Here is a 72,089-nt window from a genome sequence, read left to right on the forward strand (position 1 = left end):
AGCCACAGAATAGATCCCAGTGATTTCTTTACTATTGATGCACATAAAGCACTACTCTACGGAAGGCTGCAAGTTCGGAGCCTGTCGATGTAGTAATGTGGCTCATCGTGAACTTGTTGCAGATAAACGTCGACGGAATAATTATCGCACCAGTAGAGCTGGTTAGAGTCGAAGAGCCATCTTTGTATATGTGAACTCGATTGAAGTAGGAATCATGCAGTAGACCTAGAGCGGCTTCATTCGGGGCACAAGTTGGCAAGTCGGACTTCTTTCCGACTCATGGAACGGAAAGCCGCACTTGTGGCTGCCGGAGACACCACAAAGGACAAAGTGATCTTGCTGCAGGCGTGAAATCGGATGGAAAAGAGGATCAGTAGGAGGCTACAATGCCCGAAAAAGTTGTCTGTGGTCTACTTTCCGAGAGAGAAGAAAGGCGTTGAAGCTGGAGTCGGGAATGGTGTTGAATATGATTTCTAAAGGTGTCTGTGGCGACATACGTACTGATGGCATGTTCACTGGCCATGGCAATTGTTGCGGCTGTTGAAGCGCATCGCGGTAGACAAAGACAGGTTCTAAGCGCTTGAGCTTTCATGCTCTATATCACTCTGAGGTTTGTCCTCCAGGAGCTTGACAGCGCCGGAGTGCTGAAACCCAAGAAACCCATGAAGAGAGCTTTCTACAGTTGAAGCATAGAACACACCGACGGTTCGCAGGTATTTCCACTGATGGCTCATCGAGAGGGGTCTCTTTCTTAGGTCGGATACACGGGGGCTCCAGTAGATGTCGCCGTCGACAATGATACCTAAAAATCAACGGGTTCTCTTGTACAATATAAGCTGGCCATTAATAGACACCAGGTATGCAGTCATGGATTTTCTTGTCAAGGCGACTAATGCGCATTTTGCTGTTGAGATGCCGAGGCCTTGTCTCTGAATTTAAGGAGACGTCAGCATTGCAGCCTTTTATACTTGCGCAAACCTGCGGGCGAGTTACTCCTGAAGTCAAAAAGCAAATGCCATCTGCGTAAATTGACAGACTTACCGACTGTGGTAGGGATTCCGCCAGCTCAATCAGAGCTAGATTGAACAAAACTGGGCTCAAAACGTCACATTGTGGGACTCCATGGCTGATGTAGTGGTCGTCAGTTTGACCATACTCGGCAAATGCAAAGAAGCTCCTTCGGGTCAGGTAGTTCCTAATCCACCGAAAACGGCGGACTCCGATTTCAGCAGACACGAGCGTGTCAAAGATGACTTCATGAGAAACGTTATCATAAGCGCCCCCTCACGTCTAAAAATAGCGCTACAGAGAGGCGTTTGGATGATTTCTGTTGTTCAATCGAAGACACAAGATCAATGACGTTGTCGACCCACGAAAGACCACAGCGAAAGCCTTTCATCGCCTCTGGTAAAACATTGTAATTTCAAGGAACCACTCGAGGCGCGTGAGGGTCATGGTTTCCATAAACTTGCCAACAAGATAGATAAATACCTACAAACATAGGGTCGAAACAGCTGAAGTAGGTAAAGAATGCTATTCGCATCAGTATTCATATTAATTTTTTTTCAACCCGTAACATAATTTTTCGGTGTGCTTCATAATGCTAATTTGACAACTTAATCTGACCTCCCCAGTAGTGATTATTTGTAACGGATCCATGCATATTTTGCGATGTGCCTTGTCTCTGCTTTTGATGAAATGTTGCAGCACGCTACGTTGAAACAAGACGCTTGGACACAAACACAGGACGAAGGCGGCACTGGACAAGCATTTCACAGGAACGTGCTGCCATCTATCATTCACCAGGTACACGTACAGTCAACTACCGCCAACCTTAGCTGTTCTATACTTTCGATGTTGCGCTTTGATCGAACTTTCTTCGGTCGTAAAAAAATGAAAATAAGAGGCCCTGGTCCATGACTGATACTTTCTTTCAGCTACCACAGGTGACACGACCCTATGTAACATTGCCTGCATGTCGCACATAACAATCCAAGCAGGCGCTTGGATGACATCAAAGCATGACAAATAAGCTAACAAGCATGAACCTCATTCTCTACTTGATTAGTAATTTTCGCATTCAGACAACGCAAGGAAATGCAGGAACCAAGCGCCAGTGCGTGGTTAACAAGTCTGATAGGACGCATAGCGCACGTAAAAACGTGCTTGCAAAAGCGGCAAGAATAAAATATATGAGCCATTCCGCTCTGTGAAGGTGGATGACCAGCGAAGCTGTTTAGCGCATGACACTGAGGTGACACAAAATTTGGAACAAAGGTACGAACATATTTGTTGTCCTCATTGGTGGCCATCGCGACGATAGGTACGCAAACACATTCGCGTATCACCCCAGTTGTTAAATCTGTCCGTCACGTAAGACAATGAATGGTTCATGCCCCTTAAGCGATGACTCATACCCCTGTAAACGCGGCCGGCCTCCCCATTACGATGACAGAAAAGCGAAATTCTAAGCTGGAATGATAAGCGGCAGTGGAGCCAGCTCTGGAAAGAGGCGACGACGATGAACACGTGAGCAGTGGCACGAGCGCGTTCACGCCGAGGACGCCAATCCTTGGTCGCCTTATCAGGCGCGCTGTACGTCACGCACTCTGTCATACATTCTCAGAGCCACATCGTTTTAGACAAAGGTGGCCGTTAAACCGAGCACCGACGCGATACGCTGGCGCTTTCACTCTGACTCTTTAGGGGAGAGTCTTTACGCGCGGACGCCGTAAAATCCCGCATCCTAGCCATACACAACTTCGCTGGAAAATGCGACGCACGAAAGAACCAGGCTTCAACATTTTATGTCGTTTGTTTAGGGTTGACTGAAAAGATATCTGAAACATATGGCTGGAATGACACCTGTAAAAGTAAACAAGGCATAATACAAGTAGCTGAGTTTGCTTTCTACTATTTTTAAGCTTTTGTATACGAGGATACAAGGACAATGCTAGAAGTGATGCAAGGCATTCTTAGGAAAGAAATAAAATGCATGCATTGGAGGCGCACTACATTTTTGCTGGAACGATGTACTGATCCAAAGCGAACATTTCGTTTTGCAGAAAGCGGTCTAGAGATACCCATCACTTTTTGCTTTAGCCACAAAGTATAAACTGGAAAATTCTGTTTGCTGTGCCATTGAGCTACTTAAGATTGACATTGATATACAAGTATGACGGTGAAAATCAAGAACTGCATGCCTGATTAGTTGTGCTATTCCGAATGTATAGCACACTGTCGTGTTGTAGCTGCGACAGTAAGTGCTCTTTTCCTAGCATGTCTTCCTTTCCCCATACCTACATTGCGACGATAACTACACAATAAAGGCCGTATGACGTTTCTGGTGGGCAGGAAGTCCGAGTTCTTCGGAAGCAGACGAGAGTGTTCGAGGTGTTTTACACAGAGTAGAGAAGGCTTCGTTCGTCACAGGAGTATGACAAGAATAGAAATGGCAACAGCTGCGCTACCACGGGGAATTTTGTCTGACTAGAAGCCAGCGACGAAATTCATGACCACCATATGAGCCAATGCTTTGCATGAGATAAACGTAGTCTTTATTGGAGCCAAGTACAAGATAAAAGACTAGATGAGTCACCGAGTTGATTTTAAGATATGTTCGTAGTCACCGAGTACGTCAGCAGTAGTTGGTGCCCCCTAAACGCGGCACCCACTTCGGTGAGAAGGCTATTTTTTTGTAGAGCCTGGAGGGGGTGTCGTATGTGTGGAGACAAACTGCTGGAAATGTTCCGTCCCGGCAAGGGTGACGAGGCTCTGCAAGACAGTTGTCCACGACGGAGGCGTCGTGCTGTGAAACAATGGTGGCGGTGGTGTGGTTGTTGTGCGCATGCTCCGCAGAGTCGTGGCCAGCCAAGAGGCTGTCGTGTGCTCCTCGGTGGGAGACGCTGTGCCGTTGGTGAACCTGTTCAGGATAGTGCCGAAGTAGCCATCGGGTCCGCCTAGCACCGTTACAACGGCGGACAGGCTGTCGATAGAAGTCCGATCGCAGTCCTTGTAGAAGCGTGCACAGTCTCGGTGCAGCCACCCGCTTGCCCATGCGCCGGCGTAAGAATCGGCGTCCTCAGATCGGTTCCTAGAAAGCAGTGAGCAAAAGAAAAACTGAAAATGCTGTAGCACGAGACATCGAATTTTGCGAGCAGGTGCAATGAACAGTCCAGTTCTCTTAACTTTGCGTGAACACTCGAAGGCGGCGGTTGAGCAAAACATCGCCGCAATGTTTCAGTTGTACGGAGAAGCGTAGTTACAAAAGCGCTGGCAGTGAATCATCAGGAACCGAGTTAAGGTCGAGAAATTATACCTAGAAAACGCAAAGGATGATTGCGGAGTGATGCCCGGAAGATGTCAAGGTAAGACCAATTAAGCTGAAAATTTTGCGTTAAACGAGCAGCCAACACAAGCGGAGATGCCAGAATTCGAACGAAGAGCTTGCAGGTCACTGTAGCAGAGGAACAGTAGTACTGCTGAGCCGCCGGCGATGCATAGCGGAACGGATGCAAGAGTAATGCGTTATGCTCGGAGCGTCTCCAACAGGGGCAAGACGTAGTAATCATTGTGACAATGCTACTGCCGTAATAATAAAAAAAGTCACCTGAAGTAGTTGTCGAACATTTCAATGGTGGGCACTCCATCGGAGACCGCCTTGGACAGCTCGCAGAGGAGCCGTTGACGGCATTCCGTAGTCCCTCCAGTAACGGATTCCTCGGTGGAGGCAATGGCCTGACGGACGACGCGGGTCAGGCGGTCGACTGCTGTTCTCGCTCGGGTCAAGTTTGCTCTCGAAGGAGCGCAGGCCCCCAGGTCCCAGGCCTATCAGGGCACCGAGCGGGGGAAAAAAGAAAGACCCGACGAACAGCGCGAGGTAGGCGACGCCCGACAGCAGGACCATGAACACGCTCTTGCTGATGACTGGAGCTAGCAGAGGCATTAGGCTCAACGACAGCGGCAACAGGGCGCCGAATGTGCGGCCGCTGTCAGAACTGCGCGCTTCCGCGACGTCGGTTCTTGCAGATGCTGCATCTGGAAATCACGAGAAACGAGTTGTGAAAAGCGACAGTAAGGGACACCACGGGAAATAACAGTGTCCTAGCAACCTGAAGTTGCGAGCCCTTTATGGGGCTATAGCAGCTGACGAGTTAAAGCGAAGACATGTGAAAGTGGCTTTAAACATGAGAGTCCAAACTGGTCTTCTCAGGATCGAAGGGTGTTCAATAGAACAAACCGGAAGCTGTCGCAATTGCGTATAAGGGAACCATTAAATATGCAGTATGGACTGTTCAGCAGCAAGCATTCTTGCCAATGCTCAGCCACCTCGGCCACTCAGAAAATCTGAAACCGTATAAACTGAAGCAATGAGGAGCCCTGCAAGCAAAACAGCATAACATAAAATTAGCCTCTCTGAATTGCTTAGACAAATATTAAACAATCAATGACCAGGGAAACCTACGGTGCGAAATATTCTCAATCACGATTTCTGCGTAGCTTCGGCCTTTGCGTACGCCTTACCTGCTGCAGAGATGAAGCAGAGAACAAGGAACCAAACAAAATGCGCCATAGTGTTTCTGGTATTCATAACCGGCCACGCGTTCCAAACGTTTGGAAGAACCAGCGCATGGTCTTCGCTTTATACGTCGCGCATACGGTGGCGCTCCTTGCGTGTTTTCGGTGAAGCTAGCACGCGTGTTCATTTTTGTTCTGATGAATACGATAAGCACCACGACGCGCTGTGTCGTCATTATGGCAAAGCATAGAGGGGCTGTGGTTGAATTCAAAGGAAAGGAAATCACACGTGTCATTCACCCTACGCTTACATTCCCTAGAAGAATCATATTTAAGATGTCTGCGTCATAGTTCTTTGCATAACCGTTACATAGTTTTCTGATAAACTCTTGCCTTTTTTATTCCTCGCGCCTGCCGGCGATACTTTATCAGCTTCCTGAAAAAAGGAGTATGCAGGAACCATCGAACATGATTGTAAACGAATAGCTTTCTTACCCGCTGAATTATGTGTCGATGAATCTCTGAAACTCAACAATAGTGACGAAAAACTCGGCTTTGGCGTCTCGAATTGTTTGTAGAAAAGTCGTCAAAGAATCTTGCGTCCTTTTCATAAACAAGGCCGTGTTGCCGAAAGCACCGTCATATGCTTCATCCCTCGTCATGACGTCATGACCTCATGACTTCATCCTTCGTCATTCTGAGATTCAGAATATTGCCCATCGGTATGATGTGGATGTAGTTTCTTGCGCGCTTGGGCAAATGAAATGCGATTGGCGTGGCGTTTAAAAGGCGCTCACGTAGGCGTCCTTGGAATCCTGGAATAAGTTGTAAGGTGAACCATGTGAATAAATATACCCCTTGTAAAACGAATATGTGCATCCTTTTCCACTCTCCTGTAGCTTAGTGTCTTTAGGTGAGACAGGTAGATGCATTTATGTTAGGGTAAGAGAGCACCCCTTTTCGACTAAGGAAAAAGACAGCAGACCTGCGTGACCTTGCATAACCACAATCCAATGTCCGGCGAAGCTGTTTCTTTCGCATGGATGCCATAAGAATATTAGTTGCCTGCAAATAAATCATATATACTTTAAAGTGCTGCGTTATGCGACTGGCGCATTTGAAACCTTGCCCGCATATAACGCTTTCGATGACTTGTCAAACAGTTCTTACCGAGACAGTAATTCCTCCAGACACATTTTACTTCACGAGAACATTGGCCGCAGTGTTAGCCCAATTCTCACAAGATGTGGCCTTGGTGGCGTTTATAGTGACCCCTGGTAGGGCTGGGCAGTGTCGAAGATACATGTATTCAATTGAATGTTTAATTTCAAGTGACATACATGGAGGATGGCGGTAAAATGAGCTGCACTCAAACAGCTTGACCAGCTTCCACTACATACAAAGTGCTGCAAGGCAGCGAGATTTTATGTTTTTGTAGAAAATGAAACATGAAATACACAAATTCATACAATATATCGCATATACCGGGCTTTACGGAATTGTTAAATATCGCCCGTCGCAGGTAGCATATTTCTTATCGTTCAGCTGGGTTATTCGATGAGGCGGACATTAGTAGCACGAGAAATCGAAACACATATTCAACTAATTAGGAAAAAGTCACTAATGAACTCCTTAATTAATAACATTACGACAAATATTGCAATTTACGAACTGTGGCCGGTGAAGTTGTCAGGCGTACCCACTTGGAAGGAATTTCCAGAATGACACAAGTGGGGAGATATGCGCCATCAAACTCACCGTAAAAATGCCATGTTGTTCCACTCACTTTTTACCGAAATGCTGTTTTATACATTGAAGGGCAAAAGTAACTGGAACGCCTGTGTATTTTCTCCCACACTTTGGGAAATAATATCTCGAAACTGGTGTCATCCTGGAAATTAATTTCAAGTGGATGCGTCTTGTAAACTCCCCGACTACAATTCGTAAATTGCAATATGTGTAGTGAAGTAATTCACTAAGAAGTTTATTATTCAATTTTGGTTAATTAGTTGAATATGTGTTTCGATTTCTCGTGCTACTAATGTTCGCCTCTTCGAATAATCCAGCTGAACGATCAGAATTTTGCTACGTGCCACAGGCAATTTCTTAAAATTTCGTAAAGCTTAATTTTGAACACCCTGTATAATATATAACATCATATGTCTAATAATGAGCATTGCACTAGACACGAATTTATCAGTCTACAATAGCTGTTGAATAAACATAATGAAATGACTACAATATAGAAAAACAAATAAAACTGCACAAAATACAGCGGTTTATGTACACAAAACAGAATTTGATCTTTGTTCGTTTCGCGTTGTGTTCAGTTGATGCGACGTCAAGGGAGGAAGAGAGCGGGAGGGAGAGAGCAGCCAATCTGCAAGCGGTAAACCATTCCGTAGCCGCAGCCGTCGTTTGGATCCAATCCAATCCACGAGACGTTCCGCGGGATGCCGGTCTCGCTGCGAGCGGATGATCCCTCGAACTTCGCATCTTCTCGTCGCGTTCTGCTCCTAGCAGGCGACGTGCTCGTAATCATATGATTGACAGGAGCGTGTCGTCATTTTGACATTACCAAAACGACGAACTCCCCGGACGTTTGTCGTCCGGGGAGTTCGCCGCTTGCCGATTGGCTGCTCTCTCCCTCCCGTTGTCACAAATTTTGCGTACTGCCACTTAGTGACATTGCAACAACTGAAGAGAACGCGAAACAAACAAAGATCTCCGATCGCGCCCATGATTTGGCAAATCACACCTGATGACAGCAGTAAACATGAAAATTTTAAGAACATTGTTGTGGAATGTTTTAAGTTATATTTTATAAACTAACACCAATGCAATGAAAGGGACTGACAACCAATTTTCACCGTGCCCATTTTTTTTAGTGCGAACCGGTCAGAGTTTCCAATCATGAAGTGCATGAGCAACACGAGAACAAGGTGAGAGCAGCAGCCGACGTTTCGAGAAGTGGACTTGTCTTTTTCAAGGCGACATATGCACTCCCGGGGCAGAGAGGGTAAGGCGGGTGGGCGAGGTAACGAGCGAGGATGTGCTAGCAGGGAGGGTGTAGAATTTGAAAAATATGATGCGCTACTGATCTTCGATGTAGGAATCTGAGGCAGCGCCGTGTGCTAGCCGGTTGACGTGTCATTGTAGGCTCCTCTTTTCGTGGAGGGGGGTATCTGCTCCGCTGGAGGTGCCTCGAGCGGCCAGTCACGCGGTAATATTGGTGGTGTAATCGCGGGCTTCTTTCACGCTCAGAAAAAGACTTTTATGTAGCTAGCACGTATTGAGCAACAGAAAGCTGTATCGGGAGTTTTGCGCGTTGCTCTAAAATTTTTTCAATGATACTTTGATCTAATTATATTTGAGAAGGTAAATAATTAATTAGCACTAGTGTAATTAGGCTGAATGAAAGATATCATCTGAGTATCTCCAAGTTATGACAAACAACATTACCTTGGTTCTGTCCACATACGTGGCATTTGCATATTTTAAAGTTTGCCTCAAGTTGCATGAAACACCATCTGATGGTCCTAGTACGCGGAATGAGCAGACGGATTTTTTTTTTTGCAGTGTTAGAAAATGTTTTTCTTTTGCCCTTTCTTCGGTAAAGAAGAGGATGAAAGCCGATTTCTTTTTTTTTTTGTTGGTCTTGTTCGTCCCGTTCTCCACGACGTACTCGCCAGTTTCACGGAAATTGTGTCTTGACAAATAGCTGTCGGATTTCCATCCCCATTAGATCCCCTTACAGGGCAAAAAGGCAATGCTGACTCACAAGAGAGAGAGGAGAGGAAGAAATATTTGTTGTTTAAACACTGTCCCGAGCGAGGCCCGGTATCACCTGGAGGTGGGAAGGTTCCTTAGTCCAGAAACCCTGTGGCTTCGACTGCCCTCTTGGCCCTGGCGACGAGTTGTGGTTGGTATTCCAGGTCCCCGAGGGCGAGCTTGGCCTCCCACGTTTCCACTATAGTGGTCTTCGTTTGCTTGTGGTGCTCGGTTCGCGTCCATTTCCGGCTACATTTCGCTGTCTTCGTGCTACGGGCATTCCAGGAGCAAATGTTCCAGGGTGTCGGCAACGTTGCAGAGTGGGCAGAGGTAGCCGTGGAGCGTCGGGTAGAGGCGGTGCATTATAGTTCCGTGAGTGTACGTATTGCTTTGTAGGCGTCTGAGGCCCACGCTTTCTTCTTTGCCGAGGTTTGAGTGCCATGGAGGGTACACGCGACGCGTGAGCCTGTAGTGTTGCAATATCGCCGAATAGTTGTTGGGTACGGCTTCCGCCTCTTCTGCCGCGGGTCGGAGAGTGTGTGGGGCGATGGCAGCCCGGCTGACGTGCTCGCGGGCAGTGGTGTGGGCCGCTTCGTTCCCCTCTAGTGCCTCGTGTCCGGGTACCCACGTTACGCAGGTGTACGGGAGCGGAGTGCTTCGTCGCTTTAGTACCTTGAGTGCATCAGCCAAGATGCGGCCCCTGGAGAAGTTTCTACAGGCGGCCTGAGCGTCGGTGAAAATTGCTGCTGCGTCTGTGCATGTGGTGGTGGCGAGAGCGATTGCTGCTTCTTCCGCCGTTTCCGGGTTGCGCACATTTACGGTTGCCGATGCTAAGTCGCGGCCTCGGGAGTCTACGACGCTGAGAGCGTACGCGTTTCGATGCGGATACTTGGCCGCGTCGGTGTAGTGGGCGTCCGGGTCTTGCTTGAATCTTCGTTTGATGGCGTTGGCTCTAGGTTGCCTTCTACTCTTGTGGTATATGGGATGCATGTTGCGCAGGATGGGTGGAATGCAGAGGGACTCTCAAAGGCCCAATGGGATTCGTTTTTTCTTGTCCATGTCTGCGACGTACGTATCGATGTAGTTCAGGTGTCGGAATACTGATCTCCCGGTGGGTGTGACCTTGAGTCATTCCAGTTGGCTGTTTTTGTGCGCTTCGGCGAGCTGTGTGTTGTGGACGCCCATCTTAAGAAGACGTGTAGTAGAGGCCATGGGGGGGGGGGGGATCCCAGGGCGACTTTGATTGCCTTCTTTATCACGATGTTGATCTTTTCTATTTCTGCGTTCTTTAAAGCCAGGTACGGCATGCCGTATGTGATGCGGCTGGTGAGCAGTGCATGTATTCTTATTAGCGTGTCTGGCTCCTTGAGCCCGCTTCTTTGGCTTGAGATCCTCTTGACGAGGTGCGCGAGTTGCGAAAGGGTGCGTTGTAGTCTTGGTAGGCTGGCCGCTCAGGATTCGTCCTTGTGAATAAGGAGTCCCAGTATTCGTAGCGTATCGACTTTCGGGATTGGCGTCCCGTTGAGGGTGACGCAGGGGTCGGGCTTTTCGTAGCTGGGTAGCCTGCCTCTCGTTCTTGCTTTCAGGACGAGATGCTCAGACTTCTCGGTGGCGCCGCGGAGGCCACAGTTTTGGAGATAGTTTTCGATGGTGTTTAGGGCTTCTTGTAGGGCGCTTTCTTGCCTTCCAATGTTCACAGCTCTGGTCCAGAGCGTGATGTCATCAGCGTACATCGCATGACGGAGATCTGGTATGGTCTCGAGGAGTTTGGGTAGCTTGATCATAGCCACTTTGAAGAGTGGTGGTGAGATGACCGACCCTTGCGGGGTGCCTCTGTTTGGAAGTTGGAAGCTTTCGCCGCGGATGTTACAGATCCCGACGGTTGCCGTGTGGTCGGTCGGAAAGTTTCCGACGTACGCGTAGGTCTTAGTGCCGCAGCCGGTGCCTTCGAGGTTGTTGACGATCAAGTCGTGGCTGACATTATCAAAGGCTCCCTGACGTCTACTGCCTGTATGCAGTACTTGCTTCGATTGATAGGGTGATCGAGGAGGCCTTATTATTGCGATAGCAATTATATGGACACTTCTACCGGATTTCTGCCGTCGCCGTCGCCGTGAGGTTCCCTATAGATAAAATCTTCGCCGCGCGCCGTATGCCCGAGCGGAAGCGTGCGGGGACGCGCGCTATCACGGAGAGCGAACGCACTCAATCACCCACGCGCAAGCAAGGAAGCGGGAAGCCAGCGCCGGAGGGAGCGCGCGGGGGGGGGGGGGGGGGGGCGCACTTCTACGCTGCCAACAACCGCGCTCGTCGCTCGTCCGCACCGTCTCTTATCTCCACACGGCTCTGACCTTTATGCACCGTGCACTCGCCGCTCAGTTTCTGTTGCAGCGATAGACCGCACGTACCTTCGCCCGCTGCTGCGGCGTATATATGCGCTTGCTGCCAGCGTTTTGACAGTCGTTGTCTGCAGTAATTCAGTGTGATCTATTCATGTTTGTTTGTGCGCGCTCACACCACGCTTGTTCAATCAGTTAGTAATAGTCGGGCCACATTTTCCAACGCACGTAGCGCTGCCCGGGTCGGTAGTGCAGCGCTACAGGTGTGTCCCTTCGCACGCGCTGCCCACGGGAAGCGCTTCTCATCAACACCACCGTTTCACACGCGCCTCCTCGTGGTCATCGAGTCTCTCTTCATGTCGGTCTACTTACGCCGCAGCACACCTGCTTACTTAATCAGCTCATGTTTACTACAATTCATATTGCTACCAAAGCCGCTCACCTTACTTCGTATGACATTGCTGTGTTGCTATCGCATTCATTGCTTCGCCCTTAGGGCGAAACTGTGACATTTTTCAGTTCTAAGAGTACGTCCTACGTTGAAAGGTGCTGTCTGAAGCCAAACATGGTGCCCGGTAGGTGGCCGTTTCATTCGAGGTACTAGGCAATGCGGTTGTGCACCATATTGTCACTTGTAGTAGTGGGGACAGTTCAAAAGCAGAGACACAAGAAGAAAGAAGTGCGCGTGCTAACCGCCCCGCTCGATAGTTGCCTCTCGCCGCTGTTTTCGCCAGAGCCCAGCGGCTCTCAATAAACGTCGTCAGCCCCTTTTGAAGACGCGTGGCAAAGTGGTGGAGGTGCTGGGTATTTCTCACTCATGCCACAGACTCCTCCTGGGAGCAGAAGCACCAGCCCTGTGTTAGTCCATACTCTCGTCCATCGGACCAGCCACAGGATCCGGGGACTGCCCCCTGAAGACACCGTAGTGCTTCAGACTACCCCAACCGGTATGGAACGTGCAATGACGAACCGGTATACACTTCAGAACCCGCTGGTGCCGTCTTCGAAGACGTCGAAGACAGGATGACGGACTTCGAGCGCGTCGCCGAATACAACGAATGGGTCGACGCGACTAAACGTAGGAATGTCTACTTTTTCCTCGAGGACGGCGCGCGTACATGGCTTCAAAACCGTCAGGAGCAACTGACGTCGTGGCGCGAGTTCCGCCGTCATCTATTGGACACTTACGCCAGTCCTGATCGCCGCGAACGAGCCGAACGAGCAATTCAGGTCCGCGTTCGTCGAAGATATGACGCGCCTCTTCAGACGAGCAGACCCTGGAACGACCGAGGACAAGAAGTTGCGTCACCTGATGCGAGGGGTGAAGGAGCAGCTCTTCGCTGGTCTGGTGCGCAATCCTCCGAAGACTGTCGCCGAATTTCTATCCGAGGTGGTCAGTATGGAGAAGATGCTTCAGCAGCGCTCTAACTTTTACGAGCGGCAAGTGAATGCGACTACGGACATGTCCACGGCCATCGGAAGCCACAATGACAACCTTCGAGACCCCATCCGCACCGTTGTGCGTGAAGAGATACTGAAGGTTTACGGCACCCCACAAGCCACGGTGAGCTCCATTGCGAGTGTAATAAGAGATGAAGTGAACCAAGCGCTCCGGTCCACCGTTCCTTTTCCTAACACCGCGCCTGCACCTTCTGTGCATCACCGTGCGACCTACGCCGAAGTCTTGCGACAGCCTGCTTCGTCCCCGCCGCTGTTTGTTCAGGCCGCTCATCCGGTTGCACTCCCACCAGCCTAACCGGTGCCATACATCGAGGAACGACGCACGCCTCCACCGTTTCCCCATGCCGCTTCTCCGGTTGTGCTTCCGCAAGAGCGACCAGTGCATTACGCCGATGATCGACGCATGTCCCCTCGGAAGTCAGACGTTTGGCGCACTCCGGATCGCCGTCCTCTGTGTTTCCACTGTGGTGAGGCAGATCATTTGTACCGCCAGTGTCCACACCGACGCCTCGGGTTGCGGGGCTTTTCCGCCTATTCGCCGCCACCCCGACTGGGCCAACGAACTCGGGACATCGAGGATTATCTGGCTCAGCAACGCATGCCACCGCCTACCGGGCGGCAGTCACGCTCGCCGTTGCCAAGGCGATTTTCACCATCGCCCCAGCGCTATTCGAGCGGACGGTCGCCAAGTCCCCGCCGGGAAAACTAACTACAGCGACCTTTGGGGGCGAGGCCGGTGGCAGTCGACGCGCTGAAGACCTCCGATCGACGCGAGTAAACAAGGGTACCGGTCCGACATCAACTGCAGCTGAACGGAATGACCGGTTTTCGCTCGACATACTGGTGGTGATCGACGGTTATGCGGTTAGCGCTTTAGTGGATACCGGAGCGGACTATTCTATATTAAGCGGGAAGATGGCGACGCTTCTGAAGAAAGTAGTTACCCCTTGGCATGGCTCACAGATTCGTACGGCTGGCGGTCACGTCGTTACTCCACTGGGATCCTGCACGACAAGAGTTCGAATTCGAGGATCGACATTCGTGGCGAGTTGCCTTGTCCTGCGCGAATGCTCCCGCGACGTCATTCTCGGAGTTGACTTCCTGCAGGAATACGGCGCTGTTATTGACTTACGGGGCGGTGTAGTCACCTTCTCAGCCGACCAAGCAATCGACACAAACGACGACAAATGACGTGGCGACGCGCTACGTGTTTCCGCCGAAAGTGTTACGCTTCCTCCACGAGCCAGTGTTCTTGTCGAAGTGATGTGCGGTGGAATGCGCGAAGGTGGAGTGGTCGCAAAAAGTAACTTAGCGCATCTACTGACACAAGGTGTTTGTGCGGCCAGGAGTGTGCTACAGCTTCGTGATGGCCGATCTAAGTTGCTAGTCACCAACTTTAGTAACGAGCATCGACACCTCTTCCGCGGTACTTCGATAGCGTTTGCCGAAGAAATGGAACACGTTGCTGAATGTTTTGCCCCTGAACCAGTGAGGCTGGCTGACAAGTCACTGGGCACCGTCGATATTAATCCCGAGTTATCTAACGACAAACAGGCAGCGCTGCACGAGCTCTTGCTTGAATTTAGGGCATGCTTCGCAAGCTCGTCTAAGGTACGCCAGACTTCGGTTACAAGGCACAGGATCATCACATGCGACGACGCACGCCCGATACACCAGCAGCCTTACCGCGTGTCGGCAAAGGAACGCGCAGCGATTCGTACGCAAGTACAAGAGATGCTTGAAGACGGCGTGATCGAACCTTCCAACAGCTCATGGTCGTCTCCGGTCGTTCTTGTCAAAAAGAAAGACGGAACGCTACGCTTTTGCGTCGACTACCGGAAGCTCAACAACGTAACTAAAAAGGACGTGTACCCACTGCCACGTATCGACGACTCGTTAGATAGACTGCGGCGTGCCCAGTACTTTTCGTCACTCGATTTGAAAAGTGGATACTGGCAGATCGAGGTAGACGAACGAGACCGCGAGAAAACTGCCTTTGTGACTCCCGACGGCCTTTACGAATTTCGAGTGCTCCCTTTCGGTTTGTGTTCAGCCCAGCAACTTGGGTGTTCTCTATGTCGTGTTCTTGCGCTATTAGAGTTTTCTTGACTAGTATGGCGGTGCGTTGGGTTTGTGCATAAGTGGTGTATCCTTGCAGTAGGACAATCTGCGTGTTGGTTTCTTGTAGTGCTATGACATCGGGTTGATTCAGCTTGATGAATTCTTGCAGGCTGGCGTGTCGAGGGTGGTACGATCGACAGTTCCATTGCCATATGAGTATAGTTGAATGCTGGATCTTCGCCTTGTGGTTTGGGGTCGCCATCGTTGATGGATTAGAATTCGCGTCGGCGATCGCGAGTGGACGAGATGGAGCGGCAGTTGCTGTGGCTGTTCGCCCGCGCTTTCTTCCGAGTCATGTGGCGCGAATTGTCGAGCTGTGCATTGGTGACGTATTGCGATAAAATTGTTGAGCTGTGGCGCGACACTATCGATCTTGGCGTTTAGCGTGGGGATCTTGTTTTCGAAGGTTGCGGCTGTTTTAAATGCGAAGCATTTCTTGGCAAACATTTGCCACTTTGGCAGTATCTATCTATCTAACTATCTATCTATCTATCTATCTATCTATCTATCTATCTATCTATCTATCTATCTGTCTATCTATCTATCTAGCCACCTTCGTCTTGGTGCTTTCATGGTCGTATCGTTATTTTGTTATATCGTTATTTCGTTATTCATGACATGAATATCATGACATGTGTGTCATGTAGGTCATGAAACAGGTGCCTACGTCTTGGTGCTCTCATGGTCGTTTCGTTAAATTGATATGTACCAAAATTGGCATAGTATGAAAACACTGTATGACGAATCTAAGTGATAGGGCTTGACATGAATGTGATGACATGCGTGTCATGTAGGTCATAAAACAGCCGCTTACAATGACAATTACCCAGCGAAAAAACAATAACACTCAAAAACCACTGAAATGAGTTCGGACGTGGATACTAAGTGAAGGCAACACTAAAGGATAATGGCAGAATTCATAGTCATGAGCATGACTCAGCAAAAGAATATTAACACTCAAGAACCACTGAAATGTGTTATGACGGTACTAAGTGATGGAATCGCTAAACGATGATGGTAAAAGTCATAGTCATGAGTATAACTGAGCAAGAATGACTCAGCGAAAAAGATTAACACTCAAAATCCACTGAAATGGGTTCTGACGTGAATGGTGAAGGAAACACTAAAGGATGGTGGTAGAAGTTATAGTCATGAGCATGACTCAGCAAAAACGTCAAAGACTCAGCGAAAAAATAATACTCAAAAGTCACTGCACTGGGTTCTGACGTGGGCAATAAGTGAAGGAAACACTAAAGGATGAATGAATGAATTGTTTTTATTTCTTTTCACCTTTTTTAGAATGAAAAAGAGGAGACAGGACTAAAAGCTGGGGTACAGCTTGACGAGGGTCCAATCCCCTTATACGTTTGACAGCAGAGCACTGCACAAACACTTGCAACAAAATAATATTGGAAACAAAATGCACTTTCAACCAAAAGAAAAATCTAGTATAAAAATGGCACAAATACATACATACTTATATACACATACAATTTCGCATGTATACATATATACACACATGCAGATACATGCCATATACACAAACAATGCACACCGATGTATATACACGTTTGTACAGGTGTGCTAACACACACTCATGACTGTTATATGTGAACAAAAATGTTATGAGATACTAGTCTATTTGGCATCACTGACAGAATAGTCTTATTTCATTATTGGAGTTGCGTAAAGGATCAAAATCTTCCTGTGTGAGTTGATTAAGTAGAATGCGTACTGTATGTGTTAATGATTGTTTATCGTAATTGGTCCGAGGTGTGCGGATGTGCCATTCCTCTTGATGCCTAGTATAGAGCACTGCACGGGCTCGGGCTTAACCGAAAGCCCGGGCCCGGCCCGGGCTGTTCTACAGTTTAGAACAGTGTTAGAACAGTTTATTCACGGGCTCGGGCCGGGCTCGGGCTCGGCGGGTGCTTTTTGACCCGGGCCCGGGCCGGGCTCGGGCTTTCTGGTGGCGTGCATGTAACGTGCAGCGAGTTATTCTCGGGCGTCTCAACTCTGAAAAACATTATTTTTCGGTCTCGGGCCGGGCCGGGCGGGTAACGTAGATTATTTCCGGGCCCGGGCCGGGCCCGCGTCTCGCCATGAAAGTTTTGATCGGGCTCGGGCGGGCCGCCCAACGTAAAAACGGGCCCGGGCCGGGCCCGGGCTGAAAAAAATCGGCCCGTGCAGTGCTCTAGCCTAGTATCACGGATGCTACGGTTTGCTTTTAAATCGGCCAGCGAAAACACAATAGATTTATTAGACTTCATATATGACCTGTAGCTCAAAATTAAACGATAGTTGTATAAACAGATTACAGGCAAGATTTCAAACTTTGTAAACAGATTTGTCGTAGAAAATAAACTAGGAACACTGGCAATGTATCGCACTGCTCTTTTCTGGAGCAAATGCAATTTCGTAAGGTTTACCTTGCTAGTAGTGCCCCCAACGAGGTTACAGTATTGCAGAAATGACAATACTAAAGTATTATAAAGTAAAATTTAAATTTTGACATGAAGAAAGGATTTCAATCACCCTATTCTCCCTGCAGCAGATTAAGCTTTTTACTTACATGTTCCCCGGGATCATTCCAACTTAAGTCTTTAGTGAATGTTACGCCTAAGAACGAGACCGTGTTACCAATTTCTAATTGATCCGTATCTATTTTCATGTTTATTGAACTTCGTACTTTTTTTCCTCTTTGCATATAGACACCAACTTTTGTCTTGCTGGTATTTATTCGCAAGCAGTTTGCATCAGCCCAATCTTTAAATTCTCTTAACGCTGTGTTCCGCTGAAGCTGTAGTTCAGTTTCTGACGTAGCAGTAATAAACATTGCTGTATCATCAGCATAAGAAATAAATTTTGCCTGTTCTGAACTTTCTGGCATATCGTTTACAAACATGAACAGGAGTGGTCCAAGGATGCTTCCCTGCGGCACTCCAACTCTTACAGCCCGAAGACTGGACTTTTCACTTTCCAACTCTACATATTGTGCTCGATGCGATAAATAAGATTGAAAGAGCTCCAACGCGATACCATGGATACCATAGGCTAGCAGCTTAGCGAGTAAAATTTTATGATTTACAAGATCGAATGCTTTGGAAAATCTATATATATATATATTCCCATAAGTAATATTTTATTGTTGAACGCTTGTAGAATGGTTTCTTTATGAATTAAAAGAGCTGTTTCGGTGGAGTGATGCTTCCTAAAGCCATGCTGGAAATCACCTAACATTATGTTTTGTCAAGATATTATACTATTTTAGCATGAATTATTTTTCAATGCCTTTTGAAAATACTGGTAGGATCGAAATTGGACGATAATTGCCTAGCAATTTTTTGTCACCTTTTAAAATACAGGCTGCACTCGAGCAATTTGCATGTATTTCGGAAATTGGCCACACGATAGAATCAAGGTGTAAATGAGAGTAAAAACAGGACAAATGATGTCAAGGACATGCTTTACAGGTCCAATTTGAACACCATCTCTGTCCAGCGAATTATTTTTAACAGCGCTTATTAAAGAAACAACCTCAGCACAATTCGTAGGAGTGAAGAAAAATGATTTCGCACTCATGTTTTTAATGGGCAAAGCATCATAATGATTACTCTGTAAATCACTACCGGGATTAACTTGGTGAACAAAGAAATCGTGACAAGCATCTGCTAGTGCTGCGCCACATAGCTGTTTACCTTGATGTAGAAAGTTTTTTGGGAATAAGTAGGAAGTTATCGGGATAGTGGTAGAAGTCATAGTCATCAGCATGACTCAGCGAAAATAGCAATGACTCAGCGAAAAAAGAAAAACACTCAAAAAACATTAAAATGGGTTCTGGCGTGGGTACTAAGGGAAGGAAACACTAAAGGATCCTGGTAGACACCATAGTCATGAGCATGACTCAGCAAAATGACAATAACTCAGCGAAAAAAGATTATTACTCAAAAACCAATGGAATCGGTTCGGATGTGGTACTAAGTGAAGGAAAAGGCTGAAGGTCAATGGCTGAAGTCATAGACATGAGCATGGCGAAGGCTTTCGCCTTAAGGTCTCCTAGGCGTTGCTAAAGGGACTCCTGAGGACTCGTAACGTGAATGTCATGACATGCGTGTCATGTAGGTCATGAAAAAGCCGCCTACGTCTTGGTTCTCTCATGGTCGTTTCGTTAACTTGGTAGGCTCCCCGCGCACTGCTTCGCATAACATCGATTCCCACAGGGTGTGGGATCTGCCGGCTTCGACTGCTGATTGGACGATGTATGTTTTCCATCGTGGCGTGAATCTTGTTCATAAAGGCTTCTTGATATATCAGGCACGTTGCATCTACTATGGCTTCGACAAGAGCCTTGGTCAGCGTCGTTCCCGACTGTCTGTTCATGTTTTCGAGCTCCTGGCATTTTTGATGCAGCTTGTCTGTGAGTTCTTGTTGTTCCTTGCATTTTTGGAGCAGTTTATCGTTGATCTCTTGCCGTCTCTGTTGACTGCGGAGTAGTTTGCCTATGAGGTTTTGCTGGCTTTGTAATTGGCTGTGCTGATTCTGCAGTTTGCTCTGTTGGTTCTGCTGTTGGTTTTCGAGGACCCGTATGGTTGCGGCTTCGGTCGACGAGGAGTCCAAGCTGCTCGTACCACTCGAGGCGCTCGAGCCACTTGCCACGTCAGCGTAGCTCGCGCGCTTGGCCAAGCGGGAGCGCCAGCGAGAGGTAGAGCTGGAGCGCGAGGCATTTTGCAGTAGTGACTTGGACCTGCTGCACCTTGGGGAGCTGCCCGCACTGATACTGCTCGAGCTGGTGGCCGAGGTGCCCAGCTCCGGGAACTCTTCAATGCTGAAGCTCCGACGGTTGTCTCTTTCTTGGAGCCTGTTGAGGCGCTGTTGTCGTATATTGTAAGGTGGTTGGTTTGGCTTCCGTCTCTTCTCGCACTCTGTACTTGCAGTTTCGTGCCCTTCTCCGCAGAGCTTGCAGGTTGGTTTGCAATCGTGGTTTTGTGGTTGTGCGGTCTGGCCGCATTTGTAGGAGAAATCCGGGACAGGTCTCGGACAGACATCTTGACGGTGCCCTGTGGTGCCACAGGTGCGGCAGTACTGCATTGACTTTCGATATGGTCTGCAGCGGAAGTCAATGCTCTGGATGATCATGTAGTAGGGAACGTGCGATCCTTCGAAGAATACGACTGCCGTGGTCGACTGACCCATCATTCGAGCATGAAGAACGGTGTAGCTTGACGGTGCTCGGATTCCTGCCATGAACAGCAATTACCACCCCATTTGGCGTCTTTGAATTTTTGAGAATGCCATTCGGGTCTCCGAAACGCTGCACAGACATCACAGCGTTTATCGACACAGTCACACGTGGTCTGCCGTTCGTGTTCGCCTACGTTGACGACCTGCTTATGGCAAGCTCATCCCACGAAGAGCACCTCCAACACCTTCATCAGCTATTTGAGCGATTATCAGCTAATGGTATTGTTGTCAACACCGCCAACAGTGAATTCGGAGTACCATCACTTGATTTTCTCGGCCATCGCTTGAACAACAAAGGTATCCGCCCTCTTCCTCACAAAGTGCAGGCCATCATGGAGTTCCCCAAGCCAGCTTCAATCACTAAACCCCGCCAATTTCTAGGCCTGGTAAGCGTTGACCGCCGATTTATTAAAAACTGCGCTATGCTCCTTGAACCTCTCGAGCACTTGCTCTTTGGTAAACACTCGTCAACTGCACTAACCTTGGACACCGCGGCAGCCAAAGCGTTCAATTCCATCGAGCATGCTTTGACCGACACCAGACTGCTGTCTTATCCCAACCTGAGCTACCCGTTGTCACTCATGACGGATGCCTCCAGCTCTGCGGTCGGGGCTGTACTGCAGCAAAAGGTGATCGGTGGGTGGCAGCCCCTCGACTTTTTCTCGAAACGCATGACGCCCGCCCAAACACGCTACAGTGTTTTCGGCCGTGAGTCGCTTGCCATATTTCCACCGTGAGGCGTGTCCGACGCTTGCTTGAAGGCCGCTCGTTCACAATCTTCACTGACCACAAGCCTCTCACCTATTCAATTGGTCACTCCGAATCGCTGTACGCTCCACGTGAGGTGCGTCAGCTCGCGTACATTTCAGTTCTCAACAAACATATGCCACGTCAGCGGCATTGACAACTCACCTGCCGACGCCCTCAGTCGCGTGGATGCTATCACACGCAGTCGCTCCAAGAGCTCTACGTCAACATAATTCCCTTTCTACCTCCAAAAATTGGCTACAGAACAAGCAAGTGATTCTGAGCTCCGTCATCTACGCTAAGCGTCAATATCTCTTCAGCTTGAATCAAACACCATGGAAGACGTGCCAATTGTTTGCGACACCTCCACCGGCGCACCTAGACCTTACCTAACCGCCTCTTTCCGCAAGAAAATATTCGACGCTTATCACACTCTTTCTCACCCAGGCATTCGCGCATCCCAAAAGCTTGTATCATCACGTTTCGTCTGGCCGGGCATGAACGGGAACATCAGGAGCTGGGTCCGCTTGTGCTCGCCTTGTCAACGCGCGAAATTTCAACGGTACCCTGTTCCCCCGACAAAGCCTTTCTTGCAACCTGACGAACGTTTCACCATTGTGCACGTCGACATCGTCGGCCCGCTACCCCCGTGCCAAGGCTATCGCTATCTTCTGACATGTGTCACCGTTTTACCCGCTGGCCCGAAGCGACACCCATTCCCCACATGTCTGCAGCCACGGTCGCCGCAGCCTTTGTCTCGACTTGGGTATCGCGATTAGGCTGCCCAACAGAAATTGTCACTGATCGTGGACGTCAATTGGAATCGTCCCTGTTCGCAGAGCTCCCTCTACTTCTCGGAACAGCACGCTTGCGAACTGCCTCGTACCATCCTCAAACAAATGGCCTCGTCGAGAGATTCCATCGCCACCTCAAGGCAGCACTCACAGCGCACGCCTGCCCTAGCAAGTGGGTTGACAGACTTCCGCTCAAGCTTCTCGGAATTCAATCTGGCTTCAATGATGACCTCTCCTGCACCACTGCAGAACTTGTTTACGGCATATTGCTTCGCCTGAAAGCCGACGTCTTCGAATAAAACACCCCCACCTCCTCCTCTCTAACAGCAAGCGAGTACGTCGACCAGCTTCGCGATGTCTTCTGAAACCTCCGTCCGCAGCCTACACGTTTGAACAAACCCCGTGCAGTGTACATCCGTTGTTGCAGTGTACAAACCCCGTGCAGACAGCCACACATGTTTTTTGTGCGGTACGGCCCTGTGCGCCGCTCGCTTCATCCCACTATCTCGGACAATTCCCTGTTGTAGAACGTTTCCCTTCAAACTTCGTCGTCGGCGTAAATGGGACACGAGATCCCATTGCACTTGAGCGACTTAAGCCAGCATTCAGTGAAGCCCCCGAACTTAATTATCTCGCTGTGCCTTCCTTCCCTGGGCATGCGGACGCCGCGTTGCAAGTGCGCTGTTCGTCACCTCCTATTCCTCGCGTTCACTGGGCTGCCAGTTGTGCATTGTGAACATCGTTCGTCGCTTCAGCTTCCACTCTAAGGGGGGAGCAATCTGTAGCGGCGCGGCGATGGCGCACCACCCCTGCAGCCATAAACAACTCCGTGGGGCGTCCCGCGGGCCTGCCGTGAACGGACCTTCGTGAGTGCTGCACACCAGACGCACGGACACATTATCCGACCCGCCGTGCCGAACGTCGTTCAGTGCACGAGTACACTCCGTTATAGGATACCGGCAGCACATGTCTACTCAGGACGTGTTGTTCCAACTACAGGAAGATATCACCCGAGAACCAAGCATGGCCCAATTAAGAGCCATCCTTGCAATAGATCTTAGAAAGGCTTTCGATTATGTGACACACGACAGCATGCTACAGGAACTTGCAGCTACTGCATGTGGCACAAAACTATACAATTAAATGCGTAACTTTCTGAAGAATAGCACCTTCACGATAAGCGTAGGTAGCATAACGTCAAAGGCTTACCCGCACCCTCAGAAAGGCATACGGCAAGGATCAGTCATATCCCCCACGTTGTTCAAACTTGCCATGTGTAGAATACACAGGGCACTACAACAAGTTCCAGACATCAAATACACAATTTATGCCGATGATATCACGATCTGGATAAAAAGAGGATCCCCAGGTCTCATACAAGACACCCTTCAACAGGCTTTCAACAACGTTCAGGCTGCGGCGGCACAAATTGGACTTCGATGTGCTCCGGAAAAAAACAAACTCCGCATATCCACGAAGTGAATGATGATGAGTGGGCGAAGCACCGGCTGGGGGATCATTCGGGCTAAACGCCGGAAGTGTTCTCCGGAAGCCGGAGCCAGAAACGGAAGTGGAACCGGAAGCCGGCTTCCGGAAGACAGAGTGTGGCGTACATATACTATATATATATATATATATATATATATATACAGGGTGTTTCAGCGAACACTTTCATAATTTATGTAAGGATGCCTGTGGCAGATAGCCCAATTCTAGTTAATGAGCTGGTCTACCCGAAGACGCGGACATTATTTGCACAATAAATTGAAATGCGTAATCGACTAATTCGCAAAAATTCACTAATGAAGTTTTTAACTAATTACCTGATGGCCCCCATTGCAATTTACAAATTGTAGCCGTGGAGTTCGGAAGGCCGATCCACTTGGAATTATTTCTCAGGATGCCACCAGTTTCGAGATATTAATTCCTGAACTTTGCGGAGAAATGCATTGGCGCTCCAGTTAATTTTGTGCTTCAATGCATAAAGCGACGTTTTGTTAAGAAACTAACTGGAACGCCAATGCATTTCGCCGCAAACTTCGGGAATTATTATCTCGTAACTGGTGTTATCCCGAGATTTCATTCCAAGTGGATCCGCCTTGTGAACTCCGAGGCTACAATTTGTAAATTGCAATATGGGCCATCAGTTAATTAGTTAAAAAGTTAATTAGTGAATTTCTGTTAATTATTCGATGATGCATTTTAATTTCTTGTGCAAGTAATGTCCGCCTCTCCGAGTAGACCAGCTCATGAACTAGAATTGTGCTATCTGCCACAGGCAACCTTTAAGAATTTTTGAAAGTGTTCGCTGAAACACCCTGTATATACTGTACATGTGTACCGTATATACAGCGCTTATATAGCCCTTGTGCACCGCAGCGCCCTTAGCTTGGACGAGAGAGAGAGAAAGAGAGCGCGCGCGTCGGGAACAAGAAAGAGAGCACAGCTGCGCCTCTAGCGGGAGCGGCGAGTACTAGCGTGGCTACGACGGTGCGACGGCGGTCAAGGCTCGACCCTAAGGAGCTTCGCCCTTAAAATAAGGACTTCTAGTGCACAACCTCAGGTGGAAACCCCCATGCATCAGAATTATGTGTGAGAACACACCCATACCTCAGCCCAAATGTCTTATTCTAGGGCTCCATGTACAGAAAGACGGTGGCCCCGCCGCAACTAAACAACACTTGCTTAGACAAGGAGAGCAAGTTATTCACATGATGTGAAGGGTGTCTAATAGAAACCGTGGACTAAAAGAAGCAGACATGCTACGCCTTCGCGACGCGCTACTCATATCCAGACTTCGATACCATTTGCCTTACACCAATCTCCACAAAGAAGATGCGGCACGCATCGATGCGTTAATTCGCAAGGCTACCAAGCTAGCATTGGGACTCCCCGTCAGCACGAGCACACTACTACTTACCGACACGGGATGTCGCAATACCAACACCTAAATAATCACCATTCACAAATGGACGCAAGAACTCCAACACCAACAGACTGCGCAGGGTAGACACATACTTCACAGTGTGGGCTTTCAACCATCACCCACACCCGTACCAGCCGCACTGTCACTTCCACCGCAAACTAGGTCACTGCTCAAGATCGCACCACTCCCCAGACACATGCACCCCGTGATTAATAAGGCTAGGCGGACACAGCGAGTAGCATACTTCAAAAGATACATATAGGACGCCACCCATACGGCACATATTACTATACAGATGCTAACGTTCAAAACGAAAGAACTGCTATAGCGGTGGTAGATCACACACTTTGGACGATACACAGTGAATTAATTTCAAATACTGATACGACCACAGCAGAACTACAAGCGGTAGTAGCAGCGAACAACATCTCCCAGTAACACTCATCACTACACGCATCATATTTGCTTATTCAATATCAGCATGTAGAAAACTTATGAATGACGACTTACCTAAACATATTACACAACATGTTACAAGAATGTCTGCATCGGCAGGTATAGATTGTCTGGATTCCTGTTCATGAGCGGATGGTGGGGAATGAACGAGCTAATCTGCTTGCATGCGATATGATGCTCCAGGCTCCCAACATCCCTCGGCCATATCTATTCACCTCACCAACGCATCCACCACAATTGCACCCATTTAGGGACGAGCGCAGGATATACCATAAGCTACACCAAGACATTACAAGGACACAGGGCACACACATCCGACAAGCCCAGACGAACACCCTGCTCACCAGCACGGAAACACCTCCTCCAAGACATACTTACTGAAGACCTCATTCACTGTAGCCGCTGTGGTGCCTGTCCTCCCAACACATCACATACCGTACGGCAATGCCATCCAAAAACTACCCCCCTTAACCAAACCTTCATCCCTCCCACCTGCCCCTTCCTCCGAGTGGCTGACCGCCGCAACCACCCTCCACGACCAGCGATTCCTTGCGGACTTCATCGACCACGATTGAGAATTTTTCTTGCCGGTTCATGAACTCGGCCTTTGGAGCAGTTGCTGATTGCAGTTTTGGAGCTCTCTGAGAATTACCACGGCATCAGTGGTGGAGATGGTCAGGGCTATGGCAGCCTCTCCCGTCTCTAGGGACGTGCGTGACTGTATTGTGGCTGCTGTGGTGTAGCGAAGCTGATGTGACATTACACTAACAGCCTATAGGCCGGTCTGTGTGGATAGCTAGCGGCGTCGACACACACCGTGAGGCGGTCGTGCTTGTGTTGCTTGTACAGGGTTCTTGCCCCGGCCTGTCTGCGCGCCTCGTGAAGCACGGGGTGCATGTTTTTAGGCTGGGGGAGGATAGCGAGGCAGTTCTGTCTGATGGCACGGAACATGTTTGATCTTCCTCGGAGGTCGGGCTTAGTCCTAGTTTGTCCAGGATGTGCCGTCCTGTGGTGGTAGAGGACAACCTCTCGATTTGGGCTGTGCGGTGGGCTTCCGGGAGCTCATCAAGTGTGTTATGTATCCCCATGCGAAGGAGGCGCTCATTTGGCGTGTGCCTGGGGAGGTTAGGCGCTGTATTGTACGTTTGGCGTATAAGGGCATCCACTTTTTCCTTTTCTGCCCGGGTGAGATGTAAATATGGGAGCGAGTATACTACTCTGCAGATGACAAACGCCTGCACTAACCTTCTCAGGTCATGCTCTCGCATCCCATTGGGTCTAGTGGCTATTCGCCTGATCACGAGCATATTGTGTTGTACTGTGGTAGTGAGATTGGTTACGGTTGCTGTGTGTTTGCCGTTATTCTCTATGACCATGCCAAGCACTCGTAGCTTTGTGACCTCTGGAATGGAGCACGTCCTCATGTGGATACGGATGCTCGGGACTGGAGTTGGGTCTGTGCGACTCCTGGGATGGTGGTGAAGAAGAAGTTCCCCACCGGTGAACTTCTTGTACCCCTTTAGTACGCCTACTGGTAAGGTAGCCTCCATGTCGCCTATGTTGCATGTGGTGGTCCACAAGGTAATATCGTCTGCGTACAGGGAGTGCGAGAGGTTGGGAATGTTCGCCAGCGGTCTGGCCATGGGAATGAGAGTGAGATTGAAGAGGAGTGGCGAGAGCACTGATCCTTGCGGCGTGCCTCTGCTACCCAGCTGGAGCTTATTTGTTGTTAGTTCTCCCACAGTCAGGACCGCAGTCCTGGCCTGTAGGAAAGCTGTGAAATAGGCACGAGTTCTCCCGCCTACGTGCACATCGGATAAGGCCTTCAGCACTGCGGTATGTTCCACATTGTCAAAGGCCTTGGTGAGGTCGAGTGCTGGTATGGCTATTGTGCATTTCGCATGTCAGGGGTGCAGGACTTCTTCAGAGAGCTGAAGAATGAGGTCTTGTGTGGATAGATGACCACGGAAGCCAATCAGTGTGTGAGGGAAGAGATTGTTCGTTTGTATATGGTGTTGGAGTCTTTCTAGTATGACATGTTCGAAGAACTTACCGAGACATGACGTGAGTGAAATGGGCCGTAGATTATTTGAAATCTAGCAGCTTGCCTGGCTTGGGAATAAACGTGAAATTTGCATGAGTCCACTGTGCTGGGAGGGTTCGTGCGGCCCAGTGTGAGTTAGAGTTGGGTGATCGCCTGTATCGATCTGTCATCAAGGTTTCAAAGAGCTTTGTTGGTGATCTTATCCTCCCCTGGAGCAGATGTGGTTCTGAGCTTATGTAAGGCTGCCCGGACTTTCCAGACTTCCCAGACATTCCCAGTGCTGTCTGCATCCAGTTCTGGGTTGTCCTGGCTGGTGTAAGGAGGTAAGGAGACCCTTGTGCTGTCCGCCAGATATTGGGTTTGCAGAGAGTCCAGCAGTGCTTGGTCTTCCGCTGGGTTGCTGTGAAGCAACCACGAAAGACTCTTGTGCTGTTGGATCTTGGATCGGGGTTTAGCAGGCATCGAAGGAATGACCATGTGTCCTTTACCGGGCCCAAATTAGCACTCGTGCGTTCGCCCAGCTGCCTACACTGTTGGCATGTTAGGTGCGTCGCGTGCTCTTCTATTTTCTTGAGAAGGGCCGCGGTTCGGGTTTTGAGTTTGCGATTGTGCTTATTGGCTAGCCAGCGTTTCTGTAAACTGTTGTGTGCCTCCCACATTTGTAAAAACCTACTGTCTGCGAGTTCTGAGTTTGATGTGGTTGGTACCTGGGATGTGACCTTTGTGGCGTCTCCCAGCAGCAGCTGTACCCACGTGTCCAGATTATCGGTGGTTTTAGTTGCGGCTGCTCTAATCTTGCGAAACCTGCCACAGTCAGCAATGCGATTTGGCGGCGTTGTGTCTTAGAGAGCGTGCGGGTAGGGATATGGGTCCTGAGGATAAAGTGGTCACTGCCCAATGAGTTTAGCGTGCTGAGCCATGTAGCATTGGGTATGAGCTTAGTGAGAGTAAGGTCCGGGTTTGTGTTATGTTAGACACTGTTGCCTATCCTTGTGGGAAAATATAGATCGTGGAGGAGTGAGAGCCCCTCATTTTGTATGAATGTCCATAGAGTGGTACCCTTCCTGCTGTTCTTTTTGTATCCCCAGCTAGTATGATTTGCGTTGAAGTCGCACACTATTACTAATGGGTTGCTTCCACAGTTATCTAAAGTTTTGCGTGCCAGCGTTGGTAGCGGGGACGCAGGGCCCTTGGAGGGGGGGGGGGGGGCTGGAGATGTTGAGCAGAAAAAGACTGGTGTCGTGCCTTTGTCATGGAAGGAGTTATACCAGCAATCCATCAATGTCCGGAATTTCAAGTGGATGGAGTGTAGCTGTATAATTTTGGTGTGCCAATGTGGCTACCATGATGGTGGTCGCATGGGCTGTCTCTAAAGGTGTGTAATTAAGGAGGTTTGCGGGTCCTTGTGTTTCCTGAAGTGCTATGATTGTGGGTGTTTGATTTGTGGACAAGGACTGTAGGTGGAGTGGCAGGTTGCTGCGCTTAGCCCTGTAACTCCTGCAGTTCCACTACCATACCAGTGCCCCGTTAAGGTGTGCTGCCGTGACGATGACTGTGGAGGGATTCGGCTACAGAGGCAGAGGCTGTAGAATTTGAAGGTAGCAGCCTATTGAGCTGAGTTTTTATCTGAGGCACGGTTGCTTGCTGGGTGACCTGCCGTTGCTCTAGCGCCGTGAGTATATTAGCTATGTCTGCCATCCAAGCAGCATTGTTTTTCTGCAAGACCATGAGGCTTTGTTGCATGCTTTGGATAGCGTTTGCCAAGCCCGCCATATAAATGGATTCGTTTTTAGAATTGTCTCCACTGCCGTAAGTCTGCGCATGGCGCTTCTGGGGGGGTGTCCTGGTGAGGGACGTTGCGCGGGATCGCGGTGGAGGGTTAGATGCCTGAGGCGCAGGGGGTGGAGGGGGCCTGAAAGAGAGAGCATTTGCAAGGGCTGGTGAATTAGGGGAGCCGGTTCTACGCGTATGCATGTCGCGCAGTAATTGAATTTGTTCACTTAGTTCGGTGATATCGGCACTTCGTTTTTGAAGCTGAGCCCTGAGCTCTTTATCCTCCCACTCGAGAGACGGAGACCGCAGCCCCCAGCTCACCTGTTTCGTGGTCTGAGTATTTGCCATAGGTACAGGAGCGTAGGAGGTGGAGCAGCTCCGGGTCCGGCCACACCCTGTAGTAGATGCGGAACTGTACCTGGTCCTGGACTGCGTCCTGGAACGGGAGGCGCTCGCCGTCTTCTGCTGGGGGTACGAGGGAAGCCTCGTGCGACTGCGGCAGCTGCGTCGGTGGGTGTAGTCAGGCTTAACATTTTGCTCGGTCACCAGGGTCACTTTGTCGGTAGCGGGTGGAGAATTGTACTTGCCGGTGTGGTCAAACCGCACTTTACACTTTTTGGACCTCGTGAAGTGCACCTCTCCACAGAGGATGCACCTAGCGGTATAGGTGGGTGATTCGACGAGTTGTTGCTCCACTCCGCATCGCGGGCAGCGCTTTCTCTTGGGGTTCGGACACCAAGGGGCACAGAGGTCCACTCTGTGCCCTGCCCTCCAGCAGTTGTGACAAGCCTCCACTTCGGCCTTGAAAGGATGGCAGGCATATTGAGTCCCATAGAAGTTAAGCTGCTTCAGGAGCGCTTGCACGTTGATGAAGGTGATAAGGGTAGACTTGGTTTTGTCCAAAGGTCTTGTGTCAGTGATTGTGTACTGGGAGCTCTTATTTATGGCTTCGAAGTCTTGGATGATGTATTTTTCGGGTTGATTGTAGAGCGCATTGTAAATGATGCCACGTACCGCGTCGTCAGGGGCGGCCACGTAAGCGCGGAGTGGATATTTCACGGTGCCTAGTAGCAAAGAGTCCACAGCCACATACCTCGTCGCTCCGACCTTGGCAGGAGTACTGACCGTGAACGAGTTATTGAATGGGTTCAGGCGCAGTTTGTCCTGCTGCCGGGTGGTGTTATGGTCAGTGCGGGTGGCCGCGCACACGAGTGGGAGAAGCACTCCGCCGTTGCACTGTGCGTACGACAGTGCAACGGCGGAGTGCCTGATCTTGAGGTCCGTTTTGGGTAGCTTGCGTAGAGGAGCGTGCCTTTTAGTTTGCCGGAAGCCAGTGGAGCCGTCGCCGGGGGGGGGGGGGGTGTTGAACCGGAAGCACTGCCGGTAGAGCCAGCCGGTGGCGCTGGGTAGCGGTGTCGACGCCGCGTGTTGGATGTTGGGGTAGGCAGCTTTCCGGGCTTCCAAGGCCCTCTCCCACCTTGGGTCACTTTCGAATTCTTCTGGTGTGATATTTTCTCCTTCGACACAGTAGGCCATCTCCAAGGACGACTCCATGGCGCCGAACGGGTCGAAACAGACGCCGGTAAGCCAAGACCTTACCGGCTGTCTCGGCGTGGTGCTCGTTGCGTTAGGCGTAAAGAACGTCAAGCCCGTTGGCTGCCGCGTCAGATGCAAAAACTCTTCTCGGGCACAAAATCCCGTCGGAAAGTTCAGAAAAAGGTGACGACGGGTGCCGGGCACGTTCACTGACCTTTCGGGAACGGTTTCAGAGCATTTACGGTGAAATATCGCCCTTTTCGGTGAAACATTAACGGAGCCTATATGAGGTGCGTCCGCTCTGCTCCACCGCTGGTGGCGTTTCCCACCACGCAGGCCACCCGACTCGTGACAATATATTAACAGCGAAGCTGTTTAAGCCAGCCGTAATTTGGGGTGCGTAGCCGTGGTAGCCATGACAACCCGGAGTAGTAGTAGTAGTAGAGGTTGAGGAAAAGAGAAAGATGCATGTTCCTGTAGTCCTTATAGGGAGCACGGTTCAGCATCTGAGGGGCGGGGAAGGGGGATAGAAAGTAGGAAAACTGGAAGAAGGGGAGAGAGAGGGTAGCCGTCATCAGCTCCGCGTCCGGGTCTGCTTGCCGGCGTTGCCGTACTGCTGCAGCTTCGCGATCCCTCAGCTCCGGGTGCGCTTGCCGGCGTTGCCGTTTTGCTGCAGCTTCCCGCGCCCTAGACTCCGGGTCCGCGTGTTGCCTACGTAGCCGTGCTGCAGCAGATTGTGAATCCTTGACTCCGCTTGCAGTTGAGCCGCCACTCGCCTTTTCATCCATAGCGGGCGCGCCGTCATCAGAAGCGACCGTTATCATTCACGGCTGAAGAGGAAAGAGAGCGCGCGTCGGGAACGAACGCCCTTGGGCACCACATGGCCCCTAGCGGACTCCATGTAAACCAGAGCTACGGACGACGACGACGACGAGGGGGGACAAGGCTCGGTCCTAAGGTGTTTCGCCCCTAAAAGGCGAAAGCTTGCATTAGGCCGCGCAAAGCTCAAGACACAGCGAAGCTGGCCGATTGATATCGAGCGGTTAGCCTCGAACCCGTTCGGCCTCGGCAAGCGGCAGCGTTCTTGGCATTGTGCCAACCTTGGTTAGCCTGCCTGTGTTTGTGGCATGCCAGGAACGCTGTCGCTCGTAGGCGCCGACTCTTCCAACGCTAGTCACGCGAAATGTCGCGAAAGGGAAGGTAAAAAATTAGCAGTGGCTTAGCTCGGTTATGCCAGGACATACGTAGCGTTCAGCCACATCGTTCAGAACCGGTAGACCTGGTGGCATGGGCGGGTAACGATACCCATTGGTAACGCTAAAAAGTGGAATCTCTTGCTTAACGAGAAAGTTCTTGCACGTTGTACAAACCCGCGCCACGGTTTTGCCCCACTCAGGCGGCGCCGCTAAACTCAACGTCTCACGCATAGCATTACTTACCGGCGTTAAGTCTTTCATGTCTTTGAATTTTGTATGTATTTCAAGTCTTAGCTTTCGCTAAGTTTCACCGTATAGTCAGTCAATCGGCGAGCCTTGTCGTCATCGACGGAGTCTTGTTGTTGCTGCTGCTGAGTTGTTCGGGCACGTCACTCAGCCTCCTGGCGACGCCGCTTTGCTAGACGTTTGACCCTCTGCTCCGGTGTCTCCGCAGCATGTTTAGCCTTCTTCTGTTCGTTCTTGCTACGCTCAACCGCAAATTGACAGGCAACTACTTCTGGATCCGATGAGTTAAGCTTGTAACAAAGTTAAGACCTAGCAGCAACCAAGTTCATACCTAGCAGTAGCAGCCAGTAAGCTTCGCTCTGCCTAAGCTTTGCGCGACCGAGTGCAAACTTGCCTTCTTATATGACATGCGGTATATGTGGGTTTTATTGCCACACCATCCTACCATTAATGTTGCTCATACCTTGTGTTGCATTCTCGGCAAAGCTATTCGTCGGAATATTGAGAATGACAACCCAGAAACAAATGTCATGAATTAATATACCCGCAGCACATGCCTTTTATGTTAAATCTTCTCAGACTGAAGTATTAAAAGCACGAAACAAAACGGAAACCTGAAATTTTTGGCGCGGCTGTGCACTACCTACTAGGGATCCTACATGCAAGCGCTTGCATGTAGGCAGTAGGCTCCCTACTACCTTGGGGATAGCCCCACGCAAGAGGTCGCGTTTCTACCAGAAAGCAGCTTTCGTGCATAGCGTTCGCCGCCAGTCTTTCCCCGCAACCATTACGGTTGCATAAGCTGCAGTTGTCGGGAAGCGTAAGAAGCAGTCAGGGATCTTTGAATGCTATCACGTTCTTCCACTCTTATAAGTGTCCTCCAATTTTGTATGTCTTATTGGTACACGTCCTCAAATTTCATCATGAACTGTTACGGAGCAATAATGTCGATGACGCCAAGTACGAGGGTTTGAGACCACTTCAATATCAAGTTATGCTATAAGGCATTCCAAAGCTACATACTAGGTAACTGATTTGTTCATATCGCAGAATTGCCGCGCGACTGGGCGCTCGAGACACTTTGCGTGTATTCGCGGGCTTCTTTCACGCTCGGAAAAGCACTCTTATGCAGCACGTACTGAGCAACAGAAAGCTGTATCGGTAATTCTTCATGTCCCTCTGGAATTTTCTCACTGACACTTTGATAATTAGGGCAGCACTTCTCGAGTTAGACAATTATTACAATGATCTAAATAAATTTTAGCAACGAAAAAAATACTGTAGGCTACTCCACAGCACTGGAAACAATACCCACAAGGTTTGCTTCGCGTAATGCCGTTCTTCTTTTTTTAAATCGTGCTGCGTGATAGCTGGGACACCCTGTATATTCAATCGCATTTGTAAATCTTCAAACCATTTCTTAAAAGGTCAGGCAGTGAATTCTTGGATAATCCCCAGGGGTGGGTGCGAGCCATGGTGTGAGGCCATCATCATCATCAGCAGCAGCAAGCTCAAGGTGCGAGGCGAATTCGCTCACTTTTTCTGTAGCTCACAGCGACCTTGAAACATACAGATTTAAGGTTTTCGCCTTTAAAAAATCCATACTGTGTATCAGACGTAGTTGATTGTGGAGTATTATTTCATCATCACCATCATAATCATCAGCCTATATTTTATGTCCACTGCAGGACGAACGCCTCTCCCTGCGTTCTCCAATTACCCCTGTCTTGCACTAGCGTATTCCAACTTGCGCCTGCAAATTTCCCTAACTTCATCATCCCGTCTGGTTTTCTGCCAACCTCGACTGCGCTTCCCTTCTCTTGGTATCCATTCTGTAACCCTAATGGTCCATCGGTTATCCATCCTACGCATTACATGGCCTGGCCAGCTCCATTTCTTCCGCCTAATGTCAACTAGAATATCGGCTATCCCCGTTTGTTCTCTGATCCACACCGTTCTCTTCCTGTCTATTAACGTTAGTCCTATGATTTTTTGTTCCATAGCTCTTTGTGCGGTCCTTAACTTGTTCTCGAGCTTCTTTGTTAACGTCCAAGTTTCTGCCCCATATGTTAGCACCGGTAGAATGCAATGATTGTACACTTTTCTTTTCAACGACTGTGGTAAGCTCCCAGTCAGGATTTGGCAATGCCTGCCGTATGCACTCCAACCCAATTTTATTCTTCTGTAAATTTCTTTTTCGTGATCAGGGTCTCCTGTGAGTAATTGACCTAGATAAACGTACTCCTTTACAGACCCTAGAGGCTGACTGGCGATCCTGAATTCTTGTTCCTTTGCCAGGCTACTGAGCATTATATTCGTTTTCTGCATATTCATCTTAAAACCAATTCTTATACTTTCTCGATTAAGGTCCTCAATCATTTGTTGTAATTGGTCTCCATTGTTGGTGAATAGGGCAATGCCATCTGCAAATCGAAGGTTGCTGAGATATTCGCCGTTGATCCTCACTCCTAAGCCTTCCCAGTCTAAGAGCTTGAATACTTCTTCTAAGCATGCAGTGAATAGCATTGGAGAGATTGTGTCTCCTTGCCTGACCCCTTTCCTGATAGGTAACTTTCTACTTTTCTTGTGGAGAACCAAGGTAGCTGTGGAATCCTTGTAGATATTTGCTAAGATATTCACGTCTGCTTCTTGTACTCCTTCATTACGCAATGCCTCAATGATTGCTGGTATCTCTACTGAATCAAATGCCTTATCATAATCTATGAAAGCCATATAGAGAGGTTGATTGTACTCCGAAGATTTCTCGATTACCTGATTGGACATGGATATGATCCATCGTATCCAGCCTGTTCTCTTGGTTGGCTGAAGTCAAGTGTTGCCCTGATTCTATTAAAATTATATTGGTGAATATTTTATACAATACTGAAAGCAAGCTAATGGGTCTATAATTCTTCAATTCTTTAGCTTCTCCCTTCTTGTGGACTAGTATAATGTTGGCGTTCTTACAGCTCTCTGGTGCACTTAAAGTTTTGAGGTATTGCGTGTAAAGGGCCGCAAGCTTTTCACGCATGATATTTCCTCCATCTTTGATTAAATCTACTGTTATTCCATCTTTTCCAGCAGCTTTTCCCCTGGTCTTGTCTTTCAAGGCCCTTCTAACCTAATCGCTAGTTATAGAAGGAGCCTCTGTATCCGGTTGATCACTATTTCTAATGAAAGTAGCTTGTCTGTTTTGGGTACTGTACAGGTCAGTATAGACTTCTTCCGCTGCTTTTACTATGTCATCGAAATTGCTGATGATATTACCATGCTTATCTTTCAGTGCATGCATCTTCCTTTGTCCTATGCCATGCTTTCTTCTTACTGATTTAATGCTGCATCCATATTTTACAGCTTCCTCAATCTGTCCCACGTTATAATTTCGAATATCCCTTACTTTCTTCTTGTTGATCCGTTTTGACACTTCAGCGAATTCTATCTGATCTCTTGAGTTGGACATTTTCATGTTTTGTCGCTTCTTTATTAGGTCATTTGTTTCTTGGGAGAGCTTACCTACTGGTTGCCTTGGTGCCTTACCTCCCACTTCAATTGCTGCTTCTGAGCTCCACCTAGTTACGGTTTCATTCATTACCCCTATGTTGTCTTTATCTTCCTTTTCTAAAGCTGCATATTTGTCTGCGAGCACCAGCCTGAATTGGTCTGCTTTTACCCTTACTGCGCCTAGGTTGGCCTGTTTCCTCTTGACTAATTTCACTCTCGCTCTCTTCAAATTGAGAGAAATCCTAGACCTCACTAACCTATGGTCACTGCACTTAACCTTACCTAACACTTCTTCATCCTGCACTATGCTTGGATCGGCAGAGAGTATGAAATATATTTCATTCCTTGTTTCTTCATTAGGGCTTTTCCAGGTCCACTTCCTGTTGCTGCGCTTCCTGACGAAGGTATTCATTATTCGGAGCCTATTCCTTTCCGCGAATTCTACTAACAGCTCACCTCTTGCATGCCTAGAATCGATGCCGTAGTTGCCAATTGCTTGCTCACCAACCTGCTTTTTCCCCACTTTTGCATTGAAGTCGCCAATGATTTTGCACCTTTCTCATTGCTAATTCAACATGTTCATAAAATTGTTCTATTTCTTCATCATCGTGACTAGAGGTTGGGGCGTAGGCTTGTGCTACCTTAATTTTGTACCTCCTATTCAGCTTTATTACGACGACTGCTACCCTCTCATTAATGCTGTAGAATTCATCAATGTTGCCCGCTATGTTATTATAGACTATAAATCCTACCCCGGATTCTGTCTTATCTGGAAGACCTCTGGCGCCCTCGAAAAGCGGTCACTTAAATAATACTCCGCCACCTGACCAAGGCGGAGGATAATTTAGATGACCGCTTTTCGAGGGTACCATAGTGCTCATGAGATGTCGTTTTGTAGAGAAAAGAGAACAATAACATTCTGCCGCGAACAAATGCCGTCAGAAATATTGTTTAGTCGCTGGTTTTCGAGTATACTGAAAAACACAGGTTAACATTTACTGTTCTCCTATGCAATAATGTAGTTTTGATACGATCACGTGCTAAATATGACCCGCCGCCGTGGCTCAGTCAGCTAAGGCGTTGCGCAGCTGAGCACGAGCACAAGATCGTCGGATCGGAACCCGGCCGCGGCGGCCGCATTTCGATGGAGGCTAAATGCAAAAACGGCTGTGTGCTTGCGTTGTAGTGCACGTTAAAGAACCCCAGCCCTCAAATACGGCGTGCCTGACAATCAGAACTGGTTTTGGCACCTAAAACCCCAGAAATAAGAAAAAGAAGTGCTAAATATGTGGAGTTATACAGGGTATAATGATAATACTAGGTTATTGTTGGGGATTACGAAGAAACAACAATACTAACCCTTTCTCTTTTCGGTGTAAACTTGGGCGGGTCTTCAGCAATGGCAGAAGGATCCTCCATTTCCCCAGCGGCTTCCCTGGATGACTGCAGTCCGACGACGATGCAGATCGTTCGGACATCGACAAAGAAATCCTAAGTCGCTGTGCATCGCAGGTGGACTTAGCGTACAACCTACTGCCTTTGTAATGTCAGAACCCGTCCTGTCCTTGCCTGCCTCACGAAGGAAAAGTATTTGCCAATGCACTTGCGAGGCCGCCATAATAAGGAGAAATGTCCTGGAGCCGAGATGGGAGAGATCCAGCTTCCGTCCTCGATTTTCATTCCACACTGACGCTCCCAGCATTTCAAAGGCTCTCATCATGAAGTCGTTACAACACCACCATCATCATACAGGTTTCGTGGTAGAGTCATGGTCACACCATTGTCATCATACACTCGTCGTCATTCCATTGTCCTCATGCTGTTGTCAAGCCATTGCAGTCACTGCATCGTCGTCATGTATTCGTTGTCGTACTGTCGACGGGATGCCGTTGCAGTCGTTCCATCTTCACCACTATAATAACTTCGACATCCGACTCGCATCCTGTCGTCGTCATCCTCTTGTCGCCATACCATCGTCGTCATGCCACCTTCATCAATCCAACAACATCAATCCTTGTTCGTCATCATATCGTAACCATGATGCCGTCATTCTGTCGTGATATGCCTGTCAACTCGCCTGAATTTTTCGTGAAGATCTCTAACGTGTATACCAGAGGGGGCACTTGCTTTAGGCCAGTTTGTTCAGATAAATTCCTTAAACAGGCTAAATCGGCAGCAGCAAGAACACTGAAAATGCGCTCTGTGATATAAAACAGTGTTGTCAGTTCTGGTGTTTCAAGTTCGCTGCTGCTTTGTGTGCTGGATCTCAAGTTAAATAATGGTTAATTATGTGTGTATCAATGCAACAATGTGGGTGCTGAGAGGAAGCTTTAAAAAATGTGTGCTATCTCGCCAATAAAAAATTTTTGTCTGCAGAATTTTTACAAAATATAAACTTCACAGGTTGCCATGTATGACATAATGTACATCACTGTTGCAATGAATATGCCATATTCATAACTTGCAGTTTCGGGGGACTTGAATCGCATATTTTGAATCTGGCCTACCTTCAGTTTAATCAATTCATTTAAGTAGCCTCCTCTGAGTTAATTGTAATTGGAGGCTATTGTAGAAATGCATGATGTGCTCCCTACTGACTGCATTGTGACAATTTTTTAGGAACCATCTTGTAAGGCACGCATATCCTTTCATGTCTTGTAGCAGGGCTCTGGTTACCTTTAATATTACGCACTCTTGTACACTTCCGTTTCTCTCTCTTCTAACATACGTGCGTGCGCAGATTCTGTGTTCTTAATTATATTTTCGTAAGTTTTCCTAATTGTGTATTACATTTTTAAAAAAATTGGGGGGGGGGGAAGCGGGGTTATTGATTCCCGTAATACTAGAGAGAACGGGACCTCATAACAAAACGCCACAAAAAGTGCCTTAAAGTGTTCGAAACTCAGAATTTAACATTCTGTCTCCTAAAGCACTACCGGTATGAAACTGTTTCTAATTGCTTTGTTTTTATAAGTTAGCTGCCTGATTTGCAGCCACATTGTGAGAGTATGTTTTTTTTCTTTTGTTTGAGTTCTTTTGTTGAATGTTCTCCGTTTTAGTTCAGAAAACTTTTATTACCACCTCATGCCATAGTCCAACTGGAGCCAATGAGGTATGTGAATCAATAAATAAGTAAATTCCTGAGGCATGCAACAAACCATACAAATCAGTCCCTAAAAAGCTATAAAGAGGATCTATTATTTTCAGCAGCTACCTCAGTCTTATTGTGGTCACTGGTGCACTGACAAAAACCATTGCAGCAGTAAAGCACTACTCTAAACATTTCCCTTTCAACATTTTTTAACTCTCATATGCTGTCTTCTCCAAATCGTGTTGGGTGCATCTGGAAACTTTCGGCAATTGTTTTTACCTCAACCATTATGCAAAGCAATCATGCAAATGTTCCGCTTGTTGACTGTTGCTTATTTATACCTAGCCTGATCTGTGGAGTTGACTGTATGCTTTCTTTTTTTTGCATACCTGCCATGGTTGCTTAGTGGTTATGGCGTTGAGCTTCTAAGCACGAGGTCTCGGGATGAAATCCTGGCCATGGCGGTGGCCTTTCCAAGGGGTGTGAAATGCGAAAACACCGTGTACTTGGATTTAGGTGCACGTTAAAGAACCCCAGGTGGTCCAAATTATTCCGGAGTCCCTCACTCCTCCACCGTAAGGGGTTCTCGGAGTCGCTCCTCAGGACCTAAAATAAAGTTCACTGCCTGCCTGCCTGCCTGCCTGCCCTCACTACGGTGTGCTTCATAATCAGACTGTGGTTCTGGCATGTAAAACCCCATAATGTAATTAAATTTTTTACACAAAAATTAAGGTGGGTTTTAATGATGCCACCTTTTCACATTACTGCATAACCACAAGTTTGTCGAAATAATTGAACAAATGTCATTTCTCTTCTGTAAAAGCACACTGTTGTCTTGTACAGCAGCTCGAATAAGCCATTTTCACTGCATTAGAAGGCTTAGGATGCTGCTAGAAAATTGTGTCGCATAAGGATGTGCTGCATCGCAAGGCACGTTTATTCCTCATTGTATCCATTGTAGCATTATGTCATCTCTATGTTCCTTTCAATGGTATTCACTGTGCACACATACTAAAGAGATAAGGAACAGGCAGATGGGGCATCCACAGCGCACGCATACCAAGGAAGTCACGGTCAGACAGAGAGCGATAGAGCACAGCACGCTTTCACTCTCTGTCTGTCGCTTATTTCCCTCACATGTGTTCATTGTGAGCACCACCAAAATGAACTGTTACCGACTTGCCCAAGCTTCAACTCTTGTGCTGGGTGTTTTTGTCTACAAAATGCCCATAAGCAAGTCATAGTGGTGGTGATTTTCGCATGTGTGGAAAAGGCTTATTCAATTCCACAACCGCATCACTTGTTCTAGGCATTGTAAAGAACTTGCCAGTGTTTATTTTAAAGGCTGAATTGGATAGGAAACTATTGTGGTATTCTTAATGGCACCATTTTGCATTAAGTTTGTGCCGATGCTTGAAGCTTGTACTATGTTGATGAAAATAGGGTTGAAGCTATAAAGCATGTTTGTCAAAATGTAGTGAATGCTTCCCGGTAGAAATCCGGATTTATGATTTTTGGGAGACTTATTGGTTAGCCTTATCGGGTAATGTGATTAGCCTTATCGCTATAATGTTGCAGGGTCTGCAGGATGGCCAGTGTTACAAAAACATTAACATGATTGTAAGAATAGATGTTCTGCAATAATATTAGGATTGGCCGCCCAAGTGACAATGCTTGCTTACACGATATCTGGGATAAACCAGGTTTACTCAGCCAGGCAGCCATCCGTGCTTGAGGGGGAGGGGTGGCAAAAAAGGGGCGTTCGAGTAATTTTCTTCAAGTAGATGGCTCATACATCGAATCTTTCTTACTGTGCATGCTATGTTGCTCAAAGTCAACTTAGCTATGGGTACAATGTCTGCATTTTATTACTGTTTATGCCAAATGAAGGTTGCTTTGTTCACAGTGTCACTTTCTATATTGTTTCTCTTATGGCACTAAGCTGACATGTTTTAATGCTGCTATAGGTAAGGCTGGGCCTGGAGATGAAGCATAAGCAGACCATGCTATGCTGCGTATTGGTGCCAGTCTTCACATCCGAGTTGTTCCCATGACAGTCAAGCACCACTGCGAATTGCTTCATTGGCAAGGTAATATAATATGGTGAGCTTGCACCTCAATATTGGTATTGAAAAATATGTTAAGTAAAAAACACAAGAGTTGGCCTTTATGACAGATACACTCATGTTCTTTTTTTAAGAGCTCTTTTAGCACTGTTCTTTATGGGCATGTTTTCAGAGGATGCTTATACTCCTTTATTGCAAACTGCCATGGAGCTAGTTTATGTGTTAAACTAGCACTCTTTCACCAAGACAATGTCCACTTTTTACTCGCACAGCGATATGGTGCAAAAGACGAAAGGGGTAGAATAGATCAATCTGAATCCATGTTGCTCGCACAAATACAAAAAGGGCGCATGGCATGGCTAGCGCGATTTGTTTTACAATGATGATAAGCAGTCTCAATATCTAATAATTCTATTGATGGGGAGCTAACACACTGGTTCCCCATCATATGAATATGGAAAGCTTCACATATCTCTGAAGCGCTCTGGTCCTTATATTTTGCCACAATCAAGTGGTTTTTAAATATGGGTGCACTTGCACTGAGAGCAGTGCAATACTAATGCCAACTGACCCACACATCAAGTTTGCGTGGTCACGCAGCCTGTCATTTATACATTTGGCTTGTTTAGCCGATGTAGCATCTACTGCACAATAATGCTATGTGATAGACACTGCACCTGTGTACTCTACATGCATTTATTGCATGCTTTTTTTTCACAGGTAGCGATGCATGCCTTTTCATTATTTATGTGCTTACACAACAAACCAAGCTTGTTCTGGGCCGAGAAAGAATTCTAGGAAAAGCCTACGTGCGGCAACTTTTCTCTGCACGAAACAAGCTTGGCTCGTTGGGTTGGGTTAAATGGTTGGATGGGTTTTGGAGCCCACACGGGTTCCTTGCTCACACTAAGGCACATAGGCTTGTAGGCTGTGCTTCTGTAATTTGTACAGTTCACTGACAGTGCAGGTGCGGGCCTCATCTTCGCAAGGAAGCTGACTGACGAAACCTCCCACAGAGCAGTTGACTCGGGTTGAGTGAGGCACCAGTGTTGGTGTTTGTTCCCTTGTACAAAACTGCAGCTTTAGGTTCGTTGTAGTTGTGGGAAGACAAGTTACACATAACTTCCATGGTTTGAGTGGGCGCATTTCTCTTGGGGCATCAAGCTTTTTTTGCAACTGTCTTCATGGGTGCTTCAGTATTGTTGTGCATTCAAGAACTTCTGAACGATGACCTGCTGTAGTTAGCGCCGTGAAGATTGCATCGTCTACCAAGCCTTTGGTTTTCTGTTGGTGTACTTGCAATCGTGCTGTCAGTAATTTCTCGGCTTGCCGAATTATCTGCAAGCCCCACACTGACGCTATCGATCTCTTCAAGTGCAGACTATTTAGGATAAGGTTCTTCGCTTTGCAAATGTGGTTGTAGGAAAGGTGGCACTTACAGGTGCCTATTCCAGACATTATTGAAACAAGCCAGCGAATCTTGGTTACGTCTTGTCCATAGTGTATAGCAGTTAGTCAAGGGTTGATAAAATTGCTCTCAGTCGTAGCATGCTGGCAGTAACTTGGTCACTGACCACATCTTCATCGTCGTGTTACCTGACTAGATGAATTTTTGTTGAAGCTTTGAAAAAATTTCCTACAGAAGTTATGGATAACACAATTTAGCCAAGGCCCATGGGTTCGTCTTACTCGTGTCCAGATTAGAAATCTATAAGTGCCACCTTTCCTTCAACCAGACTTGCAAAACAAAGAACCATGTCCCGAAAGGTCGGCACTTTACGACATCAGTAGCGTCAGTGTGGAGCCTCCAGATAATTCGGCCAGTCGGGAAGAAATTACTCATAGCAAGAGTTCAAGAATGCTGACAGAAAATCAAGGGCTTGAAAACTGACACATTTGCAAGATGCCAACTAGAGCAGGCTATGCATGTCATCTGGGTCATATAGCTCCATGTCCACTTCACAGTGACGCTAAGGGACCACCTGTGCAAACTGTCGCAAGAAAGCTTGACGTATAAAAAAAAAGCCCATTTAAACCAAGAAGTTAACTTCAGCTTGTCTTCCTGCAAGCCCACTAAACCTGAAACTGCCATTTTGTGCAAAGGACTGAACTTCGACACTGCAGGATACTTCACGATATCCTGGCGAGAGTAACCTGTACCGTGGAACATGCCTTCAGTCAGCACCTTCTGAAATAAAAGAAAAGGTCCACGTGCGTAGCTGCTATGGTGTAACCCTGGATCTGCTTCTGCTCCGCAGCTTGAGCTTTTTTTTCAGTGACCACAATTTCATTATTATGAAACGGAATGCATTAACAGGTTCAAACTCAGGGTAATCTTTTTATCTGCATGACTTTGTGGACAAAAACTGATGAAAGGAGGTGCAACGCGACTATTGAACCTGTTCAGGGGACAGGGACGTCAAGAAGTTTTAAATCCATTTCAGTAGGCTAATGATCGCAAGGAAAACTGCTACTATTACGTGAAAAAGTACCATGCACTTCTTACTTCAAGGAATGGTGCCAATCTTTTTCAGCTGTAGTTAGCACCATGTGTGTACACTGCACGTATAATTTGGGTTAAATGTAAGGAAGGTATGACAGAATAGGCCATTTAAATCTAATGGCCACAATTTTGGCATTAGTAGATCTGTGCTCAGACCATCTGACAATTTCTTGAAAGTATAAAATTTCTGTTTATGTAGCTGCTGTCACCATATTCTATATTAGCATTTGGTCTTACGCACATACAGTTTGCTCTAAAAAATTAAATTCTTGAGTTTTACATGCTAAAACTACGATATGATTATGAGGCATGCTGTAGTAGGGGACTCCGGGTTATCCCTTGAACCCTCGTTAACTCAAAACTCTGATATCTCAACATATCAGTTAAGACGAAAACTTTTTCGTGGCTCGGTATCGACTTTATGTATATTTGACCTCTTATCTAGCGATGCTTCTGTGCTGTGCTCCGGATATCCCAAAATCTTGACTGCAAAACTGTGGGGAAAATGTGATCACCCAAAGGTTTCCATACGTTCTACGCAGCTGCGATATCTCCTGAAGTTGCATGATCGCAAGTTTGTAGCAACTTCTCCTTCATTCTACGCCACTCTTGTCATCCACTGTTCATGGCCGGCGGAGATCTCATTGGTAATCCGGGTAGAGTTTTTCTCTGACCCCTGACAAAATGCAATGAGCATGATAAGGTACTGCCTCCCGCTTTTTAACTATATTACATGAGAACACTATAGTATGGTTGTGCATCATCCTGAACGGGACATCGCATTAGACGACTCTTGCACAGGATAATGCTTGGTGCACCTGACAGTGCTTCTACATGTCTCGCTGATTATTGCGCCTTAAAGGTGCTAAAATGATGCGTGATGGACGCTCGCACGATATGGCTAAAAATTCGGGAGGCTGTACACCTGAGCACCACAACATGCATGCTCATGTGTACGCATAGAGTTGTCAGCTTGCTTATTTCCTGCGCTCTGTGTTTCTGTGTGGATCTGCGCGCTAGGCCATACCGCGTGCGGCGCGGAATGTTTCCTATGTTATTGGTATTTTCTTCATTAACAAGTTCAGGGCCACGATCTTGTAGCAATGTGTTGTCTGATGCAATTTCTAATCGTGCTTCGTCAGTTGTCATAGAGACACTGTGCGCACGTTATCAGTGCGGGTTTGATGGAACGTGGTATAACGGCGCTGTGTGAGGAAGGATCACAGAAAGAATGCACAGAGGACAATCGCCGAACTTCAGCTGAGGTTTACAGCAGAAAAATTACACAGGCAGCAGTTCCTGCGCAGAAACATTGGACAAAACACCGCCATGGCACACATTGTGTCGGCGCGATCACAACAGATGGCCATGTCATACAACACTACAGAACATCCTGATCTGCGCAAGATCAAAGCCACATTTGTACTACACGTTATACAATAAATTTACGCTCTTCAAGCCCGCCAACTTGGAAACCTTCTTTTGCAAATATATCTCTTCTTTTTGACAGATTAAGTGATGCGGTGCTAATGCAACCTTCTTCCTTTTTTAATGTGAAATGCCTCAAGCAATTCTCTCTCTTTTTGATCCTTAAAACTTCAAAGTCTACAAGTGTCGTCGTACACTGGAGTGCAAGGACACCTTTTGCAATGGTCAGCCAAGTGACTCCCTGCTACGAAAGCCTGCACGGATGCTCGATGCTCCCTCAAATGGTCATTAAAGCATCTACCAGTTTGGTTGACATAACACCTGCCAGAAGAGAGCGGGTTGTGGCAAACCACCTCCGTCTGGCAGCGTACGAAGCCCTTAGCATGCTGTTTCGCACACTTATGTGAAGTGCGTGCACTGTTCACTGCACGGCAAATTCGCCCCAGTTTTTCTGAGCGGAGAACACTATGAGAAGGTCGCACTTTCCGACCACTTTCTTCAAGCGGTGGGAGAGGTTGTGCAAATAAGGCACCACCAACAGCTTCCTTGACTATTCTTTATCGGCTCCCCTGCTCCGCACACCACACCTTACTTCACCAAATAGGCTTTCAACCACAGAAGCGATTGTTTCACTAGGAAAACCCGACTGCTTGAGCCTCTTGGTTGTTTGCACTCCGATATTTCTGATGCTTGCCTCACCGTTCGAGCGCGGATCTGATACTGTTCAATGTGACGTCTCTTAACAAGTTTTGAGTTCCCATAGTCCCATAGTCTCCCCCGCTCAGAAAAACTGACACGAATGTGCTATGCTGTGAACAGTGCATGTACTTCACAAAAGAACGCAAAACAGCATGTTAAGGGCTTCGTACGCTGCCAGACGGAGGCGGATTACCACATCCCGCTCTCCTGTGGCAAGTGTTATGTCAGCCAAACTGGTAGATGTGTTAGTGACCATTTGAGGGAGCATCGAGTATCCGTGCAGGCTTTTGTAGCGGGGGGGGGGGGGGTCGCTTGGCTGACCATTGCAAAGGTGTCCTTGCACTCCAGTGTACGACGACACTTTTATACTTGGAAGTTTTAAGGATCAACAAGAGAGAGAATTATTTGAGGCATTTCACATATAAAGAATGGAGAAGGTTGCATTAACATCGCGTGACCTAATTTATCAAAAAGAAAAGACACATATTTGCAAGAAACGGTTTTCAAGTTCACGGGCTTGAAGAGCGTAAATTGATGATGGTATAACGTGTAGTACAAATGTGTCTTTAATCTTGTGCAGATCAGAACGTTTCGTAGTGGTGTATGACATGATGACTTTCTGTTGTGATCGCGCTGACAATGTGCGCCATGGCGGTGTTTAGTCCAATGTTTCTGTGCAGGAACTGCTGCCTGTGTAATTTTTCTGCAGTAAACCTCAGTTGAAGTTCGGCGATTGTCCCCTGTGCATTCTTTCTATGTCCCGTCCTCACATGCACCGTTATAACATGTTCCATCAAACCCGTACTGATAACATGGGCACAGTGTCACTATGACAACTGACGAAGCACTGTTAGAAACGGCATCAGAAAATGCATTGCTACAAGATCGTGGCCCTGATCTTGTTAATGAAGAAAATACCAATAACATACCAAACATTCGGCGCAGCCCATGGCATGGCCTAACACGCAGGTCCACATAGAAACACAGAGCACGGGAAATAATCAAGCTGACAACTCTATGCATACACATGAACATGCATGTTTTGGAGGCCAGGTGCACAGCCTCCCATATTTCTAGCTATATCGCGCGAGCGTCCATCCCGTGTCATTTTAGTGCCTTTAAGGGACAATAATCAGCGATACCGGCAGAAGTACTCAGGTGCACCAAGCACCCTCCTGTGCAAGAGTCGTCTAAGGTGATGTTCCCTTTAGGACGACGCACGACCATATTATAATGTACTCGTGCAATATAGTTAAAAAGCAGGAGGCGGTACCTTCTCATGCTCATTGCACTTTATCAGGGGTCAGAGGAACACTCTGTCCGGATTACCAATGAGATCGTGGCGTAGAATGAAGCAGAATTTACTACAAACACCATTATAACATGTTCCATCAAGCCAGCAACCAACTAGCCCGTCTAAGTCTCTTAATTAACAGTGTGGGATAAACCAGCCAAACAGGGTGGATGCTAAAGCCACTATTCCACTACGATGTTTACTTTGGTGGCAAAAAGGTAGCTTCCGAGTAATTTATTAGCTTGACGTGTCCATGCTGCTTTTTAAACGTGCATTTTATGCTTGTACTACTTCTGTTGCTTCAATACTATTGCTAATTGAATAATTTGTCTTTTTGATTATAACACTTGTTTCAGTGGTCCGCTAATTGTGACAGTTTATTCTACTACAGTAATGCATGTTGCCTTAGAATCATAGCCAAATTGCCTGAAAGCAGTTACCTTTAAATGAGATTTGTTAGTATCTCCTATGTTCTGAATGCCTACCCATTCTTATCTGTGTGAACATACGCAAAACTGCTTTTGCCTTTGTGTGAACCTGTTGCATAAGTGAAAAGAAATTGTTGGCTTTTTTTACTTTTTCAGGTGCCCTGCAAGCTCTCACCAAAGCAACACATTCCACTGGTTTTCTGTCAGAGTACCATTAGAATTTCGAATAAACTATGCTTGTCAGATGTGAAACATGCCCCGTCTTAAAATCGGAGCGCTTCAGTATTAATGTTTGAATGGGTGTACATAAAAACATACGTAAAGTATACGTATGGCTTTCTTTTACAAGTCCTCTCCACCCGACGTTTTTCCAACTTAAGATTACGTTTTGCTGTACATTTGTTTTATCCCCAAACCATTACAGCAACACAACACTGCAGTGAGATGAGTACAAATGATAAAGCATGCAGTACACCTGCAAGAATTACATTTGCATACTTGTAGTACATATGAAAATGAGCTACCGAACTTTTTCACGTTGCATACTCTTATAGGTAATACATGTCAAGTGCACTCATAGGTCACACAAAACTCGTTCAAGGCTGATCTCAAATCTATAAGTGCACCAAATATATTTAAAGAGTGACTTATGTTAAGTGGCATCAGACCAGTCTAAAGGAACCTGGCCCAAATAGGGAAATAAATAGGTTAGAACAGGGGTAAACAGGAACGGGTTAAACAGGACAGGACTGAACAGGGTGAAACGGGAGTGGACTAAACAGGGACAAAACTGGTCTGTGCTACACGGGTTCAAACGGGGACAAACTGGTCTGGGCTAAACATGTTCAAACGGGGTACCGTTCCATAGTCCTATTTGATGAAACCCGTTTGAAATCAAATAGGATTTTTAGTAGGGCATGGATGAAAATAAATGAGCAGCTTAAGTGCACAAGAAATCTGTGCCAGGAAAGCGTGGACACAGAATGGAGGAAGCGGTCAAGAAATTTGGCAACCAAGTACAGGATAATCGAAACTATAAATAGGCAGGCAGGAATCATCAGAAAGAAAGTGGGTGAAATAGAGGCAGTGAATTGGATGCAAAGAATGGGAAAAAAAGAACCATGGAGATTTACAAAAATGACAAAAAAGAAATTAAAAGGGAAAATTTGTACGATAACACAAAGGGCAGTGCCTTGCTATTGGAGGGTCGAGCCGGTTGCCTAAGGACCAAGACATACCGGTGCAAATATTCGGAACTAGATGAGGCCTGTGTATGCTGCACTAAATATCCGGAGACCACTCAGCCCATCCTAATGGAATGCGCAGGAATTCACCCAACGAGAACCGTAGGTAACGTACAACTTCCAGAAGCGCTTGGGTTTAAAGTGGAAGGAAACATCAACCGGATCACCCGTAGAGATAAGCAAGAGACTGGTGGGGAAAAAGCAGGCAAGAGATTGATACGACCTGATCTCTTAAAATCATAGGTAGCGGTACAAGGTAGATTTTGGGAAACAAAGAAAACGATTAATGAGAGGTATACAAAAATACTAGATAAAGAACCTGTGTAGTATACCCGATTAAATCAAGCAGCCTAGGTGACTACTTGTCACCGTCCCGTTTCAAAGGGGATGCCATTAAATCATCATCATCATTATCATGTGCCCTATAAGTCGATATACAAATGCGGAACGCAGCGCTCCACACCTTACAGCGAGTACATGCGAAACGCTTTCCTGGAAAGTGGTAAAACACCTGAAATAGCAACCAGCACGTATCAAATCAGTGCTTAGTCTTCATATTGCAGCGCATGTCCTCGTGGTGGCGGGTCGAATGCGAACGGTGATTTATGGCTACTGAATTCGTTGGAATCGTAGCTGATGTCGCTGTTTGGACAGCTCCAAAGCGCTGGCGCAGGTGACATTGGCCGGCGCGGTCGCTAATCAGCTCATGAAATAAAGTTTTTATTCATTCATTCAACTGAGCTCTTCACCGCTTCACCGTCTGCTCCACGCAAGAGGGACGGGCATGCCTTGCCCGCTGGTGTGCCTTTCGAGATGTTATCTCGGCTGCTCGGTCAGATTTGGGTTTGCTTATTTAAAGTTAACCTCGGATTTTTGGAACAATTCCAGTATCAGACACCTGACAGGAGGAGTAAACTTTGTTATTCCTTGAAGTTGATCAAGCCACTTCAAGGTGATAATCGGCGTTGATGAAGCAGGAGACAGGTAACAAACTTGGAAATATATTGTAGCTAAAATATTTACACTGTCAAATTGCAGAGTTTTCAGTAAACATTGATAATAAACACACAAGAAACAGCGCCTTACGCTCCTAACTTTTTATTAAATTAGAGCCTAGGACAGCTGTCCCTACCAGGCCCGTAGGGACAGCTAGGCCCTTGACCGAAAATAATTGCCGAAAAATAGGCGCTTTCCTCAAATAGTCAAGGCCTTTAGCAAGTGCACCCCCCCGCCCCCGGAAAAAATTCCTGGCTACGGGCCTGGTCCCTACGTATACGACCAACTGAGTCGCACTGTTCGACCACCACGTGGTTACGGCCCAGACTAGCGTTGCATCGTACGGAGCCTTACTGCATGATTTATCAGTTTAGTGATTACAGCCTACACTGAAAGGAATGGGTTCCAGACAGTTTTTAAAACATTTCAGTAAACAATAAAAAGGGTAGGTGGCAATGGCTGGCCCACCTCAACATCCCTTAACCAATGCGGTTACAACTGAACAGAGGGTTGAGCTTAATCTCGTTAAGCTCCGTTAGCGTTAATCCCAAGCTCTTTCCCATCATGGCTCTGTCTCTTTTTCCCGCGCCCTTAGCTATTCCTCGCTGTATGGGTGCCTCTTATCTCCGTAGTCACGTTTCTGCATAACTTGTCCGCAGGCCTACTCTCCTAGAATACAGGAAGTGACACGCGCACCTGCAATTTACAAGAACTCTGTCAAAGGGGCGTTTTACAGTGAAGCTGTCTATGGCTAGGCCATACCGCGTGGAAATACTATCATCATCAGCAATGGCTCGAGCGTCGACGTCTTCTTCCATAGCTGGCTCGTTGGCGCCCCTCGGCGCCCCTCGGCGCAACCGCGCGAACGCGCTCGTGCCATTGCTCACGCGTTCGTCTTCTTCCACAGTTGGCTCCGTTGCCACTCATCATTCCAGCGAATTTCACTTCTCTTCTGTCGTCGTAATGTGGAGGCCGCGTTTGCGGGGGTATGAGCCATTGCTTAAAGGGTCCCTGAAACGGTTCGGACAAATTTTGTAGACGCGTAGGGTGCAGCTACAGTAAAACATTCGCGTCCCAATTTAAGTGAAGCGTCTTATATTAAGAGAGCTATGGACGATTACAAGTTACCCTCCTACCTAGCCATGCATTTCCTCCTCAACTCGCTCGCCGAGTGATCGGGGCTAAGTTCCGCCTGCGCTGGCTCTACGTCTTGTTGTGAGGTACGTTGTCGTCTATTTCCGGTTGTCTTGGAGCCAGCGCGCGAAGACTCGCCAACCTCTCCGCAAGCCGCCCGGCCCTCGATCCCCAGCGAGAGCGATCAAGCAGCGTGCGTTGCGAGCGTTCTGTCGCAGCGCCGAGCGTGTCCAGTATTCCGGTAGCCACAGGCGAGCTGGGTGTTTTGACGGATGGGCAGAGGCGTAAACTAAAGCCCCTTAATACTGCTTTGATGAAGGAGCTTCGTAGACGTACGCGAGCGGCCTGATCGGCTTGCACGGTCCAGCCATTTGGTGGCCCAGAGCTTAACCAGCCAAAAACAGAGCTAATGTTCCTGTAACCACGTGTAAAACATTTTAAACATGACAACGTGTTCAAGATTATGCTCCTACGAAGAATTTGAGCCAGCAGCAAAGTAGAAAAAAAAAAAAAAAACGTGGTTACTGCTATATTAGCTGTGTGTTTGGTTGAGCTTTGTGCCGCTAGGTGGCTGCACCTTGCAAGCAGTTCAAGTTTGAACCTCCGTTCATCACGTAAAACGTGGTGAAACGGCCAGTACACTTGCGCTTGCGTTTACTTGAATACCGGACACGCTAAACTCTATTGTGGCAAATCTTCGACGTGAAGCTACGGCCGCAAACGCGTAGATGCTGGCGCCGTATGGATACCGTAAGTCCGATGCACTGCAGCCACTCCGCTCGTCTGCTACCTTGCAGCGGGGCACGATGTCGCAGCGGCGCACGATGTCCCAGCTTGACATGTCCCCGATCGCTATGTTTGTAGCCCACAACGCAACAAGGGCGAACCGTGGTGTTCGTGAAAAGAAAGAACAAGACCAACACTGACCGCGCAGCTCTAGTCAACACGGAGCACGTTGTAACACAAGCAGACGACACTTGCTATATGCCGGAAGTGCTTTTTGTGTCGTGATACATGTCCTTGTGCATTCTGTTTCTGTTACTTTCTTTTTATAGAACCAAATTAACTAGCATCCAAACTATTACGAACAACATTTGTTCACCATAATGTTGGAAAAATTATCGATGACGCGCCCTGGGCAGCCAATCGGATAGCTGGCCCAGTATCGTATTCTGGGCAAATCACGTCATCCGGGCACAAAAATCAGCCGCTTGGTGTGCTGCAATCGGTAGGGATGTACATTTTTAAAACCTTATAATAAATTACACGCTTGACGTGGAGCGCTTAGATGCGTCAATTAATGATCGGAAGGACCTACTCTAACGAATCAGTACGTTTGTACAAAGTCGTCAAAATCGTTTCAGGGTCCCTTTAAGGGGGCATGAGACATACATTGTCTTACGTGATGGACAGATGTATTAACAGAGGTGATAAGCGAATGTGTGTGCGCACCTATCGTCACGGTGACCACCGATCAGGACAATAAATATGTTCGTACCTATGTTCAAAATTTTGTGTCACCTGTTTAGGACACGACATAGATTTAGAAATGTATTTCCGAACTGTCTGGAACCCATTCCTTTCAGCGAAGGCTGTAATCACTAAACTCATATATCCGTAAGGCTCACGATTTTTTTTTTGCCGAATCCTATGCTGTCATTACGCTGGCTAGGAGCTTTTCGCAACTGAGTTGTTCTCCCTTCGGGGAATTCTTGGCGCCATCCCCACGATGGTCATAGACCACGTGAAAAGTCCTTGCCATTGTGGGTCCTTTGCCGTAGGCATTTAGACCTGGCAAAAGAGCGCGCGAAATCATCGCCCCCTCCCCCACCTTTGGCGACGATGTCATCTTTCTCATATTCATTGACTGCGCTTCTTGCGCAGTTAATTACCTTGCAGACAGAGACCCGAAAAAGTGCTTGTACACTTAGTGCGCCACGCCGCTTATTCTGCACGTTTAAGAGATGAGCGGCTTAACACGTTTGCCCTAAAGAGTACACTGGGCTGATTTTCGCGATACAAGTATTGATACGACATAGGATTGCCGCTATTGCGTCATCGAACTTTCTAATCGTACATTGGCACAACTACATCAACAAAAAAACGTCAAACCAACCAGAAAAATAACAAAACAAGAAAAACAAATACCATACATGCCACCAAACAATTACGCACACGATCGCAGTTGCAACCTATAACAGCACTCTAGTGTCTTGATTCAGTTATCACAGCGTACAGCACCCAGGTGGACAGGAACGTCCACGCCCAACCAGTTGGCGTGGCTTCAATGAACTGTTGTGAAGCCTGGACAACACATCCGCGTTACCATTATTGACGCTACCTTCTGATGTCGCACCGACCTCTGCATGTAAAGCCCATCGTGTCAATTTTGCCCCGTGCCGCAGCTTTAAGGTACGAAAGCGGATGGTGGTCGGAAACGACGTTTAATATGGCGCGCACCAAAACGCCAGCAGTTCTTTAGAGGCCCATATTATATGAAAAGCTTCCCTCTAAATGGTCGACCATCGCATCTGGGCCGGCGTGACTTGCTACGGCGGCAGGATTGTCCTTTTTCAAGCGAAGTTTTCTTTGCCTCTTCTCCGGGCGCTACTGCTGTGACGGTCTGGGTTTCTTGCAACAGATGGCGCTCGCCTCAGCGCATCCCGGCTGGCATTTTGTGCGTCCATAGCCTGACGAGAGCGCTTGCAGCTGGCGTCTCAACAGCGTGCTGGCCACGTATGCAGAAGGAGCACGTAAACACGCGCCAGCTGAACGGCTACAAAGCCTGCACTCTGGCTCCAAAGCGTCCGACCCGAAAGAAGCATAGCGCAGAACAGGAGCGTCTTCGATACGCGGCGAAACGTGGTGCAGACCGCGAAGTATGCTGGCTGGAAGACGTGAGACACGTGGCGGCCATCAAAGACGACGAGCGTCGTGAGCACCACCGCCGGAAGCGACAAGCAGAACAATAATTATCGTCGATCAAAGCGAACCGCATACAAAGCTTCGCTTACATCGATCCCGCATATTTTTTTCTCTTTCAGACGAGCTCGAGGGCGTTGCGCATTGCGGGGTTTCTGCAAGGTGCGGTCGCGACTAAGGCCACTAATTCGCTCGAAGCACCTCGTAGCAGCGACTTTCGACGAGCTGCATCCAAACACTGGGGGAGCGGCGCATTCACAGAGCCGCGAGTACACTGTCCCATTTTAACGCGTCAGCGTTAAGGGCCCCGTGTCGCAGAAAATCAGGTGTCTGCAACCGGCGTTGGCGTGCGATGTCGGCGGGTGGCGGAGAGAATCATCCCCAACCACCCCAACCACCTCGACTGCGGGCCCTGCACGTGGTACAAGGTTTTGGTGAACAAAAAAATTACTCCATCTCCTGCTAGAGGGAACCATGTGTGGATGCGAAGCAGCAGAGAGATGGTTAGCTTGAGCGGGAGATGGTTTCGCGGCAGCGGCCCGAACGCAAATCGCGGCTCTGCACAGGAGAGAGAATGAGGCGTGAAACGGCGCATTTGACATGAAAATTTATTTAAAGCAATTAAAACACTTGAAATTTATCAATGTAAGGAGAAAACGAAATAAAGTTCAAAGTTTAGGGATATGACCGCGTGCTAAGCAACAGCGGTGGCAAGTGAACAATGGTAGGCAGTGATGGACTGGAATGCGCTCAACTCGTTGAAGGTCTCATAAACCACTCTTGAAGGCCGTACCTATATTCTGCACAACACGTGCCAAGGCAAATATTCGCGTTTCTAGATCATTCTCATACCACTTTACAGCGCCAAAGTTATCACTCTTGTCGCTTGCTCAGATCACAGTGACGGTGAATAGGTCGGTGTGTTCGTAGGACTCTTCCCACAAGGCTCTAAAAGGTGGCAGCAGATTAGCGTAAGTAAGCTTGTCTTTTTGAAAAAGTTAACATAAGTCTGAGAAAACGCAGAACGTTCATAGGACTGGGAGACGACCCTTCAATCTGGGCGAAACGTCAAAGCCTAATATATTACTCCTAAAATACCATGCTCGAGATTTCCATTTGACGAATGAATATGCACGTGCAGAGATGACACTATACCCTTTTCTTAATGGGCTGAATTTGACTTGTAACGGTTCGAGGCATCTTACTGTTACAATACCACTTTACTTTCACGTTTAGTGAACAACAGGAACGTAAGCGTTAAATATGTGACAAGGTATTTCACGTGAAAATGTATTTAAAACTATTAAAAACACTTGATATTTATCAATGTAAGGAGAAAACGAAAGAAAGTTCCACGTTTAGGGATATGACCGCGCGCTTAGCAACAGCGGTCGCAGGTGAACAATGGTAGGCAGTTATGGATTGGAATGCGCTCAACTTGTTGAAGGTCTCATAAACCACTCATGAAGGCCGTACCTATATTCTGCGCGATACGTACCAAGGCAAATATTCGCGTTTCTAGATCATTCTCATATCACTTTACAGCGCCAAAGTTATCAGTCGTGTCGCTTGCTCAGATCACAGTGACGGTGAATAGGTCGGTGTGTTCGTAGGACTCTTCCCACAAGGCTCTAAACAGTGGCAGGCAGATTAGCGTAAGTAAGCTTCTCTTTGAAATAGTTTACATCAGTCTGAGAAAACGCAGAACGTTCATAGAACTGGGAGACGACCCTTCAATCTGGGCGGAACGTCAAAGCCTAATATAATATTCTTAAAATACCGTGCTCGAGATTTTGATTTGAGGAATGAATATGCACCTGCAGAGATGACACTATACCTTTTTCTTAATGGGCTGAATTTGACTTGTAACGGTTCGAGGCATCTTACTGTTACAATACCACTTTACTTTCACGTTTAGTGAACAACAGGAACGTAAGCGTTAAATATGTGACAAGGTATTTCACGTGAAAATGTATTTAAAACTATTAAAAACACTTGATATTTATCAATGTAAGGAGAAAACGAAATAAAGTTCAAAGTTTAGGGATATGACCGCGTGCTAAGCAACAGCGGTGGCAAGTGAACAATGGTAGGCAGTGATGGACTGGAATGCGCTCAACTCGTTGAAGGTCTCATAAACCACTCTTGAAGGCCGTACCTATATTCTGCACAAGACGTGCCAAGGCAAATATTCGCGTTTCTAGATCATTCTCATACCACTTTACAGCGCCAAAGTTATCACTCTTGTCGCTTGCTCAGATCACAGTGACGGTGAATAGGTCGGTGTGTTCGTAGGACTCTTCCCACAAGGCTCTAAAAGGTGGCAGCAGATTAGCGTAAGTAAGCTTGTCTTTTGAAAAAGTTAACATAAGTCTGAGAAAACGCAGAACGTTCATAGGACTGGGAGACGACCCTTCAATCTGGGCGAAACGTCAAAGCCTAATATATTACTCCTAAAATACCATGCTCGAGATTTCCATTTGACGAATGAATATGCACGTGCAGAGATGACACTATATACCTTTTTCTTAATGGGCTGAATTTGACTTGTAACGGTTCGAGGCATCTTACTGTTACAATACCACTTTACTTTCACGTTTAGTGAACAACAGGAACGTAAGCGTTAAATATGTGACAAGGTATTTCACGTGAAAATGTATTTAAAACTATTAAAAACACTTGATATTTATCAATGTAAGGAGAAAACGAAAGAAAGTTCCACGTTTAGGGATATGACCGCGCGCTTAGCAACAGCGGTCGCAGGTGAACAATGGTAGGCAGTTATGGATTGGAATGCGCTCAACTTGTTGAAGGTCTCATAAACCACTCATGAAGGCCGTACCTATATTCTGCGCGATACGTACCAAGGCAAATATTCGCGTTTCTAGATCATTCTCATATCACTTTACAGCGCCAAAGTTATCAGTCGTGTCGCTTGCTCAGATCACAGTGACGGTGAATAGGTCGGTGTGTTCGTAGGACTCTTCCCACAAGGCTCTAAACAGTGGCAGCAGATTAGCGTAAGTAAGCTTCTCTTTGAAATAGTTTACATCAGTCTGAGAAAACGCAGAACGTTCATAGAACTGGGAGACGACCCTTCAATCTGGGCGGAACGTCAAAGCCTAATATAATATTCTTAAAATACCGTGCTCGAGATTTTGATTTGAGGAATGAATATGCACCTGCAGAGATGACACTATACCTTTTTCTTAATGGGCTGAATTTGACTTGTAACAGTTCGAGGCATCTTACTGTTACAATACCACTTTACTTTCACGTTTAGTGAACAACAGGAACGTAAGCGTTAAATATGTGACAAGGTATTTCACGTGAAAATGTATTTAAAGCTATTAAAAACACTTGATATTTATCAATGTAAGGAGAAAACGAAAGAAAGTTCCACGTTTAGGGATATGACCGCGCGCTTAGCAACAGCGGTCGCAGGTGAACAATGGTAGGCAGTTATGGATTGGAATGCGCTCAACTTGTTGAAGGTCTCATAAACCACTCATGAAGGCCGTACCTATATTCTGCACGATACGTACCAAGGCAAATATTCGCGTTTCTAGATCATTCTCATATCACTTTACAGCGCCAAAGTTATCAGTCGTGTCGCTTGCTCAGATCACAGTGACGGTGAATAGGTCGGTGTGTTCGCAGGACTCTTCCCACAAGGCTCTAAACATGGCAGCAGATTAGCGTAAGTAAGCTTCTCTTTGAAATAGTTTACATCAGTCTGAGAAAACGCAGAACGTTCATAGAACTGGGAGACGACCCTTCAATCTGGGCGAAACGTCAAAGCCTAATATATTATTCTTAAAATACCGTGCTCGAGATTTTGATTTGAGGAATGAATATGCACCTGCAGAGATGACACTATACCTTTTTCTTAATGGGCTGAATTTGACTCGTAACAGTTCGAGGCATCTTACTGTTACAATACCACTTTACTTTCACGTTTAGTGAACAACAGGAACGTAAGCGTTAAATATGTGACAAGGTATTTCACGTGAAAATGTATTTAAAACTATTAAAAACACTTGATATTTATCAATGTAAGGAGAAAACGAAATAAACTTCAAAGTTTAGGGATATGACCGCGTGCTAAGCAACAGCGGTGGCAAGTGAACAATGGTAGGCAGTGATGGACTGGAATGCGCTCAACTCGTTGAAGGTCTCATAAACCACTCTTGAAGGCCGTACCTATATTCTGCACAACAGGTGCCAAGGCAAATATTCGCGTTTCTAGATCATTCTCATACCACTTTACAGCGCCAAAGTTATCACTCTTGTCGCTTGCTCAGATCACAGTGACGGTGAATAGGTCGGTGTGTTCGTAGGACTCTTCCCACAAGGCTCTAAAAGGTGGCAGCAGATTAGCGTAAGTAAGCTTGTCTTTTGAAAAAGTTAACATAAGTCTGAGAAAACGCAGAACGTCATAGGACTGGGAGACGACCCTTCAATCTGGGCGAAACGTCAAAGCCTAATATATTACTCCTAAAATACCATGCTCGAGATTTCCATTTGACGAATGAATATGCACGTGCAGAGATGACACTATACCTTTTTCTTAATGGGCTGAATTTGACTTGTAACGGTTCGAGGCATCTTACTGTTACAATACCACTTTACTTTCACGTTTAGTGAACAACAGGAACGTAAGCGTTAAATATGTGACAAGGTATTTCACGTGAAAATGTATTTAAAACTATTAAAAACACTTGATATTTATCAATGTAAGGAGAAAACGAAAGAAAGTTCCACGTTTAGGGATATGACCGCGCGCTTAGCAACAGCGGTCGCAGGTGAACAATGGTAGGCAGTTATGGATTGGAATGCGCTCAACTTGTTGAAGGTCTCATAAACCACTCATGAAGGCCGTACCTATATTCTGCGCGATACGTACCAAGGCAAATATTCGCGTTTCTAGATCATTCTCATATCACTTTACAGCGCCAAAGTTATCAGTCGTGTCGCTTGCTCAGATCACAGTGACGGTGAATAGGTCGGTGTGTTCGTAGGACTCTTCCCACAAGGCTCTAAACAGTGGCAGCAGATTAGCGTAAGTAAGCTTCTCTTTGAAATAGTTTACATCAGTCTGAGAAAACGCAGAACGTTCATAGAACTGGGAGACGACCCTTCAATCTGGGCGGAACGTCAAAACCTAATATAATATTCTTAAAATACCGTGCTCGAGATTTTGATTTGAGGAATGAATATGCACCTGCAGAGATGACACTATACCTTTTTTCTTAATGGGCTGAATTTGACTTGTAACAGTTCGAGGCATCTTACTGTTACAATACCACTTTACTTTCACGTTTAGTGAACAACAGGAACGTAAGCGTTAAATATGTGACAAGGTATTTCACGTGAAAATGTATTTAAAGCTATTAAAAACACTTGATATTTATCAATGTAAGGAGAAAACGAAAGAAAGTTCCACGTTTAGGGATATGACCGCGCGCTTAGCAACAGCGGTCGCAGGTGAACAATGGTAGGCAGTTATGGATTGGAATGCGCTCAACTTGTTGAAGGTCTCATAAACCACTCATGAAGGCCGTACCTATATTCTGCACGATACGTACCAAGGCAAATATTCGCGTTTCTAGATCATTCTCATATCACTTTACAGCGCCAAAGTTATCAGTCGTGTCGCTTGCTCAGATCACAGTGACGGTGAATAGGTCGGTGTGTTCGCAGGACTCTTCCCACAAGGCTCTAAACCATGGCAGCAAATTAGCGTAAGTAAGCTTCTCTTTGAAATAGTTTACATCAGTCTGAGAAAACGCAGAACGTTCATAGAACTGGGAGACGACCCTTCAATCTGGGCGAAACGTCAAAGCCTAATATATTATTCTTAAAATACCGTGCTCGAGATTTTGATTTGAGGAATGAATATGCACCTGCAGAGATGACACTATACCTTTTTCTTAATGGGCTGAATTTGACTCGTAACAGTTCGAGGCATCTTACTGTTACAATACCACTTTACTTTCACGTTTAGTGAACAACAGGAACGTAAGCGTTAAATATGTGACAAGGTATTTCACGTGAAAATGTATTTAAAACTATTAAAAACACTTGATATTTATCAATGTAAGGAGAAAACGAAATAAACTTCAAAGTTTAGGGATATGACCGCGTGCTAAGCAACAGCGGTGGCAAGTGAACAATGGTAGGCAGTGATGGACTGGAATGCGCTCAACTCGTTGAAGGTCTCATAAACCACTCTTGAAGGCCGTACCTATATTCTGCACAACAGGTGCCAAGGCAAATATTCGCGTTTCTAGATCATTCTCATACCACTTTACAGCGCCAAAGTTATCACTCTTGTCGCTTGCTCAGATCACAGTGACGGTGAATAGGTCGGTGTGTTCGTAGGACTCTTCCCACAAGGCTCTAAAAGGTGGCAGCAGATTAGCGTAAGTAAGCTTGTCTTTTTGAAAAAGTTAACATAAGTCTGAGAAAACGCAGAACGTCCATAGGACTGGGAGACGACCCTTCAATCTGGGCGAAACGTCAAAGCCTAATATATTACTCCTAAAATACCATGCTCGAGATTTCCATTTGACGAATGAATATGCACGTGCAGAGATGACACTATACCTTTTTCTTAATGGGCTGAATTTGACTTGTAATGGTTCGAGGCATCTTACTGTTACAATACCACTTTACTTTCACGTTTAGTGAACAACAGGAACGTAAGCGTTAAATATGTGACAAGGTATTTCACGTGAAAATGTATTTAAAACTATTAAAAACACTTGATATTTATCAATGTAAGGAGAAAACGAAAGAAAGTTCCACGTTTAGGGATATGACCGCGCGCTTAGCAACAGCGGTCGCAGGTGAACAATGGTAGGCAGTTATGGATTGGAATGCGCTCAACTTGTTGAAGGTCTCATAAACCACTCATGAAGGCCGTACCTATATTCTGCGCGATACGTACCAAGGCAAATATTCGCGTTTCTAGATCATTCTCATATCACTTTACAGCGCCAAAGTTATCAGTCGTGTCGCTTGCTCAGATCACAGTGACGGTGAATAGGTCGGTGTGTTCGCAGGACTCTTCCCACAAGGCTCTAAACCAGTGGCAGCAGATTAGCGTAAGTAAGCTTCTCTTTGAAATAGTTTACATCAGTCTGAGAAAACGCAGCACGTTCATAGAACTGGGAGACGACCCTTCAATCTGGGCGTAACGTCAAAGCCTAATATATTATTCTTAAAATACCGTGCTCGAGATTTTGATTTGAGGAATGAATATGCACCTGCAGAGATGACACTATACCTTTTTCTTAATGGGCTGAATTTGACTCGTAACAGTTCGAGGCATCTTACTGTTACAATACCACTTTACTTTCACGTTTAGTGAACAACAGGAACGTAAGCGTTAAATATGTGACAAGGTATTTCACGTGAAAATGTATTTAAAGCTATTTAAAACACTTGATATTTATCAATGTAAGGAGAAAACGAAAGTTCCACGTTTAGGGATATGACCGCGCGCTTAGCAACAGCGGTCGCAGGTGAACAATGGTAGGCAGTGATGGATTGGAATGCGCTCAACTTGTTGAAGGTCTCATAAACCACTCATGAAGACCGTACTATATTCTGCACGATACGTACCAAGGCAAATATTCGCGTTTCTAGATCATTCTCATATCACTTTACAGCGCCAAAGTTATCAGTCGTGTCGCTTGCTCAGATCACAGTGACGGTGAATAGGTCGGTGTGTTCGTAGGACTCTTCCCACAAGGCTCTAAACAGTGGCAGCAGATTAGCGTAAGTAAGCTTCTCTTTGAAATAGTTTACATCAGTCTGAGAAAACGCAGAACGTTCATAGAACTGGGAGACGACCCTTCAATCTGGGCGAAACGTCAAAGCCTAATATATTATTCTTAAAGTACCGTGCTCGAGATTTTGATTTGAAGAATGAATATGCACCTGCAGAGATGACACTATACCTTTTTCTTAATGGGCTGAATTTGACTTGTAACAGTTCGAGGCATCTTACTGTTACAATAACACTTTACTTTCACGTTTAGTGAACAGGAAAGTAAGCGTTAAATATGTGATAAGGTATTCGACATGAAAATGTATTTAAAGCTATTCAAACACTTGAAATTTATCAATTTAAGGAGAAAACGAAATAAACTTCAAAGTTTAGGGATATGACCGCGTGCTTAGCAACAGCGGTCGCAAGTGAACAATGGTAAGCAGTGATGGACTGGAATGCGCTCGACTTGCATGGTGAAGGTCTCATAAACCACTCTTGAAGGCCGTACTTATATTCTGCACGATACGTACGGGTAGCTTGCAGTACTGGCTCAAGGCTAAAGACCCAGCGGAGCTGATCTATTCCTAGTGGATCTTGGCTTTCCGAAGTGATGCTAAGTTATAGGAAAAAGGTGGGAGAAGATTAGCCTATAAGTAAGCTTGTCTTTTAAATACTTTACATGTATAACAATGCACGAGTCTTATTGAGTAGGGGAGCTCATGGGGTGCAGTTTAAAATGTAGCAATAATACCAAGGAAATAGCGCATCCTTTGTCAACAATATCTCCGTATTGGTGTAACTAAGATTGCACTGAAATAAGTTGGGGCATACTTATCGATCGCAACGTAAAGAACGCCCTGAAATCGCACCACACGGAGTGTTGCGTGTACAAACGGCAAGTAAATTCCTCGTGTGCCTCGTTTGAACGAACGACCACTCACCTGTGACCACCTAGACGTGTGGAGTCAAGGAGTGTCCTGGCGTTGACTGTTGACGAAAAAAAAGCTAAGCTCCCTTCAAGGTGTAACCGACGACTACCTTTGAACCCCTCTGATTCAATCACTCTGATTGCCCGGGACAAGGTAATCGGATATTGTTGCCTATGGGCGTACGGAAAACGACAACTTTAAAAGTACTGCTTTAGTGTGTCTTGAGGTGCTCTGAAATTATGAAATAGTTGCCCTCATTATGATCTGGAGTACTTTTGATAACCACGCATCTGATGCTAGTGATAGCCCCAGCTAATTTGTGTAAATATGTGTGCTGCAATGCGTACTAAACAAGCGTGAATAAACCTATTCCTCTTACCTGAACCTCCCGACGGCCACTATTCACCAGCCGACATATCGCGACAATACAGACGAAAAACGCGTTGGGTAGGCTTCGCTGACTTCATGTGGCAAACAGCTAGCGCAGGCTTGCTAGCACCATTTCCAGGCGCACCAACGGCGTAAGCAAGCAACCCCTGTAATTGATGTTCGACTCGGATTCACGAACCGAGAACGTGAATCCTAATAGGGGATAGCGCTTGCCTTGCGTTTCTCTTTGCTGGCTGATGATTGCAGATTATGAATGCACAAAAGGAAGTTTTCCAAATTAATTAGCTCGTGCTCAAAATGGTCCCGGGTACTTTTACACGAATGCATAATAGCGTAATATTTTGTACGCCGTAAAATATATCTGAATCACGTTACTCCCATTCAGTTTGCACTGCAACATTCTTGGACGTTTTACTTTTCTGTTTTAGGAAGTCTGCTTAAGCACTGGAACAGCGATAGGACAGGTGTGTGCGTGGCGTCGCGCAAATGAATCATTCCGTTGGGAACTGAACTGGAGAGCGAAGTAATAAAACTCCAGATTTAGTCTTAGATTTTCGTTCGGGAGCACGATATCTATTGCACATGCAGCTAATGCAGCCGTTTGTTGTTTGTTGTTACCAGGAGGATTCACCCCGCACAGATCTCACCAAGCGTCCCCGGACTTATAAACGTGCGAGCACGAAAGACAGCTTTTGTTCCTTTGTTGCGACATCGCATTGGGTGAGTGGATGTCCTTACTTTTAGTTGGTTACCCTTTGCGCACAGCAGCACTCAAAATTTGCGGTCAGAGAAATGTCGAACAATAGTGGATGTTAGGTTCCTAATGTTTATTAAGCGCCGCATACTTTTTGTCAACTTGCAGCACTAAACTAATTCTGATATTTTTCTTCCCACGTAATTGATCTGACTTAGCAAAAAGCCAGCATGTTTTTACCTAAAGTGTGCTTGAGAAACAGGTGCATTCAACTCAAGTGCTACTGTGAAAGGTTTAATAAAACTGGCCGCTGGGCCAGTTGGTACACGATAACTGGTGTGGCATGCGAGTATTCTACCACTGAGTGGCGCCTGACACCAACAGAAAGATATATATATATATATATATATATATATATCACCGAGAGCTAGTACGGCTATACTAGTCAAGGTGCCACCAAATGAGGAAGGCCCAGTAAGCTCCAGAAGCGGAATTGACCTCCCTGGTGCAGTAATCGGCCGCTACCGCCCTAATGACTTCAACAATTTACCCATGTCCCTCAGTCCCCAGCGGCTGCGGAGCGCGTGACCAAAGCGGCGGTCAGACCTGTTGCGCGGCAGAGGGCGCTAGGAATATCTGGGTCCGTACAGGCCGACAATGGAAACGGCAGAAAACTAGGTGGAGTGATGAAGTTAGGAAATTAGGAAATTCCCAGGCGCATGTAGGAATCACCTAGCGCAAGACAAGGGTAATTGGACATCGCAGGGAGAGGCCTTCGTCCTGCAGTGGACATAAATATAGGCTGATGATGATGATGATGAACTGGTGTGAAATAGACGCAGAACAACAACGGAGAGACACCCTTTTCTTTCTCGTATTCCTTCCGTGGTTGTTGCGCGTCTATTTTACACCAGTTGTATAAGGTTTCTTCAGGAGGCAGAGTTTCGCATTTTTAGAGAAGCCCACTCGTGACGTTCGCCGGAGCTATACTTGTCGCGACATCAACGACCATGGTCGACGTACGCTACCCGCGTGGTCTACTCGCTTTATCTGATACAATGAAGGACCACTTTATTAGAAGCTTGCCGGTAGTAGCAATGGCGGCAGTTCAATCTCTTCTGAATGAATAGAAATATTGTGCTGCATGGGTAGAGACGCTGCCTAGCGCTGCATCTTGCGTTGCGCACGGCCTGGTGGTGCCATCTGTCGAACCATATGTCGATCAGTAACCTCCAAGAAGTGCAAAACAGTCCAAAGTTTTCACTAGCAGAAAAAAAATGTTGTCGCAGTTTCACCTGAAAAAAAATTAAATTATGGGGTTTTACGTGCCAAAACCAGTTCTGATTATGAGGCACGCCGTAGTGGGGGGTCTCCGGAAATTTGGACCACCTGGGGTTCTTTAACGTGCACCTAAATCTAAGTACACGGGTGTTTTCGCATTTCGCCCCCATCGAAATGCGTTTCACCTGAAAGGCGAAGCATCAATTGCGATAGCAAATTTGTAGAGAGCTATAGGGAGTAATGATATTAGCTTTATCAGCTGTATAAACTTGGACATGCAGCAGCACCGGCAACACGCAGAACTGTTGTCGACGCCGTCGGCGTTTTGCCCGCGTTCGCTCAAAATGCGTGCGGCGTTGGTGACTGTTGCCGGAGCCTCTGATATAAGTAGGCACTTGGTGCCGCAGCTAAACGTCGCCTCCCTTCCCTCCCCTCCCCCACGGCCTCTCGCGCGTCGGAAGAAGGTGCGTTTGCTCTACATATATGGTGATTGTAAAGGTGGAAAGAGACGCCTACTTCTGCAGCCCTTAAGGGAGCACGGCGCAGAACGCGCGTTTGTTCTCCACCGTGCGTTCATTCCCCGTGAAAGCGCGCGCCCCTCGCGCCCTTTCACTCGCACATACAGCGCTCGGCGTGCGGCGACGATTTCATCTCCATTGACGTCATACGGAACCTCACGGCGACGGCGACGGCGACGGCAGAAATCTACTTTTGATTGTCCATATAATTGCTATCGCAATAAAAGAGACTAATTTATGGCAGACGTTTAGACGTTCGTCAACGAAAAAGCTCCAAACTGATGACGCGGTGGCACTGCCATCACCAGCTTAGTTCATCTGTGCCTCAATTACAGTGTGCTACCTCACTGGCGGCTTCTCTTCGTTGAAGTGGTGGCTTCTCTTCGTTGCATGGTTGCTTTTGGAACCACATGAGAACGTTGCAAAAATGTGTGAGCTAGTGGTGAATGGAAAACAATAGCAACTCTGGCTCTCTTGAGGGAGTCCTATACAGTAACGTTATTCAACTCGATCTTTGGTTCACTCACTAGCGTTGCTTTCTGTCTATTTTTCAGTTTCACAGTATGTCAGGTTGCTAGCACAGTGCTCTAATGAATAACCGAAACCAGGGTTCATTAACTGCACAACTTTAAAAGCTAGGGGAAAGTTTAACCAAGGCAACCTTTGCTTTACCATTTGCGTATCCATGTTTGCGCTATTTAGATAAAAGTGATTTGTATAGATAGATACACGCGTCTTTCACAACGTGGCCTTAACTACATTTTAGTAATTTGTATTTGACGCCTAATACATTCAAGCTCTTGGTAGTCTGTTCTCGACATGGTCCAGCTGGCGGTGGAATGACAATTAAGACATCGTCATGGAACCTACGCCAACAGTTGTTTGACCTTTGAAGGCTGGCTGAATGTGGGAGTGATTCGGAAAAAAAGCCGTTCTCGGAGGCCCTAAGCTTTCTCACGCTAAGACTACTAGCAGCAGCGCCCTCCTCTGAGCCAGTGCTTTGCGTCTTTTTCTCGTTATACCTTTACACTTGGCAGTACCATGACGTATCGAGGCTATCACCGTGAAAATTTTTAATGATTGTTTTGCAAGACACGAATCTTGCGCCGCATGAAGGCTTTATGATGCTCCCGCTCCCGGCAAAACCATCTGAATCACAGTGTTCACATTTTACCTGCGAAAAGATATAAACGGATAAGAGCACCGAGGATTGGCGCCCCATCACCGAAACGGCCACGTCACTGGTCGACACCACAGGTGCGCTTTTCTCAAGTCAGTGTCAATTTCAACCAGATTGTCAAGATGACAAAATTGCTTGTATGAGTACCACAAAACAAATTCACCTAAATTTCGTCCCCTGGCTAGGTAAAGCACGGCCTCTCCGAATACACAAAATGAATCAGCCGTCCGAGAAAAGCATTACAAAAATTTTAGCACTTTTTTTAACAATGTACATTGCTGCACAAATTACTTCTTTTGTTAATAGCACTAATATGGACAAACGCGTGGCGTGCATAGTGAGTCCTGCTATTTTCTATTGCCTTAAGTTCGAATCTTTGATGGAAATAAAGTGAACGTCTTCTGACGCCTCTTTAACAAATGCCATTTAGCTGTGAAAGGGAATAGAGGGTTTCAATATCGACAACCCTTCGGACTACACAACCTTGCCGCATGTGAAATATGAATGTACCTGCATTTGTGTTTCACTCATTTCCGCTTTTCTTTCAGAGTTATTGACAAAAACATTTTAGAGAGAACAAATTTGAGAAATGTCGGAATACGGGGCTGCATGCGTGCCACGGCAATATAAAATACAGAATATAAAAGGTGTTCGTCGTTATCACAACACAAGTTGCTCATTGGCTTACAGAAGCGGTGCCATGAATCCTTCTAAGAGCCTGAAGGCAGGATAGGATGAATGGTATACAAAGGGGAAATAATACAAAGAAAAAAAATTCGTCGAATACTGTCAGGGCAGCGTCGGTGTTGCATATCGTAACAATAAAGGTCAGTACGTAGCATGTGAATATTTACGCATTATAACATACATTGTTTCGGGTATTGTCATATGCTATCGACGACGTCATTGACTAGATGAGGAATTATATGAGGGGTCCGCGAATATGCTAAATTTCAAAAATTCATCGAATAGATTTGGCTTTTGTTTTGGTATTGTATGTGAGAATTGACTACTCGAAATTGTCAAATATTCGTTTCCTTGGAATACTGGAGCCGTCCAGCAGGGAAAACAATGCATGTGAAAAGCTCTTGAAATGATTCTGCACTATATGACAGCTATTACATTGGCTCCGCACAGCCATATCATTTGCTCAGCGAACGCACAGGTCACTCAAGTTTTTATTCATAATCTGTACTCGTTCAATAACGATGCCTCGCTTTAAGGAAGCCTACATACGAATTGATAAGAGCCGAGCCTTGCATCTGAACTTCCTAACAAGGTGAAGATTAGGGCATATAGGGACAATATATGCATATTGGCATGTGGAGCCACCCGCCCACAAATGGGTGCTAGGCGTCATCGTGCTGTGACAATCACAGCTAAGTATCTGCGGTATACTGTAGTCATGGGCGACTTCAATGCAAAAGTGGGGAAAAAGCAGGTTGGTGAGAAAGCAATTGGCAACTACGGCATCGATTCTAGGATTGCAAGAGGAGAGATGTTGGTAGAATTCGCGGAAAGGAATAAGCTCCTAATAATGACTACATTCTTCAGGAAGCGCATCAACAGGAAGTAGACCTGGAAAAACCCTAATGGAGAAACAAGGAATGAAATAGATTTCATACTCTCTGCCGATCCAAGCATAGTGCAGAATGTACAAGTGTTAGGTAAGGTAACGTGTAGTGACCATAGGTTAGTGAGGCCTAGGATTTCTGTCAATTTGAAGAGAGAAAGAGTGAAATTAGTCAAGAGGAAACAGACCAACCTAGACGCAGTAAGGGTAAAAGCAGACCAATTCAGGCTGGTGCTCGCAAACAAATATGCAGCTTTAGAACAGGAAGATGAAGATAACATAGAGGTAATGAATGAAACCGTAACTAGCCTGATCTCAGAAGCAGCAATTGAAGTGGGAGATAAGGCACCAAGGCAACCAGTAGGTAAGCTCTCCCAAGAAACAAAGGACCTAATAAAGAAACGTCAAAACATGAAAGTGTCTAACTCAAGAAATCAGATAGAATTGGCTGAACTTTCAAAACTGATCAACAAGAAGAAAATGAGGGATATTCGAAATTATAACGCGGGAAAGATTGAGGAAGCCGTAAAATAAGGACGCAGCATGAAATGAGTAAGAAGAAAGCTTGGCATAGGACAAGGCAAAATGTATGCACGGAAAGATAAGCATGGTAATATAATCAGCAATTTAGATGACATAGTAAAAGCAGCGGAAGACTTCTATACTGACCTGTACAGTGCCCAAAACAGCCGAGCTACTTTCATTCGAAATAGTGATCAACCGGATACAGAGGCTCCTTCCATAACTCGCGATGAAGTTAGAAGGGCCTTGAAAGACATGACCAGAGGAAAATCTGCTGGAGAAGGTGGAATAACAGTAGATTTAATCAAAGATGGAGGAGATATCATGCTTGAAAAGCTTGCGGGCCTTTATACGCAATGCCTCACAACTTCAAGTGTACCAGAGAGCTGGAAGAACGCCAACATTATATTTATCCATAAAAAGGGAGACGTGAAATAATGGAAGAATTACAGACCCATTAGCTTCCTTTCAGTATTGTATAAAATATTCACCAAGATAACTTCCAGTAGAATCAGGGCAACACTTGACTTCAGCCGACCAAGAGAACAGGCTGGCTTCAGGAAGGGCTATTCTACCATGGATTATATTCATGTCATCAATCAGGTAATCGAGAAATCTGCGGAGTACAATCAACCTCTCTATATGGATTTCATAGATTATGATAAGGCATTTGATTCAGTAGAGATACCAGCAATCATTGAGGCATTGCGTAATGAAGGAGTACAAGAAGCAGACGTGAATATCTTAGCAAATATCTACAAGGATTCCACAGCTACCTTGGTTCTCCACAAGAAAAGTAGAAAGTTACCTATCAGGAAAGGGGTCAGGCAAGGAGACACAATCTCTCCAATGCTATTCACTGCATGCTTAGAAGAAGTGTTCAAGCTCTTAGACTGGGAAGGCTTAGGAGTGAGGATCAACGGCGAATATCTCAGCAACCTTCGATTTGCAGATGACATTGTCCTATTAAGCAACAATGGAGACCAATTACAACAAATGATTGAGGACCTTAATCGAGAAAGTGTAAGAATTGGGTTGAAGATGAATATGCAGAAGACAAAGATAATGTTCAATAGCCTGGCAAAGGAACAAGAATTTAGGATCGCCAGTCAGCCTCCAGAGTCTGTAAAGGAGTACGTTTCTCTAGGTCAATTACTCACAGATGACCCTGATCACGAGAAAGAAATTTACAGAAGAATAAAATTGGGTTGGTGTGCATACGGCAGGCATTGCCAAATCCTAACTGGGAGCTTACCACTGTCGTTGAAAAGAAAAGCGTACAATCATTGCATTTTACCGGTGCTAACATATGGGGCAGAAACTTGGAGGTTAACAAAGAAGGTCGAGAACAAGTTACGGGCCGCACAAAGAGCGATGGAAGCAAAAATCTTAGCAGTAACGTTAAGAGACAGGAAGACAGCGGTGTGGGTCAGAGAACAAACGGGGATAGCCGATGTTCTAGTTGACATTAAGCGGAAGAAATTGAGCTGGGCGGGCCATGTCATGCAAAGGATGGATAACCGGTGAACCATTAGGGTTACAGAATGGATACCAAGAGAAGGAAAGCGCAGCCCAGGACGTCAGAAAACCAGGTGGGATGATGAAGTTAGGAAATTCGCAGGCACAAGTTGGAATACGCTAGCGCAAGACAGGGGTAATTGGAGATCGCAGGGAGAGGCCTTCGTCCTGCAGTGGACATAAATATAGGCTGATGATGATGATGATGATCTGCGGTGTCAGGGCTTTCAGCTCTCAACAGAGAAGAGTTCTATGATTGCATTCAACCAGAAACGAATGACCAGGTATCCCATAATCGTTAACGGAACACCGATACCTACAGTAACACACCACAGTTATACACCGGGGACTCTCTTGGTCAACACACGTCGCCGCTCTGAAGTCAAAGCTGAGGAGCTTCGTTCACGTCCTTCGCGTCGTTGCAGGAACAAGATGGGGCTCCCTCAAAGTCACCATGGCTCCAGTCGTACCAAGCGGTATTCGGGGGGTATATACGGTACAGCATGCCGGTGATCTCAAGCATGGGACTTAGCTGTATGCGCATGCTGGAGGGCATTCATGCTCAAGCACTGCGCGCATGTTTGGGCCTACCTCGATGCACGTTAACCAATCGAAAAACAAATTGAAGGAGACTTTGTAAATTCCAGAGTGTGTTCGGCGAAAGCCTGTGGCCATTCGACTGACTATGCCATGTCTTTTTTTTTTTTGTCGTCGCTGTGACCAACTCTAACACTAGTGAACTTTGTAGACCACTGAGAAATGGACGTCTGTTCCAAGCGTCTTGGTTGAAATCCCGACAACGACCATCGGCCGTTGCCTGACGCTTGTTGGTAGGATGCGATTCACAAAGGCCATGGCTGTTTCTTGTCCGAGGGTTGGGGCCAAGTACACACAGACTACAAAGAGCCCAGTCGACAACCTGACTGCACACGCTTCTCCAGGCCACAGCTGGCACGGTTCCAGGGCATGGATGGACAGACGATCCGACGCCGCCGCTGTGTCATCACGTGATTGCTGAGAGAGTATAAGGGAGAGAGGCCACAGCTGTGGTGGTGCAACTGTTGCTATGCGCCGCTGTGCCATCACGTTATTGCTGAGAGAGTGTGAGAGGGAGATGCCACAGCTGGCACCGTTCCAGGGCACGGACGGAGGACGGTCGGACGCCGCGAGTATGAGCCATTAAAGTCTTTCGCCTTAAAAAGAAAGCGAAAGCTCGTGCTTGCCCTATTGGCGTATACTGGCTCTGCGAGCTTCTTCGTATGTACCTTCGCGTGTTGACCCGACATAGACACCATCTTTTGTTATCGTTCCCTGCCCCCCACCCAGGTTGCAGCTTTAAAAAAATTAAATTATGGGGTCTTACGTGCCAAAACCACGCTCTGATTTCTGTGATTATGAGGCACGCCATAGCAGAATAATTGGACCACCTAGAGTTCTTTGACATGTACCTAAATCAAAGTAGACGGGTGTTATCGGCTTTCACACCCTTCGAAATGCGGCAGCCGTGGCCGTGTCCCGCGAGCTCGTGCTTAGCAGCCCAACATCATAGCCACTAAGCAACCACTGCGGGTGTTGCAGCTTTTCAAGTACTATATCGCGCCATCAGAATATTAGATCATCATGATTTTCTCCGAGAATACCTCCAAGATTCCGAAGACCATCAAGATTCCGAGAATACCTCCGTGGGCCCTGCCTAATCCTTTCGTTTGGTTGCAGATCCCTGGAATTGCAGAAAAGACATCCATTCCATCAATTGGCCTTAAGCAACTTACCCTGTTTCACATTTATGCAAATTACGGAGATACTGTGCGCGTATATGCCGATGGATCTGTTACACCATATGCCTCCAGCGCAGCCTTCGTCATTCCACATACGATCATCGCTCGGCTGTTCAAACTAGACCATAGGTCAACATAAACTGCCTCAGAACTTTTTGCTAAACGGGAGGCACTTCGATTTCTCTCCGAGGAGCATCCTCGCGCATGAACGATATTCTGCGATTCCAAGCCGGCTCTTCAAACCATTGAATGTGTCATCAGACGGGGCCCGTATTATTCAATGGCCATATAAGTTACACAGCACCTCGATCTTGCAAATAGAAATGGCCACAATATCACCTTTCAGTAGATACCTGCACACTGCGGCATGATGGGGAATGAACAGGCATACGCTGAAGCGAAAACTGCGTTAAATAATGATTGTCAAGTACGCATTGCGTTCTCCCGAACTG

At 46.8% G+C, this 72,089-nt stretch overlaps 1 protein-coding gene across 1 annotated transcript; it reads right to left on the bottom strand.

Moving 5' to 3' along the window:
• Positions 1-3,531: 3,531 nt before the first annotated feature.
• Positions 3,532-5,640, bottom strand: LOC119462873 (uncharacterized). Its single transcript, XM_037724074.2, has 3 exons — positions 5,524-5,640; positions 4,610-5,037; positions 3,532-4,093 (listed from the first exon to the last, which is right to left on the bottom strand). The coding sequence occupies exons 2-3, from the start codon at positions 4,627-4,629 to the stop codon at positions 3,688-3,690; spliced, it is 426 nt and encodes a 141-aa protein (XP_037580002.1). The 5' UTR covers positions 4,630-5,037; positions 5,524-5,640; the 3' UTR covers positions 3,532-3,687.
• Positions 5,641-72,089: the final 66,449 nt, after the last annotated feature.

This window comes from Dermacentor silvarum, chromosome 8 (assembly GCF_013339745.2).
Source record: "Dermacentor silvarum isolate Dsil-2018 chromosome 8, BIME_Dsil_1.4, whole genome shotgun sequence".
In the NCBI taxonomy this organism is placed as follows: Eukaryota; Metazoa; Arthropoda; class Arachnida; order Ixodida; family Ixodidae; genus Dermacentor; species Dermacentor silvarum.

Coding starts and splice junctions, on each gene's coding strand:
- LOC119462873 (XM_037724074.2), bottom strand. CDS start 4,629: ATGTTCGACAACTACTTCAG. Junction 4,094..4,609: donor ATGTTCGACAACTACTTCAG/GTGACTTTTTTT, acceptor ACTGCTTTCTAG/GAACCGATCTGAGGACGCCG.